The sequence below is a fragment of the Triticum urartu genome, chromosome 2A, assembly GCF_056163025.1.
Source record: "Triticum urartu cultivar PI428250 chromosome 2A, HENAU_Tu73, whole genome shotgun sequence".
NCBI lineage: Eukaryota > Viridiplantae > Streptophyta > Magnoliopsida > Poales > Poaceae > Triticum > Triticum urartu.
Genome location: NC_141874.1, coordinates 741181253 through 741253341, shown reverse-complemented (window position 1 = coordinate 741253341; position 72089 = coordinate 741181253). Strand labels below are relative to the sequence as shown.

Below are 72089 nucleotides of genomic sequence, written 5' to 3'. Positions count from 1 at the left end.
GGATCCGGCGAGGCCAGAAGATGGTCCCGTAGACTCCAGAAGTCCCCAGTGTCCAGCTCCCTAGAGAGCATACGAAAGAGTCCGGCACCGTCTAGTGTGCGGTCGGACGTTCTGAGGGAGTTGGTGGGGCGAGCAGCCATCTCGGAAGAGCACCGTACGCTGATGGGTACGGTGATGGAGAGAATCTCGTCCGCTGAAAGCGGATTACATGAAGCCTTTATGAGTCTATTGACAGGCTTTGAGGTATGTGAGATAATATGTGATAGTACTACACATGTTATAGTAGCCCCTGAGACTCTGGTTGTCGTCGAGAACGGCGGCGAACAGAGGATCAAATTCTCAGGCAATAACCAATCTGCTTTTATGTGCAGGTGGTAGAAGCTCCGGTGGCTAGCCGGACTAGGGAGTTTGCCCAATTAAAACGACAACTGGATGCGGCAGACGCTGACATCGAGCTTGTTAACAAGAGGCTTGACGAGGCACAGGGTAAGTGTTATTATCCGGAGAACGCCACATAGTAAGAGCAGCATAGTGCCAGTATCTTCAATATGTTGTGACTGCAGATGGGGCTGCCTCCGTGGAAGACTTGCGGGCGGAACTTGCCCGAGCCAAGGAACAAGCGAGGAGTAGTAATGCGGCTGCTTTGAAGGCGGCCGAAGAGTTGAAAGCCGAGAAGGCCGCACATTGCGAGAGCCAAGAGAAGATGGCCAAGATGGCCGTAGAATTGAAAGACACTGCCGACCGTTGCCAGGTCCTTGAGAAAGAGAACCAAGTGAAGGCAACGAACCTTGAGAAGGCCGCAGCGGCAAACAAAGACACCCGTTCTGCTATGAGAGCGAAGAAGGAGGAGCTGCGGGAAGCCGGGGATATTGCGGCTGGAAAACCATTCATGTTGCGGAGGAAGTTCGGAGATCCATGGTATGCCCCTCTGGATCGGCTATGGAGCTCGGCAGATGCGTATATGGATTTGGCGGCAAGCGCTGCCGATGCGGCCAAGTACTTCCAAGGTCAGACAGATCATGAAGTGGACAAGCTGTTCTGGATGCAATTCCATGTTCCAGAGAGTCCGCTTTCATTGACTGACCAGCTAGCCGAATGGGCCGAACTGAATAGGTTGTCCGGACTCGCCATGAGGTCTGTTGTGGATCAATTATGGCTGGAAGGGCCTAAGCCGAACAGCTATTTTAGCTTAGTGCAGCAGATCCTTGATGCGGTGTCACGCATTAATGCGATGAAGAGGTCGGCGTGCATAGAAGCCTCGCGAATGTCCCTTGCCCGCGTTAAAGCATACTGGACGGAGATGGACGCTACCACTGTTGCGGCGCAGGGTTCGGCGATAGGCCGTGTGGCTGCCGAACACTATTTCGAGGAAGTCCTCGAGGGTGCTCGTTTGATAGAGGCCCAGTGTTCGAAAAATATTATGTTTGAGTGATATGTATTCTCATTGTAAACATAATGCTTTTATGAAGTTTTTATAGGGCCGTGTTTATACTTTTGCCTGAAAGTAGTATGATGCCTCCTGTGCGGCCATTTATGTATACATGTGTATAACCTGAAAGCTTGCAGTCGTCGGCTTCAACCCCCACGCATATAATGCGGAGGTGCTCGAAAAAAAACGCGTGTTCACACTTAACCCAACGTCTTGGTCCTGATAAGGAGGTGATAGCGCAGCGAGCGAGGCAACCGGACTATAATGCTTGAACACTTTCACTTAGCCATAGGAGTTTGACAGTGGGGCTACTAGATAGCCCCTGGTGGCTCCGCACTCTCCTGATCGCGGGGTGCACATATGCCTGGCCAGAAAACGGCCCTTCGTTAAGGCGGAGGAATTCTAACATTCTGATAGGTCATCGAGTGGTTGACCAATCTCACGCTATATCATGATATTCAGTTTTCGGCTTTCTCTACTGAGGCGCTTGTCCGGATGAACCAGGGCACAATCGCAGTAGTTCTCCTGGTGCTACCTTAGCCGGCAAAGCGGAACGTAAGAGCCGGGCAAACCCAACATTTGACCAAAGACAATGATTCGGAGCTGATGCATATGAGGCCGAACTCGCGACGCCGAACACTCCCTAAGGTATTCCGTCTTTATGATATAAACTAGGCCAAAATAGTGACGCTTGTAAGAAGCCCCTTGTGTCCAGGTACATGCGTTCTTCTGACGTGGCCACATGCCAAGACGTCAGCATCCTTCTCAATTGTGTTGAGAATTCGGTGGATATGTATCAACAAGAGACAGTAAAAAAGGTTTACGCAGGGTCTTAATCTAAAAAGAATCCTTGGGCGGGTCCCTGTTGCACGTCTGCGCGTGTGTCTCCGTTGTGCCGTATCCTGGACGGGTGTAGCACGATGATTATCTGTAAAAGAGAGGAGCTTAGGTAAACAAGTTGTCGTGCAAAAAGATAGTTTTTTAAATAAACCATGTATAATTCAAGGTGAGTAAGAATTGCCACTTGTCTGGGCCCGTTGAGCCCATTGTATTGTAATAGGGGACCTGCCAATTAGTTGGTGAGGCCGTTTTTAGTGTGCGGCTGTTAAGGCAGACGCATGCTCTTCGGCGCATGGAAATCGCTTAATATTTCTGTTTACTCTAATGATGCCACGTGGACCGGGCATCTTGAGTGTGAGGGAAGCGTAGTGTGGTATTGCATTAAAGAGAGCGAAAGCTTCACGTCCGAGTAGTGCTTGATAGCCACTTTGGAGTGGAGCGATGTGGAAGGTTAGATGTTCGCTACGGAAGTTATCGGGGGAGCCGAGTATAACGTTTAGTAGCAGGGAGCCCGTGCAACGAGCCCCTGGGTCTGGCGTTACTCCTTTAAAGGTAATATTGCTATGGCGAATTTTTGTTGGGTCTATCCCCATTTCGCGGATTGTATCCTGGTATATCAGGTTTAGACTACTGCCACCGTCCATCAGGACTCGTGCGAGGCGGTATCCGTCAATTATTGGGTCTAATACCAGGGCAGCCCATCCTGCACGCCGGATACTTGCTGAGTAATCACGATGGTCGAAAGTGATCGGTTGAGACGACCAGTGGCAGGACTCCACGGTGATAGGCCTTCAGGCGTATTTTTCTGGGAGTGTTGTTTTGTTTTTTCCGTTGATCACGTGTAGCACGTTTACTGTTTTGACTTCTGGTGGAAATTTCTTTTGTTCCCCAGCATCTCCCTTGAGAGGCTCATTCTCCTCTTTGCTTGATGTATCCTCCCCCTTGTGTACAGCGTTGAGCTTGCCGGACTGCTTGAAGACCCAACATTCTCTGTGGGTATGATTGGCTGGTTTGCCAGGGGTGCTATGGACCTGACATATTTGGTCCAGAATTTTATTTAGGCTGGACAGTTCGTCTCTGGCGCCTTTAGAGGGCGGCTTCTGACCTGGCCGAGAGCTTTTGAATCTGGCATTTACTGTCGTGCTCTTCATGCTGTCTCCTTTGTGCCGGCGTTTGTTATTGTTGTTGCGCCGTGATTTCTCGTTTCCATCTCTAACTTCGGATGTACTGGGGTCACTGGTGCTGCATCTGGCTAGCCTGCTGTCCTCACCCGCGCAAAAGCGGGTCATGAGGCTTGTTAATGCTGCCATCGTTCTCAGCTTTTCTTGGCTGAGGTGTCTGGCGAGCCATTCGTCATGGACGCTATGTTTAAAAGCTGCCAATGCTTCGGCGTCCGGACAGTCGACAATTTGGTTCTTTTAGTAAGAAACATGTTCCAAAGTTTTCAGGCTGACTCTCCGGGCTATTGAGTTATATGGCTCAAATCATCCGCGTCCGGAGGCCGGACATAAGTTCCTTGGAAATTTGCCCGAAAAGCGTCTTCAAGCTCTTCCCAACTTCCAATGGGGTTTTCGGGGAGGCCTTTAAGCCAGTGGCGCGCTGGCCCTTTGAGCTTGAGGGGTAAGTACTTGATGGCATGGAGATCATCTCCTCGAGCCATATGGATATGGAGGATATAGTCCTCAATCCAGACCCTAGGGTCTATTGTTCCGTCGTATGCCTCTATGTTCACGGGTTTGAATCCCTTTGGAAATTCGTGGTCCATCACCTCATTGGTGAAACATAGGGGGTGTGCTGCACCCCTGTATCTGGGTGTACTGCGTTGTTCGCATGTTTGTTGTGTTACATTAATTGTAGGCTGGGGCGTGCTTGCGTGGTCCATAGATGGATCTGGTTGCGCCGTCCTTTTGGTGCGAGCCCTCGCGTGGGTCGCGTATTGACTTGTGAGTGGCGTTGTTTGCCGCTTGATGTTGGTCGTGAGGTCGTCTATCCGGCCAGGTGGCCGTTTTGATTTTTGGTTGTGAGGGGTCTGAGGCCTCCTCATCGAATTCAGGTAGCAATTTCCGCTTTGGGTAGCTCTTTGTGGGGCGATTGTCACCGTACTTCGCTGTTGTGTTGGGTATTTTACTCCATCTAATTTGGAGTGTGTCCTGCGTAGCCTTGAGGCTTTGCTTTTGCTTTTTTAGGCTTCTCGCAGTGGCAACAAGCCTTTGACGGGCATTCTGCTGCTCCGGGTGCCTGTCCGGCGTTGTGTCGTCCGGACTATTATCTTTGACAGAATTTGTTTGTTCGGTTTGATTCTCCGTGTTGCCATGGTCCGGCAGTGATTCGCCCTACTCCAACGCTGGGTCTGTGTGGTCGTTATTTCTGGCGAGGTGGGATTTGGGGCGGCGCTTGCGCCGTCGCTTTGACTGCTTCTCGAGGGAATAAGCCTTCGGTGCGTCCCACCGTTCCTCGTCGTCGTTTTCTTTTGGTGTGTCCACCATGTATACGTCATATGATGAAGTGGACGTCCGGCGCCCTGTGGGCGGTGGTTCAACTTTGCCTCCTGTATCGTTGTCCATACCATCGATGTCTGCGGAGTCGAAGTCGAGCATGTCAGTTAAATCTTCGAAAGTGGCTACAAAGTGGGTGGTGGGTGGGCGATGAATTTCTTCGTCGTCCGCATCCCAATCATGTTGGCCATAATCCGGACAGGGCTCTCCTGACAAAGAGAAAGACCTTAGTGAATTCAGAATGTCGCTGAAAGGCGAGTGCTGAAAGATATCCGCGGTGGTGAATTCCATGATCGGCGCCCACTCGGATTCGATTGGCAGGGGCGCGGATGGTTCGGGGTCCGGAAGAGAGTCCGGCACCTTGGAGTCACGGGCTGTGCGGAGATTTATGCTGGTATTCGGCTCGATCGCCGTTGAAACTACAACCCCTGAGGCGGTGTCTAACCACCCGTCCTCGATTGGCGCAGCCGGCTCCGAGCTAAGGGTCGGAGCTGATGCGGGCGCGGCCTCTGGGGTACCGTCCGGTGGCAGAGCTAGGTCATACCCATCGCGACAGTGCGGCGTGCCCGGCTGTGGCTTGAATCCGTCGAAGATCAAGTCCCCACGGATGTTGGCCGTGTAATTCAAACTTCCAAATCTGACCTGATGGCCAGGGGCGTAGCTTTCAATCTGCTCCAGATGGCCAAGCGAATTAGCCCGCAGTGCAAAGCCGCCGAATACGAAGATCTGTCCGGGGAGAAAAGTCTCACCCTGGACCGCATCGCTATCGATGATAGTAGGAGCCATCAAGCCTAACAGCGACGACACAGAGGAACTCTCAATGAAAGCACCAATGTCGGTGTCAAAACTGGTGGATCTCGGGTAGGGGGTCCCGAACTGTGCGTCTAGGCCGGATGGTAACAGGAGGCAAGGAGCACGAAGTTTTACCCAGGTTCGGGCCCTCTTGATGGAGGTAAAACCCTACGTCCTACTTGATTAATATTGAACATATGGGTGTTACAAGAGTAGATCTACCACGAGATCAGAGAGGCTAAACCCTAGAAGCTAGCCTACGGTATGATTGTATGTTGTGATTGTTGTCCTACGGACTAAAACCCTCCGGTTTATACAGACACCGGAGAGGGTTAGGGTTACACAAGGTCGGTTACAAAGGAGGAGATATCCATATACGTATTGCCTAGCTTGCCTTCCACGCCAAGTAGAGTCCCATCCGGACACGAGACGAAGTCTTCAATCTTGTATCTTCATAGTCTAACAGTCCGGCCAATGGAGATAGTCCGGCTGTCCGGAGAACCCCTAATCCTGGACTCCCTCACCAGTCCTTCCTTTTCTGCATGGGTTATCCGGAAGAAACATGTTGAACTCGTTCGACATGCTAATCTATGCATCCACAACTCAGAAAGATATATATTCCTTTGAGTTGTCCCTCTTTAGTTGTTCTCTGACCTTTGTTTGTCAATTGATAGTCAAGAGTTTGCGTGCATTCGTTCATCGATGCCTATTATTCTTGTGGTCCATCAAGCCATTCTATTTCGGGATGACTAGGAGAAACAAATAACCCCAGTACCTTATCCATATCTAGGATTGGATCAAAGTAGTTGTATTCCGCAGATCAAATTCCAGACCAGCCTTTGTTCTGTTCTACCTTGGAGTATTGCCCTATTTATGTCAAGAATATCATAGGAATTGCACCATCTCTTATGAATTCTTGACGAAGTGATACTTCTCACCATCATCATTCATTCCTCGGTCCTCGTGTTGTTGTAACCGAAATGCCGACAAGTGAATTGTGATGTGTGAAATCAATACTCCGAGCAACTCGTTGCTTGGTAGTAAATGGATGACATTCTCATTCTTAGCGTGTTGGTTATTGAATCATCATTCTAAGATAGATTGTGCTACCTAATCCTTATTTCAGGTGCACTCTTTGATCAATGAGTTAGGATTAATCAATCCCTTGCTTATTTGATCATATCGACTTCATCTGAAAAGCAAGATTGTTCTCGAGCTTAGTAACATATCGGTGTTTCGTGATGTTCTGAATATCTTCTCGGAAGTATTACCAGGTTGTCACCTGACCGCTATGTTGAGTTTGTGATCATGTTGGTTTTCCTCCAAACCACCCATTCTCCAAGATTCTGTGTTGGATACCCTGAACTAGTCGGCTGAGCTAAACAACAACTTGGAGAGTTGGAAGGTAAAGGCTTTGCTTAACTTAGTTCACTCCAAAGGAATATCTTTGTGTTTGTGTGTGTTGAGGAAAAATGATACCTTCATCGATTGATCCTCGTGTTCAGTTGTTGAACCTATTGTCTCATCCAATCTTTGATTTGAGTGTGGGATATCGTCAAATCAAATCAGAACCAACGATGTTCGTAATGTTGTCTTACCCGTGGTTGTTTCCTCGGGCATACACCATTATATCTTTTGGTCTGACCAATACTATCACATTGTTCACATAATGGTGGAATTCCAGTGATATGGAAATTCCAATGAGTTGTTGTTGAGCCCATCAACAGCATTTTGTCTCCTCCATGATTCATGATGAACAACAAGCTAGTGTTGGAAACTTTTGTAAGCATTATCTTCGTGTCCCGTTCATGAGGCATATGTCCGGATGAAAGAAGTGACTTCCTCTAATTCATGTCCATTTGATGCAACTTGCCGCCGTGAATTCGAGAAAGTTTGTTTTGCTTCCTTTGGAATCATCCCAAGTCAGTAATGCATATGTGCGAAGTATACTGTGGTTAGGAGACTTGCAACCTTCATTCTATATGTATCCCTGGCACACCAAGCCACTAACTGATTTGTTCAAGGAGAAGAAGTTCCTTCATAAGAGCTAATCATATGACTTATGCAAGGACATTGTTATCCGCGATGATGGTTCCCAACCAGAACTCGGTAGTGTTTTATTATAAGACTACCATGTGGTCATGCTTGTCTAGGACAATGTGTTCACAGGTGTGTGGCAGAACTAGCTCATATTTTGGAGCTTGCTATTGTAGTTCATCTCCCGAGAATCTCGCAACATCATTTCATCGATTTGTGTTGCAAACTTTCATTTCTCTCTCCAGACTGGATGAGTCTGGATTATCCTGACACCAACCAGATCTGAATCTCAGGCACGTGTGATGGTTGGAACATTTCCCAAGAACTATAATATTGGTCTCACCGTAACCAGTAAAGTGGATGTCATGGCCAACACACCCAACCGGAAGACTTATTATTATAGTATCTTGTTTGAGGAAGTTGGCCACCTCCCCATAAGGACCTCGCAAGCTTTACTTCCGTAGCTATTCCTTATGGATTCTTGAGCTCCCGAAGTCCGACCTGTTACTTGATGTTCTAGATACCAAACCATGTAAATGGGTTACACTAGCACATCAAGGAGAACATTAGAAGCGGAGTGCTAAATGTCTCGTGGTCGATCGTCTAGATTTAGTTCCCTTGGCCTCGCTAAGGTGAAATCTGAGATGTTATCTTCCTTTGCATCTGCATCATCCATCACTATTCATCATGGTAGTATGTTGTGTTGCCAGGATCCTTGACACAGATGTTGGTAAACCTTGATGAATATGGAAGTGCTCAAGTTCTTGAGAGCACGCGCAAGCTCTAGCTTTTATCATTGGCATTAACTGGGATTTGTTCCCAGTTTTCTTCAGTTATGATATAACCGCTTCACACTGTGGAATCACTCTCAATTATTGGGTTTCTCCCCAGTTACTAGAATCATTCCCAGCATTTGCATCTTGTTCCCAGCTTGCACCACCAACGTGCCATCCTACTATGGACTACCCTTCTCAGTAATTACTGACTAGGATCATCCTCAAGTGGTTCTACGAGGGGTTCCATTCATTTTTGATGATAAGCAAAATCATCATTGCATTGTCTTCAACAAGGCAGTCCACATCATCCATTCTAGTCTGGGTATGCCATTCCTTCGCACCCCGCCAAACGATTGTTGGTGGATTGCCTTAGGCTGGTATAAAGAGTCTCAATGATATATTATCAAAAGTAACTCTTTTGCCACTTAAGGTAATAATTTTGCGAGTCACCTCCTCTAAGATGTCTCGTTATGGTATCATGGAAACTCAACTCCTCGCTATGTTGACAACTATTCACCACCTTCTCAAGTGTGGAATTGTTGCCTACCTAGTGAACCTTCGTCATCTGTTTCATCCACCCCTCTCGGTGTGTGTTTTGTGTCTCAACTCAAGAGATGTTCCTACTTCTCACTCCATGAGTTGATCCTGAGTTGTTCGTTCTTCCAGAAGATCGATCTTCTAGAATTTTCCCTTTCCTCTCGATGTCATGTTAGTTGGAGTTCTCACAGCAAGACATCGAGACAAAGATGGTGATCGTATCAACGTTCTTATGAAGTACAACCTCGTGAAGGTTGTGCTAGTTATGCGTTCCCCTTCCATCTTACCCTACGCTTGAATCTCGGGACGAGATTCTTGTTTAGTGGGGGTGAGTTGTCACATCCCTAGTTCTGGTAATGCCTAGTGCTAGCATCTGGTGTTGCATCATGTCTTGTTTACTCAGAAACTTGGTAATGGGGATGACAGAAACCCCCAGCACCCCCTTAATACAACTAGGGTTTACTAAAATCTTTTTCAATGAACCTGAAATGCCCTTCTAAAATGTTTATCATCTTTGCCTTGGTCTAGAACCTCTGAAAAAAATGGTGCACACTTTTCTAGGACATCATAAGGTCACTTGATTAAATCATATGTTATTTGCATTTGGACATTTAAATGCTATAAAATATTTTAAATGTCCAAATAGTCATAAACTAAAATGTTTACTGTTGGATGTACTCTAAACAGTAGCCATGAGTAGTTTCATGATTTTTGAGAATATTTAGATATTTTAATAAAGCCCTGAAGCTATAGAAGAATTAGAAAACATAAACAAAAATTGAAAAGGGCTAGAACCCACCTAGCTTACCTGGCAGCCTAGCTGGCCCAGCCCACATCCTCCTCCTCGTCGTCTACCTCTGCCTACTGGCAGAGGCGTCTCGCCCGCGCACGCAGCGGACGCCACCTCCTGCTTCCACCTCCTGCTTCCTCCCCCGTCCTCGACTGAGCGCCTGGAGACGCCCGAGCCCCCCTAGTCCTTTCCCCTCACTCGCAGCCTCTCTTCTCTCTGCTCTCTCTCTCTCGCTGGGGCAGCCCGAGCACTGCCGGAGTGCGCCGCGGCAAAGCACAGCACCCACTGCCGTCCCCTTGCCCCGTGGCTGTGACCTCTAGCTCCGCCTTGATGCCGTGAAGCTCCAAGTCGAAGAACGCGCCCGCGGATGCCCTGCAGCGTCGTCACCGTCGCCATCTTCCTCGTCTGCTCCGACAAACGCCATCGCTCAATTCACCGACCTCCGAGCGTCCCAGAGCACGCTGAGCTACTCATCGACCTCCCCGTGAGCTATCCTCCGTTTCCCCTCCTTCCTTGTGCTCGTTTCCATATCGTAGCCATCGGCCGCAAGTGCCTGTGAGCTCATTGCCGCTGACCATGGCACCGCCGTCGTTTTAGCTCACGTTAGTGGCGCCCGCGTACTCGGTCATGCTCGTGGTGACGCCAGGAGGCCCTAGAGCCCCTGAACTCGCTCGCCCGCGCTCTGTAGCGCCCGACGCCATCGCCACCGTAGTAACTGCGTCACCGCGAGCTCATTTTCCGTGAGCTCAGGCCACCACGGCCCCTCTCGTTTGCTCCTAACGACGCGGACGAGCCCCAACTCCTCGCCCGTGGCCTTCTCCGTCCAAATGGTCGCCGGAGGAGGAATTCCGACGACCTCCGCCGCGACTGGCGTCGCCGGCGGCCTTCACTCCAGCTAAACACCAGTTAGGCACAAACCAAATGACCCCCTGGGTCGGTGACAAGTGGGCCCTGGCCTTTCTAATTTTGGTTAAGTCTACAATTTAACTTAATTAACCTACCGTTCCACTGACGTGTGGGCCCAGCCCTGCTGACACTTTAGTTAGGGTTAGCTTAATGCTAATTAACACAGTTAACTAACTGTTCCACTGACGTGTGGACCCCACACGTCAGGTTTGACTCTAGGCGACCCTGTTGACCCTGTTGACGTCACAGTGACGTAGTGCTGACGCAGTTAATCATTTTCTGGTTTTTAATAATTCAGGAAATTCCAGAAAATGTCCAAAACTTCTAAAATTCATAGAAATTCAACCATAACCCAGAATGAAATAAGTTATATATGAAAAATGATCAGAAAAATCCAATCTATCCATCTATACTAGCTTCATGCATGTTAAAGAAACTTAAACCTGCTATTTATATCAAAACATGATAATGCACTTTATAAAGTCATAGTTTGAGTTTGGACTTGAACCTTGGGTTCAAAATAACTCAAACCCATATGGTTGTAGTTGCATTAGGCCAACACACTCATATTTCCATGTCATCATCATGCATCATATTGTGCATTGCATTGATTGTGTTTCCTTCTGTGTTGCCGGTATTTGTCCCCTCTCAGTAGACGTGGTTCCCACGATGAGTTCGATGACACCGATGAAGAGATATACTATCTTCAAAAGTGCCAGGCAAGAAAAAACCCCTTGTTCATTCCAATACAATCCCACTCTCTCACTCCTGCTCTCTTTTACTGCATTTGGACAACAATGATTCAATGGTTACATGCTGCGGTAGTTGAACCCCTTTTCCTCTGCATGACCTGTCATTGCCACAGTAAATAGATGAAACCCATTAGCATGAGTAGGAGTTGTTTGAGCCCTGATGTGCCTACTCATTCATGCTTGTTTATCATGCCTTCTACTGCTTAGAGTTGAGTCAGGTCTGATTCATCGGGGATGAATTGGAGGTGTGTGAACATGTCCTAATGTTGAGAGCTAAGTGTGTGAACACGATTTGGTAAAGGTATCGATGAGAGGCCATGTAGGAGTACATGGTGGGTTGTTTCAATGAAGCCGTCCTTAGGAACTGAGTTCTGTGTTTGTGATCCATGAACAGCTCCTACCATGCATTGGGCCCGAAACCAATGGACCCTCTCAACTTATTAACTGCCCTTGCCCTCTATCGAGGAGTTGCAACTAGTTTCTGGTGTTTGTACGATATGTGTTGGAGGCCGTGCGTAGCGCTGACCCTAGGGATGGGCTATGATGCGGTAGATCCACCATGGCCGGGTATTCTGGGCGCCCGTTTGGTGTCGTGGAAGCCTGTACACATCGTTTGGGGTTGTGAGTGTCGGAGCAATGGGCCACGGGTAGGCTAACGCGAGCCCCAGAACCTTTCAAGACATCGGGGCAGGCTGCGCCCCTCAAGACCCCAGGACGAAGAGCCGACTTCTGAGAAGTCGGCGGCAAGACGGCCGACTGCCCACTCGCGGCCGAGTCCTAGGGACGACTTCAGGATAAGCCGACTCCTGACTGGTGACTTCCAGAGAAGCCGGCTTCGGGGAGTCGGCCCGCGACTCCAACGAACCCCATGTCCTCATCGGGAGGGACAGGACTGGGGAGTGGCTACAGTAAAGCCCGCTCCCGCCCCTTACCAAGGGCAGGCATGGCCACAGCACGCCGTACCCGGGGAGATCTCCGTGCGGCGTGGCACTATTGCCGTGCCGGCCCTGACATCAGTGCCGAAGGACCGAATCCTGCGCCCACGACGGCTTGTCTGTACGGCCCTAGGGCGGTGGGTCCCACCAGTCAGTGGGACCCTAGGAGACGGCAAGTGCGCCACCAATCGGCCCCCGGAGTCGGCCAGACCCTTCCCCGGGGCCCACACGCCATTAATCAGATGTGACGGAGAGTGGCAATAGTGATCGCCCGCCAGGCGGCGGGGCTGTTGCCATGACTCCATGATCAAGCCCGCGTCATCAGAAGCATGGCTACAGTAATCAGCAGCCGGCAAGACCTGCCCGCGGCGGACGCAGCCTGTCGGCTCCATACCTGGCCAGTCAGCGGGCCCCAGCAGTCGGCGAAGAAGACGGAAGCTAGAGGCACTGACGGCTGGGCCCGCGTCCAGCCAGATTACCATTGTACCCCTGGGGGGTAGGCCTATATAAACCCCCCCAGGGCACCCATGCAAAGGGTTGGAATCCATTAACTCTAGACCAGATCATATAGGAGGGAGAGAGCTAGCCTTGCCCTCTCCTACCTCTAGGAGACAGCTCAAGGAGCAATCGTGTAAACACTTTGCCATAGTGATCATGCGGAGACCCCGCAGAGCAGCAGTAGGGGTGTTATCTCCCCGGAGAGCCCTGAAGCTGGGTAAGATTCATTGGCGTGCATGCCTACGCCTCATCCCGTTTCCAGGCACCGACGACGTTCTACTCGCCCCCACCATGATAAGCCATCCTTTGGCATATGTCGAACCCAACCCCCGACATTTGGCGCCCACCTTGGGGCATGGTGCACCGCCGTCCGGAGACCTGTTCTGGACAGGAACCCTTTTCCTCCTTGGCGAGCGCAGCCTGCCAGGCACGCCAGACGGAGTTTGCGCCGATGCGCTGCGTGGCATGGAAATCGCCTGCGCATCCAGCTGCCTCGCCGAACTTGTTGGCGAGGTTCGCCTCTCCGACGAACCTGCATCCAACGCAGGCACGGGCGGCTCCGAGAGCCTCCTCGCGGGCCTCCTCGATCAACTCCACGTCTCCGGCGAGCCTGCCGTGGACTTGGAGTCTGTAGGCTCCACCGACCCGATGCTGGTCGACTCTGACACCGCGTCGCTCGACGCGTTCCCCACAAATGTGGTGGTCTACGACGAACCTCTCTCTCGCGCGGAGAGCGACGGAAGCACCATCACCGAGGTGCTCGTCATTAGCCATGGCGAGCCTCCCGGCGGAGGAGCGCATGACCCACTTGGCACGGCGCTACAAGACCTAACTGTGCCCATTCCGGAAGACGATGACGCGGAAATGTTGGAGGCGTGTTGCCTTCAGCTCGTCGAAGGCGCGAAGAAGCTGGCAAGCATGAGACGCTTGTCGGAAGCCTACCAGCGAGAGATGGATCGCGCTGTTGGCGGCTCGCCGGCCCCAGCGGGGCCCAGCCGCCTTGGCGCGGTCCAGCAGCGCGGCGTAGCCATCGCCGGCCTGTTCGGGGCAAGCCGCCCTGTGTACGCTACACCAGCGGAGAACATCCGAGCCGCCCAGGCGGTGGACGAGCTGGACAATTTCGAGGGCGAAGAGCGCCACCTGATGATGGAACGAGTCTAGCGGCTCCTCGACGCGGCTGCCGCGCAGAACGAGGCCGGCTGCCGCACGGAGGCGCCGCAGCGGCAAAACGACGACCTGCGCCGAGATCAAGGCGCGACATCTCGGACACCGACTGGCGGTGCCCGAGGAAGAAGAGACAAGGATCCGGCTGTCAGCCACAGTCGGACTCACATTACCATAGAACGCGAAAGAGACGGCCGCCCGAGAGCAGTGGAACGACGGGACGACTGTCCGCCTCCTCCTCCTCGCAACGAGAGGCGAGTCTCCCCGCCGCCTCTTGACCATCCAACTCTCGGCGACCGCCTTGGCCGCCAAGAGGGAGTCGGAGAAAATGACGCCCGCCACCGGATCGACTGAGTTCATCGATCCCTGGGGCTGGAAGAAGAAGATGAGTTGGGTCCGCCTTGTTTCGGGCCCCGCATTCGAGACGAGCCCTTTCCCAAGGGGTTCACGCTCCCAAGAGAAACGCCCAAATACACCGGCTCTGTGAAGCCGGAAGACTGGCTAGTCGACTACTCTACGGCTGTCAGCATAGCGAACGGCAACAAGCGTGTCGCCGTAAAGTACGTTCCGCTCATGCTCCAGGGCACTGCCCGGACAGGGCTGAACAGCCTGAAGCCCCGCAGCATCAACAGCTGGGTCGACTTCACCGAAGCATTCGTCCGCAACTTCACCAGCATGTACAAGCATCCTCCCAAGCCTCGTTAGCTCTCCTTGCGCATGCAAGGTCCTGACGAGTCGACTCGCGACTACCTCACGCGTTGGGCCGAGCTTCGGAACTCCTGCGAGGGCATGCACGAGGTGCAGGCTATCGAGTACTTCACTGCCGGGTGCAGAGAAGGCACCCTCCTCAAGCACAAGCTCCTCTGCGACGAGCCAGAAACCCTCGACGAGCTGCTGATCATAGAAGACAAGTACGCCACGGCCGACTCCTCCATGAAGGCGGAGATTCAAGTCAGCGCAACTGGCAAAGTGGCCCCTCAAGCTCCAAGAACTCCGGCGGGAGATGCTAGTCGGCGACAACAGTAGGGCGACCACAAGGGCAAGGCCCCGCAGCTGGCTTCCAGCAGCCGGCAGGTCGCAACAGTTGAAGCCCAGCAACCGGATGGGCAGCCCCCGCCCAAGCGACAGAAAGGCGGCAAGCCCAACTGGTTGCCAGCCTTCTCCTACGAGAAGACTTTGGAAGGACCTTGCAAGTTCCATAGCAGCGTGAAGCCGTCGAATCACACCACCCGGAAGTGCCACTGGCTCACCAGGATCGCCAAGGGAGACGGCCTCCTACCTCCCCTGCCTGCTGGGCAGCTGCCTCCGCCTCCGCCCCAGCACCCGGCTGTCAGGCCAGTCGGCGCAGTACAAGACGAATACCCTGAAGAACACGGAACCTACGTGGTGTTTACCAGTATGGCTGACGATCGACGCAGCAGGCGGTTGCAGCGACAAGAGGTGAATGATGTACCATCAGAGACGCCAGAGTTCATGCACTGGTCCGGGAAGCCAATCAGCTGGAGCAGGGCTGACCACCCAGCGGTGGTGCCGAGTCCGGGCTCTTATGCCTTGGTCTTGGATGCCACCTTTGCTACGGATAGATGAGCCGCACATTTCTCGCGAGTTCTGATAGACGGAGGCAGCAGCATCAACATCTTGTACAAAGACACCATGGAGAAGTTAGGAATCAAGCAAAGACAGCTTCAGAACAGCCGGACTGTGTTCCACGGCATTGTTCCTGGGCTTTCCTGCTCACCAATCGGCAAGATCCTAATGGACGTCCTCTTTGGGGACAAAGATCACTTTCGCCGAGAGTCAATCTGGTTTGAGGTGGTGGACCTTGAAAGCCCATACCATGCGCTACTCGGCCGACCCGCCTTGGCCAAGTTCATGGCGGTCCCCCACTACGCCTACCGCAAAATGAAGATGCCCAGTTCCAGGGGAATTCTGACTGTAGCCGGCGACTACCGGAAGTCGTCTGCCTGTGCGGCTGAGAGCAGTCAGCTAGCCGAGTCCCTGGTGATCGCAACCGAGAAGCGGCTCCTGGAGCGGGTTGTGGCGATGGCCGGCAAGCAGCCAGAGGTGTCGCCCAACCCAAAGGAGTCAGAGGCTAAGGGTTCGTTCAAGCCGGCCAAAGAGTCAAAGAAGATACCCTTGGATCCGGAGCACCCGGAGAGGTACGCTGTCGTAGGCGCAAACCTCGACAGCAAATAGGAAGGCGAGCTCGTCGATTTCCTCCGTGAGAATCAGGACATCTTCGCATGGTCCCCCAAATACATGCCAGGTGTACCGACGGAATTCGCCGAGCACAAGTTACATGTCGATCTGATGCAAAGCCGGTCAGGCAGCCCCTGCGCCGCCTATCAGAAGAGAAGAGAAGAGTTGTCGGAGAAGAGATAGCCCGACTCCTAGCAGCCGGCTTCATTATGGAAGTCTTCTTTCCAGAATGGCTAGCAAATCCGGTCCTGGTACTGAAGAAGAACAAGCAGTGGTGAATGTGTATTGACTACACAAGCCTCAATAAGGCCTGCCCCAAGGACCCGTTTGCTCTACCAAGAATTGATCAGGTGATAGCCTCCACAGCCGGATGCGAGCTGTTGAGTTTTTTCGATGCATACTCAGGATATCACCAGATCAAGCTGAACCCGGCTGACAGACTAAAGACCGCCTTCATCAGGCCGTTTGGAGCCTTCTGCTACCTCACCATGACGTTCGGCTTGAGGAATGCCGGCACCACCTTTCAGCGTTGCATGCAGAAGTGCCTCCTCAAGCAGCTCGGCAGGAACGCCCACGTCTACGTGGACGACATGGTGGTGAAGACAGAAAAGCGTGGAACACTGCTGGAAGACCTCAAGGAGACCTTTGAGAACCTGCGCTGATTCCAGATCAAGCTCAACCCCGAGAAGTGTGTCTTCGGAGTACCAGCCGGCCAGCTCCTTGGCTTCCTGGCCTCTGAACGCGGCATAGAATGCAACCCTATAAAGATCAAGGCCATTGAGAGAATGGAGGTACCCAGCCGACTGCTGGATGTGCAAAAGTTCACCGGCTGCTTGGCGTCCATCAGCCAATTCATAAGACGGCTGGGCGAGAAAGCTCTCCCCTTATACCAACTCATGAAGAAGACCACTTTTTGGAGTGGAACCACAAGGCGGACGAAGCTTTTCTCTAGTTGAAAAAGATGCTGACTACACCCGTTCTGGCGGCTCCGACTCCTAAGGAACCTATGCTCCTGTACATCGCCGCCACCAGCCGGGTAGTCAGCACGGTCATTGAAGTGGAACGCAAGGAGGAAGGCAAGGCGCTACCTGTCCAGAGACCAGTATATTACTTGAGTGAAGTAATGTCGACCTCCAAGGAGAACTACCCTCACTACCAGAAGATGTGCTATGGCATACACTTTACCGCCAAGAAATTGAAGCCTTGCTTTCAAGAGCATCCAATCACTGTGGTCTGCACGGCCCCACTTGCCGGGATCATCGGAAGCCGAGATGCTTTTGGCCGAGTGGCCAAGTGGGCCGTAGAGCTGGCTCCCTACGCCATCCACTACCAGCCCCGCACAGCCATCAAGTCACAAGTACTGGCCGACTTTCTCGTTGACTGGGCCGAGACCCAGTACCTACCTTCAGCGCCCGACTCCACCCATTGGCGGATGCATTTCGATGGCTCCAAGATGCGCACCGGCTTGGGAGCCGGCGTCGTCCTCACCTCTCCTAAAGGCGACAAGCTCAAATACGCACTGCAAATCCATTTTGCCGCCTCCAACAACGTCGCCGAGTACGAGGCGCTCATCCACGGGCTCCGACTTGCCAAAGAACTTGGCATTCGCCGGATCCTGTGTTATGGCGACTTGGACTTAGTGGTCCAACAGTCATCTGGCGACTGGGACGCCAAAGATGCAAACCTGGTGAGTTACCGTTTCCTCGTGCAGCAACTCAGCGGGTATTTCGAGGCGTGTGAGTTCCTCCAAGAAACGACAATGACCAAGCAGACGCCTTGGCACGAATCGGCTCTACCCGCCAAGCAATACCATCCGGCGTCGCCCTTCAACGCCTCCTCAAGCCGTCTATCAAGCCTTCACCAGAATCAGACTCCATCTTTGTGTCGGCTCCTCCCGAAGAAGTCGGATCCGACTCCAGAGCCCCGGCAAGCGGTACGGAGATTTCGGCAGATGGCCCCAAAGCCGGCTCAGTCGAGGCCGGCCCAGGGACCGTAGTACCCGGCCCGGGGACTGCAGCAGCAGACTCGAAGACTCCAGAACTCGGCCCAAGAACCGCGCCAGTCAGCCTGGGGACTTCATTAACCCAGCAAGCGGTTGTTGACTCCAACCCACCGCCTCCCAGCCCAACCGCCCTCGTCCAAGTCGCAGTTCTGGCAGTCGAAGAAATAGCAGCACCCTCATGGGCGCAGCCCATCCTCAAATTCCTAGTGAGGAAAGAGCTGCCGATTGATGAGACCTCAGCTCGGCAAGCACAACGCCGAGCGGCAGCCTACACCATAGTCAACAGAGAGCTGGTCAGGCGCAGCGTCACTGGTGTCTACCAGCGCTGCGTAGAGCCAGAGTAAGGCCAAGCAATTCTCAAAGACATCCATCAAGGCGAGTGCGGCCACCATGCGGCTTCAAGAGCACTCGTCGCCAAAGCCTTTCGACACGGTTTCTTCTGGCCGACTGCCTTAGAAGAGGCCAAGGAATTGGTCCAAAAATGCAAAGGGTGCCAGAAGTTCAGCTCCAAGCCGCACCAGCCGGCTTCTGCACTCATGGCCATCCCCATTGCCTGGCCTTTTGCAGTTTAGGGTCTAGACATGGTGGGACCATTCAAGACAGCACGAGATGGCTATACTCAATTACTTGTCGAAGTGGAAAAGTTCACCAAGTGGATAGAAGCGAAGCCAATCAAGAAACTGAACGGTCCGACTGCCGTGACTTTCATCTCCAATATCACAATTCGGTATGGCATACCACATAGCATCATCACCGACAATGGCACAAATTTTGCCAAAGGCGCCTTGGCCTGTTTTTGCGCAACACAGGGCATCCGACTGGATCTAGCGTCTGTCGCCCATCCACAGTCAAACGGCCAGGTGGAGCGAGCAAACGGCCTCATCCTGTCCGGCATCAAGCCCTGGCTGATCGAGCCTCTGGAGCGCTCAGCTGGGTGCTGGCTCGACGAGCTGCCAGCCATCCTCTGGAGTCTGTGCACGACTCTAAACAAGTCAACCGGCTTCACGCCTTTCTTCCTCGTCTACGGCGCCGAAGCCATCATCCCAACGGACATAGAGTTCGACTCCCTGCGAGTCACCATGTACACCGAGGAGGAGGCAGAAGAAGCACGTCAAGACGGCGTTGATCTGCTGGAAGAGGGCCGGCTATTGGCACTCAGCCGGTCCAGCATCTACCAGCAGAGCCTGCGCCGATACCACAACAGGAAGGTCAAGCCAAGATCTTTCCAAGAAGGCGACCTTGTGCTCCGGCTGATCCAGCGAACAGCCAGCCAGCACAAGCTATCGGCACCTTGGGAAGGCCCTTTCATCATCAGCAAAGTGCTGGGCAACGACTCCTACTACCTGATTGACGCTCAGAAGCCCCGAGCACGCAAGAGGGATGACTCCAGCAAAGATACAGAGCGGCCATGGAATGCAAATCTCCTCCGAAGATTTTACAGTTGATGCAGTATGTACCACGCTACCTTTTGTATTAAAGTACCAAGACTTCGGCCCCCCAAGGCGAGCTCGGGGACTGCCCTCTTTTGTCTATATGATAAAAATTATGCCTACAAGTATGTTACTCTTTGTTATGCCGCTTGGCACCGGGCTCGACAAGTCGGCCCGGGGACTTGCCGCCTTGCACTGTGAGATGCTTCCTGCAGCCGGACAAGTAGTGTGTAACGCCTAAACCGTCTCCTGTCAGAAGTCGCAGCTTGCAGAGCGACTATACGGTGGGCAGGACTAAGGTAGAATGGGCGTTCGCATGAAAAATGGCTAAGGACTCAAAGCATAACATAGCTCAAGACGGCTTCTAGCCTTTTTTCGCAAACCGACTCTTGAATAGTCGGATTGCCGCCTTCTATTCAACTTGCTCAAAAACTCTTAAAAACGGCTAAGTACCTGCCTTCCCAAAGTAGCCAAGCATTTGATCCAACGGCAGTCCGCAGAGTGGCTGTCCAATTGGTAAGGCAGGAAACTAAGGGAAAGCGGCAAAGGAAAAAAAGCCAAAAGAGCAATGAGCAAGAAAAGATAGAATTTGGATAAATATTTACATAACATAGGCCCTTCGCCGAATCTTCGAGAAGAAGTTCAAAATACACCCCGCGGGTGGAATTGTGCAAATTAACAAGTTCTTCAAAGACTACTAAAGAAGATAAAATAAAGATAAGGCGGCAGCTTAGGAAGCAGCAGACGGATTCGGTGGGTCAGAGGAGGCAGCAGCATCAGGCGTTGGGGCGGCCGGCTGGGTAGTCTCGGCTTGATCGCCTCCGGCGGCAGTCGGCTCGGTCGCACGCGGCTCGTTGCTGGAGGCGCGGTCGAGCTGAGGCTGGCCGTCTGCTCCGTCTTCTGGTGCTTCCGTCTCGCCTCCGTCCTCTGCCTCGCCTTCCTCCTCGACGCTGGAGCCGATCACCTCCGCCGAGTCCTCGCCGTAGTCTGGGTTCATCCCAAACCACTCCGGTGGTACCTCCTCGCCGTCTTCAGACCGCTCGAGGACGAAGATGCTGGTGTCGGTGTACTCAGCTATCGCCGCGACACGCTTGACGAGGGCGTCTTCCGCGGCTGCCAGCTCCGGTTGGGCCTCTGACTGGAGGGTGGCCAGCCGGTCTAGATCTAGCCCCGGATACCACGCCTTGACGAACTCCAAGGCCCGGCACGCTCCAGCTCGGGCCGAGGAACCCTTCCAGGCCTCAAGACGACTAGCCGCGACCTCTAGCCAGTCGGCAGTCAGGTTGGGGGTGCGCGGAGCCTGCATGTCCGGCCACAGGGCGGCAATCGCCTGGGCGCCGACACGTTGAAGCCGGCGCAGCATCCAGTGAGTCGGCCGAAGGCGAGCCTCGATGCTCAGGATATGCTCATCAAGGGTTCGGGGGGCGTCGGCGGCGATCTCTGCACCTTCCGCCCTCCGACCTTCACGATCAGCCTCGATGGCTTGGATGGCGGCCTGCAAGTGCCCAGAGAAGAAGTCTGCCAAGACGGAAGAAACGAAGAAGCAAGTCAAAAACCAGGAGCCGGCACGACTTATAATCGGCAGCTCGAAGAAAGAAAGTAAAGAAACTCACCATCAACGATGTCTTCAATCTCCATGGAAGCCAGAGGCCAGCATCGCCTCCTTGTCAGTCCAGGAGGAGCGCTCGCTCACGAACTCGGCCAGGAGGGCGGTTTCTGCCTCCTCCGCCACCTTCTGCGTCTTCGCAAGCAGCCCCCTCTGCTCTTCCAATTGAGTGGCCAGCAGATCGCGCTCTGTGGCGAGCTTGCTGCACTCCTCCCCCTTGGCGTGCAATGCGGAGTTGGTGTTGCTCAGCTGCTGTTGAAGAACAGCGTTGGCTTCTGAAGAGAAGGAAGAAAGAAGGCGTTAAGTCATCAATAAAGAAGGTCGCCGGGGAGATCCGACCCGACTGCTCAGCAGTCGGCCCGAATCTCGGGGACTACAGCCCGCAGGTGCGCCAGCGCGCCCCCGCAAAGAAGAAAAAAGGACTTACTCCGGCTCTCCGACAAGTCGGCGGTCCGCTTGCCCAGCTCTTCAACGTTACGGTTGTAGGCAGTAACGCGGAGGTTGTGGTAGTCCTGCGACAACTGTTTCAGACAAAAGTTAGTACCCAGAGCTCACCAATTGGAGTTCCGGGCCGCCTGCTCAGCAGCCGGCCCGAAACTCGGGGACTACACCAAGTGGGTGCGCTGGCGCGCCCCCACAGAGAGGAACAAGAAAACAAGGACCAAAGAAAAAACATACCCGGATGGCTGCCCGCGATGCCAGGTACGCCTTGGTGCAGTTCTGGAGGGCGTCGCCCTCAGCTCAAAGCTTTGCCTGGACGTCCAGAAGTGCCTGGTTTAGCGGCCCTGTGCCGCCTCCTCGCACCCACCCAATGGGTGCGGCGCTCGTCGCTTCGGCGTTTGGGATCGCCGAGCTGGCGGTGCCGGCATCCAAGGGCGGGGCGCCGAAGTCGCCTTCTTCAGACGGCGGCGCGTTGGCGAGCCGACTTGGAGGAGTAGCCTCGCCACGGCCTCGTCTTCGGTCGGCGGCACTAGAGGGTCCGCTAGCTGTTCGCCGGCGGTGGAACGATCACGTCCAGCGTGGAGGAGTCGCCGCCTTCCCTCTCCATGACGGGGTTCTCGCCGCCGGCTTCCCAGTCTGCCCCGTGAACTCCGGAGGCGGCGGCGCAGAGTTCAGCGGGGTGACGAATACCGCCGATTAGTGGTGCGCGGCCTCCTCAGCCTGCCGTTTCGTTGCGACGACGGCTTCGGCCTCGGCCAGTTTCTTCTTGGCGGAGGCCTCCGCCCTATCGGCCTCCACCTTCTCCAGGCGAGCGGCCTCTTCCTCGTTGCGCTTCTCCAGCGCATTTCGCTCCGTCGCCTCCCGGAGGTCGGCGGCGGGGTCAATCCGCCGAGTGGAGGCGGACGTCTCCGCTGACCCCATGACGGAGGCGGCGGCGACCCTCTCAAGAGTGAGGGGAGCCCTGAAGCAAAGGAAGCAAGAAAAAGACTCAGACAAAGCCACAAAGAAAGAATAAAGCGTTGAGAAGGAATACTCACGCGGAGACCAATGGTGGCTTCTTCACTTCCTTATGGAAGCGGATGGCCTTCGCAGCCGCCTCGTCCCGCCGGGTCGCCGCAGCCGAACCCTTGGGCTTCTTCGGCCGCCTGGCGAACAAGGTCGGCACGGCCCTACGCTTCTTCCCACCGCCTGGAGCACCCGGCGCAGCAGAAGAGCCCGCGCCAAGCTGGCTGGCTCCTGGCCGATGGCGGGGGTGACTTCTCCCTCGGCCTCGTCGTCAGGCCAGTTGGTGAAAGTGGCCGAAGACCTGGAGCCGCTGGCTGCTCCTCCTCCTCCTCCCTCCGCGTCGTCTTCCAAAGCCGCCGCTCCCAGATCGGGGTCGTCGACGTCGCTCTCCGCCCGGTCGGCAAGGAACTCGCGGGCCGGCCCCGAGGTGCCGGCTGGTGGATGGAGGAGAGGATTCTGACCAAAGCCGACTGGTCAGGCCGCACAAAACAAACTCGGCAAGAAAGAAGACAATCCAAAGAAAGAAAGAAATGGCAACTCACTACGGGCGGGGGGTTGGCACGGGAGTATGGCTCCTTGCCGAACCGCCAATCCTCCAGGAGCTTGTTGTCCGAGAGGTAGTTCACCATGTAGGCCACCTCCTCGTGAGGCATGTCCTTGGTGCACATCCGACTCGGGTCATGGTGCCGGCTCATTTGGCATATCATGTGGGGGCGACCTTGGAGTGGGAGAACTCGGCGCGCCACGAAGGCGGCCAGCAGGTCTGGACCAGTCAATCCCTCCGACTGTGTCAGCACTCGGAGTCGCGTGACAGCGCCGGCTCCCGCAGGCGTCAGCGACTTGGCCCGGTACGACCAGTTGGGCAGTCTCCCAGCCGGCGGGCCGGCTTCGAAAGCCGGCAGGTTGACGCAGTCGCCCCTCGCGGAGACGCTCCTGACATAGAAGTACGACCGTTGCCACATCTTCACCGACTTTATCAGCGAGATGGTGGGGAAGGGGTTGTCGACCCCCAACCTTCGCACGGCGATGAAAGCGCCGCATTGAGCCGGCACGCCTGCAGCCTGGGTGCCGAGCTTGGAGAAGAAGAACTCCCCCCAAAGCTCGAGGGTGGGGAGGACTCCGAGGAAGCCTTCGCACAAGGCCACGAAGGCGGACAGCAGCACCACCGTGTTGGGCGTGAGGTGGTGCGGCTGGAGGCCGTAGAACTCCGGAAAAGAGCGGAAGAAGCTGCTCGCGGGCAGCCCCAACCCGCGCAGGCAGTGCGAGCGGAAGATGACCCGCTCGCCCTCCTACGGCTCGGGGGAAATCTCCCCCCTCGGCGCAAGACGCACCCGCACGTGATCTTCGCCGGGGAGCCGACGAGTCTTGTGGAGGAACTCGATGTGGTCATCATGAACTTTTGAGCCGTCCCAGGTGCCGGAGCGCACCGGAGGAGGCGCGGCAGCAGAAGAAGAGCTCATTGTGAGCTGATCGCTGCGGCGTTTGTCGGAGCTTGGGCGCACGGCGGGGCGAGGAAGAAGAAGAAGAAGAAGAAGAAGAAGAAGAAGAAGAAGAAGGAGGAGAAGAGCTAGGCGTAGTGGGAAGGAGGGGCGCGCGTGCTCTGCCGCGCCCCCCTCCTCCCCCTACTTATAGCCTCATGGGCAGCGAAGCCGAGGGGGCGGTCGTGGGATTTACTGCGCCCACGACCCCACGACCCCCACGTTTCCATGACAAAGTTACTTCGCGCAGTAACTCCACGGGAATCCCAACCGTCCGCCTGGGCCACAGCCGATCCGCTCGGGCGCCGAGGCGCGGTAGTGACGGGCCCCGCCTACGGGCCTATCCCGTCGCGCGCGTAGGCTGGCAGAATGGCCCAGCCACGTGTTATCACGTGACAGGCCTGGAGGGGGCGGCAGCCTGGAGGCTTAGCCAGCACGCTACTTGGATCCCGCCGTGATGTTCGAAATATTGTGCGAGTCAGAGTTGGGTGAGTCCAACTCCTTCTAGCTGGCCCAGCAGAAGTCAACCAAGAGCCATGTGTTGAGTACCCGGAAAGGGAAACTGTTGAGGCTTCTTGGCCGATCGTCCGTGGCGCCTCACCAGCTTCGGGGACTACTGTCGCAGTAATGGGCCACGGGTAGGCTAACCCGAGCCCCAGAACCTTTCAAGACATCGGGGGAGGCTGCGCCCCTCAAGACCCCAGGACGAAGAGCCGCCTTCTGAGAAGTCGGCGGCAAGACGGCCGACTGCCCACTCGCGGCCGAGTCCCAGGGACGACTTCAGGATAAGCCGACTCCTGACTGGCGACTTCGAGAGAAGCCGGCTTTGGGGAGTCAGCCCGCGACTCCAACGAGCCCCATGTCCTCATCGGGAGGGACAGGATCGGGGAGTGGCTACAGTAAAGCCCGCTCCCGCCCCTTACCAAGGGCAGGCATGGCCACAGCACGCCGTACCTGGGGAGATCTCCGTGCGGCGTGGCACTATTGTCGTGCCGGCCCTGACATCAGCGCCGAAGGACCGAATCCTGCGCCCACGATGGCTTGTCTGTATGGCCTTGGGGCGGTGGGTCCCACCAGTCAGTGGGACCCCAGGAGACGGCAAGTGCGCCACCAGTCGGCCCCCGGAGTCGGCCAAACCCTTCCTCGGGGCCCACGCGCCATTAATCAGATGTGACGGAGAGTGGCAATAGTGATCGCCCGCCAGGCGGCGGGGCTGTTGCCACGACTCCATGATCAAGCCCGCGTCATCAGAAGCACGGCTACGGTAATCAGCAGCCGGCAAGACCCGCCCACGGTGGACGCGTCCTGTCGGCTCCATACCTGGCCAGTCGGCGGGCCCCAGCAGTCGGCGGAGAAGACGGAAGCCAGGGGCACTGACAGCTGGGCCCGTGTCCAGCCAAATTACCATTGTACCCCTTGGGGTAGGCCTATATAAACCCCCAGGGCACCCATGCAAAGGGTTGGAATCCATTAACTCTAGACCAAATCATATAGGAGGGAGAGAGCTAGCCTTGCCCTCTCCTACCTCTAGGAGACAGCTCAAGGAGCAATCGTGTAAACACTTTGCCATAGTGATCATGCGGAGACCCCGCAGAGCAGCAGTAGGGGTGTTATCTCCTCGGAGAGCCCGGAAGCTGGGTAAGATTCGCCAGCGTGCATGTCTACGCCCCATCCCGTTTCCAGGCACCGGCGACGTTCTACTCGCCCCCACCATGATAAGGCATCCTTTGGCATATGTCGCACCCAACCCCCGACAGTGAGCGAAACCCCGGCCGGATCTCCTCGTGGATGGAACCCGAATAGGCGATAAACCTGGACTAGAGACTTGTGTGGTTAGTCAGGTCATGGCCGACTCCCTCGCCGGGCTTCCGCTTGAAGGTTGCGGAGATACACGACGTGTACATGGTGGTAAGTGGCGAGAGCGTGTGTGAAGAAGTACTCCCCTGCAGGGTTATAAATGATCTATTCGAATAGCCACATCTGCGGTAATGGACCTCTGGGTTGCCTGTACAGTTCATAGACAAGTGAAAGTGGATACTCTAAAATGCGCAAGATAAGCGTGAGTGCTATGGATGGCGTTCTCGTAGGGAGACAGGAGCTGATCCATAGTGGTGTATTGTTATGGTGAATATGTGGACTAGTGTTCGCCACCTCAAAAGAGTTACTTGTAGTAGTAGTTCAGGTTAGCCACTAAGTCAAAGTAGGATTGCTGCAATTAAACCCCACCATCCCTTTGTTGATAATGATGCATGCGTAGATAGTTCTGACGTAAGTCTTGCTGGGTACATTTGTACTCATGTTTGCTTAATTTATGTTTTTGTAGAGAGACTTCAGTCTCGGTAGTAGTTTCGTGTGGACTTCGACGTTTAGCTTGTTACCTCAGCTACGATCTTGTGCCCTCGGCAGGATCTGGAAGATAGTCAGGTTTCTCAGCCTTTTTCATTTGTAGTTGTCTGTACTCAGACATGTTAAGCTTCCGCACGTGATTTGACTTGTATGCTCTGAATGTTGGGTCATGAGACCCATGTTTGTAATATCTCGCTCCTTGAATCCTATTGAATAAATACTTTGAGTCATAGAGTTATGTTGTGATGCCATGTTGTATTTGCACATATCGAGCATATTGTGTCTATGATTTGAAATGCTTGGTATGTGTGGGATCCGACAACCTAGTTGTTTATCCTTGGTAGCCTCTCTTACCGGGAAATGTCTCCTAGTGCTTCCAGTGAGCCATGGTAGCTTGCTACTGCTCCAGAACACTTAGGCTGGCCGGCATGTGTCCTTCTTCGTTCATGTGTCTGTCCCTTCGGGGAAATGTCACACGGTGTCTCCGGAGTCCTGTTAGCCCAGCTGCTACAGCCTGAATTCACTCGCTGATGACCGACACGTTCGCTGCTGGGTCATGTATGCCTGTCCCTGTAAGTTAGTGCCGCTTTGGGTTTACGACTAGTCATGTCGGCCCGGGTTCTTTGTCATATGGATGCTAGCGACACTATCATATACGTGAACCAAAAGTTGCAAACGGTCCCGGGACAGGTAAGGTAGCACCCGTGGGAATACCGTGCATGAGGCTGCAAAGTGATATGATGTGTTACATGCTAGATCAGTGTGACTTAGGATCGGGGTCCTGACAACTCTCCCCTCCCGTTGCTACGCATATCCTAGATAGAACTTGCGTGATCGTAGGATTTTTTTTGAAATACTGCGTTCCCCAACAGGACCTTGAGCCGCTACAAGCTCGGCCTACGTCACACCGAGCACATTAACCAGCTAAGTCGCTTTCATGCTTAAAACTTTTAGTTTTAAATTTTGTTTGATTCGACCAAGCATTATCCTTTTTTGACAAAAAAGTTTGTGAACAACTTTTCTTTGACAAAACTTTGTTTGTTGCAAAAAAATTCAAATACCCCGTTTACTTGGGGGGGCTTCCTTTATGAAACTTTTTCTCTTTGCATGTGATTATTATTGTACAGCTTCTTTCCTAACTTGTGTATTATGCCAAAATATGCATCATGTTGACTTAAGTGTTCCGCAAAGCTGGGTTTCCTGGCTCCTGTGCTTACCCCTACGTTCCCGATTGTTCATCTAGGGAGTAAAGGGATCACCTCTGCAATTGTTACAATCGGGTCATCCGAACTCGTACCTTACACGGGTGAAGCCGAAAGCTAGCGCTCTTATTGTTTTCAACTATGGTAGGCACACCACAGAACTCACGCGTTCACAAATCTATTGCACAAGTCTCATAGTAATCCTGACCGACCAAAGGAAGGTATCGTGGGGGCACTATTTTCTTTAAAGATGCTTCTTACGTTATATAAGTAATATAGCATAAGTTCCCTAGGCGCGCTTTGTCTGCTACAGCCTCATGGCCTGATTGCCTGGTTATCCGAAACACCGCTGATATTCTCCATAGGCGAAGTAGATAACACTTTTCGGCTCTTGGCCGAAGAGGGAGGAGCCGACGGTCGGATAAGACGCGTTCAAAGTTCCGGCGAACACAGATATTATATAAGTACTTCGGTACATACAATCATTATACATAAAAATCTTTTACCCAAGTCACTTGGGGGCTCTTAAATTAATTTGAGCCATTTTATAATAGATGTTTTATTCTTAGTCGTTGCAAAAATCTTTTTCTACCACTCCTTTCTCGGCTCAAGTGTATGATCAATAGCCGGGTAGCCTAGTTTCTCTCTAAGTCCGCTCACGTTTAGTTCGCTAAACTAGCCTGAGAAACACTTTGCCTTCGGGATAGGGTGGTTGAAGCCAAAGGCTGACCCACTTGAAGTCTAGAGATCGTATGTGTCATGTCAAAGCACGATGGAAGCAACATTTTAAGACCAATTACGTATTTGCACCAAAAAAAGCTTGATTCAATCTAGACGTAAAGTTTTTTACGCATGTTTTTTGGTCTTTTGACCTTATAACATATTTCACCTATTTTATGTTTTCCTTTTAGCAGGACATTCTCTTGGTGGAAGTTTCCAGCGTGAAACTCTTTTCTAAAGCTACAATTCGGCATCTTTCCTGCTGAACTCCACCTCGGTATTGTCTAAACATACATGACAGTTCAACTAGTTCTCGAGGAGGTACGATCCTAGGGTTGTCCATGTTGCCCAACCCAAGTCTTGGGGGCTACTGCATTGACAATTCAATGTAGAAAATTTAAGTGCAATACAGTTTTCGAGGAGATTATGGTCCTCAGGTTGGTCGGCCGCACCCAACCTGAGTCTCGAGGTCTATGCACACCGCTTTTGTGTTCTGAAGTATGCTGCCGATCTAGGAGTTGATCCTCAGGCCAATTTTGCGAATCAGCCTGAGTCTCAGGGGCTACCGGGATCAGCGGTTTTATGTCATCCTTCATGTGCATCTTGGGTTTTGGACTGACACACACCTTGAGGGCTACTAGCTATATATGTCGGCAGAGAATAAATTGCACCAATCGAAAATATCCATGAAAAATCAGCTCATGTTGGGGTGGTGCACCACCTCGGAAGCAATCCGGCATAAAGCTCAGGCGCAAGTGGCTTGCTCCGTAGAGGGCATTTCCGGCATTAAGATTAGATGAATTTCTTCAATTTTTAAAGACCGAGGTAATCTATGATAGCTCGGACGTCGATCATCATTGGAGCTCGGATGCAATTCGGCGTTGGAGCTCGGAAGCAGTCCGGCATAAAGCTCAAGATCGGAGACACCTCAAAAGATTTCTGGCATAAAGCTTGGATTCGGATGGCTCGTTCCATAGAAGACTAATCTGCCATTTAAAGTCGGATGGACTAATTCAAATTTTCAGAGGCCAAGGTAATCTAGGATACCTTTGAATGCAAAATAGTGTTGGAGCTCGGCTGTGAAAAGACTCCTCGGATTTAATTCGGCATTAGAGCTCAGACATAAGAGTACGCTGTCGCACGGGAAACACTTCAAACCCCAGGTGTGGCATAAAAAAATTACAAGGCATTAATAAAGGCCGATAACTTAAAGGGGATCCACGGATTCCTGACACGTAACTCTTCGAATTCAGCTCGGCGATCCTCAAGATCAGACATAGGAAGATTGTTGAACCAGTTTTCAAGACCGATGAGCGAAGACGGAGAATAGTTCGGAAGAACCGAGGAGCGCCCCCAACTTGAAGACCGGTTCAGGGGACTACTGACGATGTCCTGGACTAGGGGGTACTCACCACGTCATCTCCCGGCCAGTCGGTTGGACCGATGACCCCCATGATTATTCACTAACGGGCCACTTCGGGCAGCCCATGCCAAATACAAGGAGGATTCCACAAGACTTGACGCACAAGACAAGGACTCCTCTAAACCCTAGGCCTATGGTGCATATATAAACCGAGGCCAAGCTAGTCAATAGATCATATTCATTACTACAATCTCATGGTAGATACCTGTAATATGTACTATCCTCATATCAATAAAATCAAAAGCAGGACATAGGGTATTATCTCTTCAAGAGAGCCCAAACCTGGGTAAAATCGTGTGTCGATGTTACCATCGCTCCAAGACGCCTAGCTTAGGACCCGTACCATGAGATATGCCAGATTTGAAACCAACAGTTGCATCTCTCCTAGCAGTGACAATCTCAGGCGATTTACATTCTACTAGCCTGCTAATGAAGTTGGTGGTACAGGACGTGGCACAGATGTCGACGAGCGGGGTTCTGCACGAATGGTCCAGATAGCAGGGTGTACTAATACTCAGGTGTTGAAAGGCCACTCTCCGAAAAGGCGTGACAACACCCGGGAGTCCTAACTCCCTTTTATCCTTTCCATCGAGGTCCGTTCAGATTCGTGCGGTGGTCTTTTTTGCGGGTGAAAGAAAATTTCATTTCTCACACAGAAAGTGCCTCAGCCTTACACAAATCCGGGACCTCCTCCGGTCCCGATCCCAGCCATACAACTTTATGTTTATGAACTCTACCGTAGTTTGCAAGATAGTGGATCACACCATTCTGCTCTCTACGTACATGAACTAGCTTTACTTCTCTACCTCCTGACATCAATCGTCTAACCTGGTCGAGGATCATAGCAAAATGAGATCTCTCTGGCACCGGTGCTAATATTGCATGTAGTGCTACCGAACAGTCTGTTTCCATCACAATAGGCAACGGAGTCCACTGCAGCGCCAGGTTGAGCCCCTCCATGCATGCATCTAGCTCGGCCTCAAGGGGATCAGAGCATGTCCATAGTTCACTGCAGGAAGAGAAAATGATATCACCGGTGTCGCTGCGGAGGATCATGCTCGTTCCGACCTCTCCACCCATGGCACTAAAGGAGCCATCAACGTTGAGCTTTGCCCACCCCGTGGCTGGCCTGGACCAGTGCAGCGGCACAGACGGCGCTCGGGCTTCCTGCTGCATGAGCCATTTCGGGCAAGCGTATCCACCACCTGCTTCCCCTTACTGAGGTCCGCCTCCGGAGTGTTCTGAAGCCCCACCAATGAGTCGACGTAGCTGGTGAGGAAGTGTTTGGACACTTCGATCGTCGGCGGCTTCTTTTGGTGCACCAGCTCGTTGCGAACATACCAACATCGCCACAATGTCATCATGAGCTCCATCCTCTCCATATCCGGCAGGTCGCAAAGGGCTTGGGAAAGCCACTCTGTTCCCGTCCCGCGGAAGGAGGCGACATCCGGTATTCGCCACTGGTTCACCATTGTTTGCCAGAGCGCAACCGCCAACGGGCACCTGCAAAAGGCATGGAACGTGTCCTCCGGCTCCAAGGCACAGAGAGGGCATTTGTCAGATACCTCGAGACCTCGACGACGCTTATGAACCCAAGTGGGCGGACAGTCCGTGAGCAGCTGCCAAGTGAAGATTTGAACCTTACGAGGAGCAGGGCACCTCCAAATAAGCCGATTCGCCCGTCCGGTGCCCTGCTCGCCGCGACTGAAGAGAATCGAAGATGATCCTCAATTGCAAGCCGATACGCGCTCCTTACAGTGAAGTTCCCACTGTGCTCCAGTGCCCATGCCAGCAAATCCTCCCCCAACCTAGGAGAGGTTTTGATTGTTGCAATCACCTCCGCATCAACCGGGAAAAAAATGCTCCGAACTAGATCCATATTCCATTCTCCATGGTTGTCCAGCAAGTCGCTAACACGACGTATCCGGCATCGTCCTTGAGCGGTGACTGGCTTTCCGCTTCCATTCCTTGGTATCCAACTATCACGCCAAATCTTGATGGCCCTCCCATTCCCTACCCGCCAGATCAGTCCTTTTTTCAATAGCTCAAGTCCATGTTGTATCGCCTGCCAAGTAACCGATGTCGCGCTTGAGAAAACCGTGTCTTCCAGATTGCCCTGTGGGTAGTAACATGCTTTCAGCAGTCGGGCACACAGGATGTCCGGGCTCGTTAGAAGTCACCAAGCTTGGCGTGCCAGAAGAGCCTGGTTAAATAGTCGAAGATCACGGAATACCAGCCCTCCCTGCGCCTTAGGTTTTATCAGATGAACCCATGCCCGCCAATGCATCTTCCTCTTCCCCTTCTCCACTCCCCAAAAAAAATTACGGATCATCCGCATCAGATCTTCACATGTGGCCGTCGGCAGCTTAAAGACACTCATGATGTAAGTTGGAATGGCTTGAGCAATGGACTTGATAAGAACCTCTCTTCCACTTTGCGCGAGTTGCGATGCATCCCAATCCACCATACGCTTCATATATTTCTGCTGGATGTTCTGAAACTTCCCCTTAGACATGCGGCCATTTGGCGTGGGCAGGCCTAGGTAACATTCCTCGAAGCCTTGCTGTTGTACCTCCAAAGCGTGTACCACTGCATCACGGTCAGCCCCCCGACATTGCTCACAGAAGAGGATTGAGCACTTCTGTGGGTTGATTAGCTGACCCGTGGCCTGTGCAAAGGTGTCCAAAGCATCCTTGATGTGTAGAGCTTCCTGTTCGCTTGCACGAAAGAATAAAAGTGTATCATCTGCAAACATAAGATGTGAAATACCAGGAGCTTGTGGACAGACCCTTAGTGGTGTAATTCGCCGAGAGACAACACCCTGCTTCAAGAGCGCTGCCAAGCCATCCGCCACAAAAAGAAATAAGAATGGTGATAGAGGATCTCCTTGCCGAAGCCCACGCGATGGTGAAAATCAATCTGACAGGGCTCCATTAACGTTGCAACAGTAACGGACCAAGGTGACACAAGTCATAATCCATCTCACCCACTGATCCGCAAAACCCAGCCTCCTCATCATTTGCTCCAAGAAAGTTCAATCTACCCGATCATACGCCTTAGAGAGATCCACCTTATAAGCACAAAAGGCTTTATTAGGGTCATTTTCCTGCTTAATATAGTGAGTACATTCAAAGGCAATGAAAGCATTATCTGTTATGAGTCTGCCAGGCACAAACGCGCTCTGCTCCTCAGAGATGATGTCCCCAAGTATAGGTCTCAACCGGTTCACCAAGCATTTTGATATGATCTTGTATATCACGTTACAGAGACTGATGGGTCGGAACTCTGATAAGCGTTGGGGGTTATCCACCTTTGGAATGAGCACAATGGTGGTATTGTTGACGCCCTCTGGCATCACCCCGAAGCTGAAAAACTGTCTGACTGCCTCAATAATGCCATTTTTCATCATACCCCAATGCCATTGGAAAAACCTCGCCGGGAACCCGTCTGGGCCTGGGGCCTTTAGAGGGCCCATCTGGAAAAGAGCATCACTGATTTCCTTGTCTGAAAAATCTTCACATAACTTGGCGTTCATCTCCTCCGTAATGACAGGCTCAAAGAGATTTACCACTGTATGAGGAGCTAAACCAGGGTCAGCTTGAAACAAGTTTTGAAAATAGCTCATGGCCATACCTGACATGACGTCCTGCTCAGAATGAAGGATCCCCAGGTCATCCTGGAGGCCTTTAATCCTATTTTATGGGCTCTCCATTTTGCTTTCCTATGAAAGAATTTTGTATTTCGGTCACCATGTTTTAGCCACTCCATTCTAGAGCGTTGCAGCCACATCATCTCCTCCTTGTACAGAAGTTCATCCATGTGATTAGATTCCTTGCGCAATTCACTGCGGTCGGCATTCATATTATGAAGTTCTTCTAGCCTCGTCCTCGACTTCTCAATCTCTCTTGTGACATTGCCAACTGTTTTGTTGCTCCATTCATGCAACTTTGCCATGGTTGCTTTCAGAGTCGCGGTTACACTGCCCAGGTCACCCTTCACATCCGAAGCGGCCCAGGCCGCCTCGACCACCTCCGCCAGAGAGGCCTCCCTCTCCCACATGACCTCATAGCACCTCGCTTTAGCAATCCTCACACTTGTATCCTGTACACACCGCAGAAGTAACGAACGATGATCCGACCGAGGTGACGTAAGGTGGATAACCGCCGCTTCCGGAAAAAGATCCCTCCAAGCATTGTCCGCCGCCGCCCTGTTCAAACGCACCTGCACATTTACCTGGCCACTCCGTTTATTATCGTATGTGAAGGGATATCCCGAGAAGCCCAAATCCACCAACTGACACACTTCAAAACAGTCACGAAAGGCCATCATTTGGGGTTGCGGCCTCGCCGTCATGGACATGTGCTCATAGTCCCACAGTGCCTCGTTGAAATCACCCACAAACGAGCCATGGCAGCTCGGACGTGTTCCTTAGCCTACACAAACTCTCCCACATGAGGTGTCGATTTTCCACCCTCGGTTCACCATACACAAAAGTGACTCGCCAAAGTGGTTCGGAAGGAGAAACTCGAATAAACACATCAATACATCTGTCGTTTATATCTTGAACACTGGCATACATAGAATCATCCCAAAAAAGCGCTAAACCACCACTCTTTCCATTCCTACTTATGCCATCAAAACCACGGAGCCCTAACCGATTACGCAATCTCTTCATCTTATGTAGTTGTTGTCTAGTCTCACACAAAAACACCATCCTCGGGGAATTGGCTCTACACAGAGCCTGTAAGTCACGAACTGTGCGATGGTTCCCTGCCCCTCGACAGTTCCACACTAGGGAATTCATTGCTCCTGACGGGGCACCACACTTGGCCCCGTCAGTTTACTAGCGGCCCCATGGCTAGTTGCCTCCTTCATTCCTTCCACACCCGCACTACTCGCGTCATCATCTGTGTCACACCGATCATTCTTTCCTTTCTTTTGCTTGCCACCTTCTGTCCCCTCCTCATAGGGCACAACCCCTTTACCCTCCATCGCAGTGAGCTCAACTGGGAGGCTCCCGGATATATGCCGCTTCCCCAGGATGGAATCATTATAGTCCATTGAGTCCACAACACTGCCAAAGGAAACTTGGAGCGAGTCCAGCCCCCACATCGCTGGAATCATGTCATCCACCATGCATAGGCTTGTCACGGATCACTAGCACCCCAGCCTTCTTTGTTGCAGCAACTTTTTTAGGTTGTGTTGTAACCTTCTTCTTCCGGGGTTTCACTGGCCCCTTCCCCGACTCATGCTCTTGTGCCTCAAACCATTGTTTCATACGTTGTACCTTGCTACACTCCAGTCGTTCCGTAGCCAATCTCAAGCGCAGCTTCTCCACGTGATTTGCCAGCTGATCATCCTCCTACTGTGGTGCATGTGCCTCCTCCTCAAAACCGTCCTCAGCATCAACTCTGGTTGGTATTTCATGTGACCCTCGATCATCCTCCCTTGCATTCTCCTGTGTCGGTGCACGGGTAGCCGATGATGCACTACCCAAGGAAAAGTCCATACTCCGTCTCGCTCTCGGCTGCCCTGGCGATGGCGTAAAGACGGCCCGGTGGTCATACTTTTTGAATGGGGAGCACCTTAGCGTGGAGTCATAAGCCGTGGTGGGAAGCCCAATCCTCTTTTTCTCACAAGCTTCTTTGTCATGTCCCATGAAACCACAATGAAAACAAAAGTGCGGCACCCTCTCGTACTTAAGCTTAAGATTCAGACGTTTGATGGCACCCTTTGCATTATACTCCAGCGTCACCTCCTTCTACAACCTCCTGTTATAAGGCAACTTCATCCTCACTCGGAGGAACTCCCGTGTACCATGGCCTACCTGAGGAACATCCACTTCCATAACCTCTAGAGTACCTCCCAGAGCTTCTCCATAAACCCTAGTCTGTTTCTTCCAAGGCACATCAAAAACTCGAACCCACACCAGTAGAAAAAGGGTCAAATGTGAGACACATTAGTCCCCGTTTGCATTTGAGCCGGCACTAATGTATCCATTAGTGTCGGTTCAAACGGCTAGGCGGGAGGAGATCTTTAGTACCGGTTCATTGCGAACCTTTAGTACCGGTTCATGCCACGAACCGGTACTAAAGAGGCCAGGGCCCGATCAACACCTTTAGTACCGGTTCGTGGCATGAACCGGTAGTAAAGAGGTTGTGGCAGGCTGTTTTTAGTCCCACCTCGCTCCCCTAGAAAGATTTTTACCACCTTAAATATGTTACTTCTCAAACTATCACAAGCACTTGGTCTTCATTGAACTCTATGTGTAGAATTTGTGGTCGCAATATGCGTCTTCACCGGTTTCTAAACCGTTGAGGACTCATATTGACAATTCAGATTGTACGCAAAAAGATCATTGATAATCAATGTATTTTTTATGTATATTTTTACATGTTTACGCCCTCACTCTCTCCACTCACTCGGTCTCCCCCTCAATCCCCCGCGCCGGTCCTCCCCCGCCGGCCGCCCCTCACTCTCTCCACTCACTTCAAAACTGGACGCACTTCGTGTACAAACTGGACATCTCTTTCGGAGTATCAGGGTTTCAGACGAGAACTCATCTGTTACACGGGCACTTCATTTTTTTAAAACTTATTTGAACTCCAGACTTTTTGCATTTAGTATGCAGCATTCAAAGCGACTCATCAATTTCCAACACGTTCTGACATCATTTGTTATTTTTCAGTCATTTACCGATTTGTTTAGAGAGCTAAATGACCGTGAAATTGAAAATCACTACAAAATGAACTCTGAAAATGTTGAAACTTGGCATGGTATCATCATTTCACCCGCATAGCATGTGTGAAAAAGTAGAGAGGGTCACGGCAAAAACTGGATGCACTTCGTGTACAAACTGGACAATCTCTTTCGGAGTATCAGGGTTTCGGACGAGAACTCATATGTTACACGGGCACTTCAATGTTTTTTAAACTTATTTGAACTCCGGACTTCTTTTGCGTTTAGTATGCAGCATTCAAGTCGACGTCATCAATTTCCAACACGTTCTGACATCATTTGTTGTTTTGCAGTCATTTACCGAATTGTTTAGAGAGCTAAATGACCGTGAAACTGAAAATCACTACAAAATGAACTCTGAAAATGTTGAAACTTGGCATGGTATCATCATTTCACCCGCATAGCATGTGCGAAAGAGTAGAGAGGGTCACGGTAAAAACTGGATGCACTTCATGTACAAACTGGACAACGTCTTTCGGAGTATCAGGGTTTCGGACGAGAACTCATCTGTTACAAGGTTACTTCAATGTTGTTTATACTTATTTTAAATCCCAACTTCTTTTGCGTTCAGTAAGCAGCATTCAAAGCGGCGTCATCAATTTCCAACACGTTCTGACATCATTTGTTGTTTTTCAGTCATTTACCGATTTGTTTAGAGAGCTAAATGACCGTGAAATTGAAAATCACTACAAAATGAACTATGAAAATGTTGAAACTTGCCATGGTATCATCATTTCACTTTCACCCGCATAGCATGTGCAAAAGAGTAGAGAGGGTCACGAAGAAACTAAATACAGAAAAAATTACTCAAAAATAAATAGAAGAAAATAAATAAAGCAGAAAAGGAAAAAACTATATAAAAAAATTACTCAAAAATAAATAGAAGAAAATAAATAATGCAGAAAAGAAAAAAACTATATAAAAAATTACTCAAAAATAAATAGAATAAAATAAATAATGCAGAAAAGAAAAAATATAAAAACAATTGTTGGCGCGCTACCTAGTGGGCCTGCCAGACCTAGGGTGTGCAAATTCAGGCCCAGAAGGTCCGGCAGGCTCACAGGGCAGCGCGTCATAGTTAGGCCCAGAAGCCTGATATATAGAGGAGTTCGAAGGAGCAGGCGCGGCTCGGTTTACAACCCAGTGCGGCTGCCCTTCGCTTAGCGAGGTGGGACTAAATATTGTGCACCGCGGGTGGCAGCGCAACACCTTTAGTACCGATTGGTGGCTCCAACCGGTACTAATGAGTGGGCCTTTAGTTCCGGTTCGTGGCACGAACCGGTACTAAAGGGGTCCGCTTCCCGCCCCTTGGCCTGGCGAAAATTGGCCTTTAGTACCGGTTGGTGACTCCAACCAGTACTAAAGGTCGCTCCTATATATATGGCACTTATGAAAAATCCAGTTTTCATCCGCGCGCCGTCCGTCTTCTATCCAACTGCTTCATCGCCCGATATCGCCGCCGCTGCCGCGCCGTCACCCATCGCGCGCCGTCCTCGCCGCCCGTCGTCGCCGTCCCCGCCGCACGCTGTACGTCGTCGTCGCCGCCCCCGCCGCTCGCCATCGCCCTCGCCGCCCCGCCGCTCCCCGTCGTTGCCGTATCGCCCCTGCCGCCCTCGATCATACACACACGCACACACACACACACAACTACATACACGCACGCACGCGCACACACACACACACACATTTTTTTTTACTTATTTTATGTTTCTGTTTTTTAGATTAATGCATGTCAAATTGTTAATTAGATGGTCGAATTAGATGAATTACCTAGATAAGAATGTTAGAATGTTAATGTTATATGAATTAGATAGAGAAGTTAAATATTAATGTCATTTGTTAGATGAATTAGCTAGATATTAACTAATTAGGTATATGAGATTATTTGAACTAGTTGAATTAATATAACTAGTTTATTTTTAGTAAATGCTTAGTTGAACTAGCTAGTTGAATTAGTACTAGTTTATTTTTAGTAAGAAAATTTAGGTATATATGAGATTTGATGACCTAATTAAAATATTACTATATATAGCTACTTTATATTTTTTAGTAAGAAAATTAATAGAACTAGTTTATTTAGTTGAATTAATAGAACTAGTAAGTGTTTAATGTTTCACATATATATGAACATTTTACTATATAGAACTAGCTACCTTATTTTTAGTTATATGAGATTTGATTATCTAATTAACATTTTACTATATAAAACTAGTTATCTTATTTTTAGTAAGAAAATTAATAGAACTAGTTTAGTTGAATTAGTTGAATTAATTAGTTGAACTAGTTAGTTGAATTAGTTGAGCTACTTTATTTAGGTATATTTTTCGTAAGTGCTTAGTTGAATTAATTAGTTGAACTAGTTGAATTAATAGAACTAATAAGTGTTTAATGTTTCACCTATGAACATAGGAATGTCGTCTGACGACGAACACGATTTCATTATGTGCGAATACTGCGAAGACCAGCGCGGCCTGTGCGGCAGAAATTTTCTAGTTGATGATAGGCGCTTCAGCATCAAGCTGGATGAGAACTTCGAAGTGGATACAGTAAGTCAGAACGACAAGTCTTTTTTCATAATTAAGCATGACTTATGCTTCATTTGCTTCAACTTTTAATTTTAATTTTTTTCACTATTCTACAGCGTATCCCCTGCCATGCAAGAATTTTTGTTTTGGATAAGATAGGTTTCAGTCCTAACAAAACTATGGAGATAAAAAAAAGTTTACTTGAAGACCGAGCATGGTTATACCTTCAACGTCAAATTATACAATGCAGACACATACACCTATTTTGAATGCAAAACTTGGCAAGCACTATGCAAGGCTTATGCATTTGAGCCGGATATGGTTATCAGCTTTGATATTCGTCTGGATGATGATATTGAAGGTAATAGAGACATCTGGATCGATGTGCAGACGCCTCCAGTTCTACCATTATGTGAGTTTCTCAACCATATTTATGCCTTCGATATTGTTTATTCAAAAAGAGTTGACAAGTAATTTATATTGACACCTTATTTCCAATCAAGCAAACATGTCCGGCGCTTGGTAGACAGGACCGTCCACTGTCCCGGGGCTGAACTAAACTGCTAGGAGACAAGTCATTATGTTTCATGACTTGAGGATCTTGATGCTGTCAAGACAAATTTTTTTCCTGCACTTAGAAATGTTAGTACTCAAAACGTGTGACCAATAGTGTTCGTACTGAACTACGGTCACATATATTTAGGAAAGATGGTAAGATTTCTACTATTTCTCCTCAGTGCATCTTTTGCATACATTATTTTTTTAAGCTAAACTTCATTGCTAAGTATGTTACTATACGATATTCTTCAACAGGGACTCCCGATGAATGTTGTGCCTGATTGGATCGAGACTAAAGGTACCATGAATGTTGTTAGCTTACGGCCAAGATATCCTACAATGCACTTTAGTGCATTCAGGATTTCTAATAGCGAGGAATGCTTAATAGTAAGAGACTGGAGCAAAATTGTGAACGATCGCAGAGAAGTACTAGGGGGCAGCAATCAGAAGCGCAACCCACGATTAGGAGACAGGTTCATCTGCATGCTCCAATATGATGAATCAGGAAAGCTATACATGTTCTATGCTATTTTACCTGAGAGAGAGCAGCATGAGTGATTAGCTAGTTCATGCTCTTAGTACTTGTCCTCTCATGTCTGTGTTCTTCGTCCTGAACCTAATCTGAAAGAGTGATTTGCTTTTGTGGTGTTATGAACACTTATAATATCATTACCATGTTGAACTCGATGATATCTTGGCTTCTGGTACAAGTGAATGTTTCTTCTTTAAGCTAGTGTTGGTGGTGATTAGATAGCGGTAATGACTATATGATGATTAAGTAGTGGTAATGAGACGACTATTATATGATGATTTTTAGCTAGCTATGAAAATTGTTGTTGGTGATGATATATATGATGCAAGAGTTTTTATATTAATATGATGATGATGATGATGATGAGTTATTATATCATTTATGAAAGAAACCGCAGATTAGTTTCAACTGGATGGATTCTAGCTAAGTGATCAAGTATATGCCATATCCATATTACCTCGATCACTTAATTAGGTGATCAAGTATATATAATATGGATATGGCATATACTTGATGACTTAGCTAGGATCCACATGCATCCATTCAAACTAATCTGCGGTACTTTCACCTATTGATTTAACAACTCATTATAATGTAAAACAATCACTAAATTAAATTGAAAACACAAAATTAAAGTAAAAATAAAAAATAAAACCAAAACACACCCAAACATTTAGTACCGGTTGGTGTTACCAACCGGTACTAATGTCCTACGCACCCCCGGAGCTGGCTCGTGCCACGTGGTTGCCCTTTAGCACCGGTTCGTGCTGAACCGGTACTAAAGGGGGGCCTTTAGTGCCCATACTTTAGTGCCGGTTACCGAACCGGCACTAAAGGGCCTTACGAACCGGTGCTATTGCCCGGTTCTGCACTAGTGCCAGACCGGTACAGCCTCAAGCATGGTCTCAGAAGGTTGCTCACCACCATTGAACGGGGTAACTAACAGTGCATCTCCATCATAAATCCGCGGCCCCCCTCGCCACAAACCGAAAATCCCCCTCCAAGAACAGAGAGACAATGTAGTAGTTGTTCTTTACCGGCTTAAAATCGACTCCCGTGCGCAATTGCCAAATTTTCTCAAAGTGACCCGACAGAGGCCCTGTTTGGTTCGGTTGTGGATTTGTAGAAGCAGTTGTGGAAACTCTGTTGTGGGAAAACAGCTATGGAAAATCTGATGTGAAAAAGATGTAGGTCATTTGGCAAACCAGCTGATACAGCTTTTTAAGATTTTTGGCCCGCGGCGGAATCAGATTTTGGAAAGCACGTCCTGGGCTGCTTCCGCTTTTAGTTCAGATTTTGGCAGCGGATTTCTGAAATCGGATTCTGCTGGGTTCGCCCTTTGGTTCAGATTCTGCTGCGTGGCAGCGGAATCCGTCGATAAAAGCTAAACCAAACAGGGCCAGAGTCTTTGTGCTTGGTCGTTGTTGCGATCTATATAGAGCCATGAGCCTCCATCTGGCCCCAGCATCCACCTCTTCATCCTCGTCATCATCTTCTAGGTCAACCGCAACAAAGGCGATGTCGTCCATGTCCACCTCACCTGCAATCTGATCTTCCGCTCCCTCCGGCATGACACCTTCCGCTGTTGGCCCATCCCAATTACTATTCTCCTGCCTGTCCTCCTTCCGATCCACATGCGCGGCCGCATGTCTCGACATCACGATCACCCCACCACCGACGGGCTTCGGGTGGACAGGATCCTCACCGGATCCGCCATGATCACCCCACCCATCGCCTTAGGATCGATCGGAGACATCTCGTGCTTGCGGCTGCTTTTGCTCGTGTATTGATCTGGAGGTTTTGCACTCCTTCCCAGATTTCGTGAGGAGCGGCGATCAGGGTCTAGGGTTTTTGTATCCCCGGGCCAAGTCGGGTGTCCCTCACGCGTGGCGTGTACTGACTCCTGATGGATACGGCTTAGACTCGTAGACACCGTGTACATCAGATTCGTGGCCCGAGAGGAATCCTCCCGGCGATCCGATTTGCTTCCGTCGGATAGTTTAGGCGGCAGCGGTGGGGAAGCGCCCATCGCCCAAACCCTAGACGAAGCGGACCCTCCTTGCATGTTAGGAGTTGTTCCTCATAGATTCGTGCGGTGGTCTGACGAACTACAAAGCATTTGCAGCAGGAGCTTGCTTTAGCCGGCCACTTGCCAAGCTAATTAGTAATGTACTCTTCCTGCTAGGGAGATGTAGGGCACAGGGTAGGCAGCAGGTATAGGCCTCTGGCGCCTCCGTGAGATAGGAGGCACTAGGCACAGGCACACAACTCAGAGCAAGTGTGCCGCTCCTTTCCCATTGCCAACTCAGAAAAACATGGGCAGACAAGTGATGGTACTACCAAGACCAGTTTTTTTATAGATCGAACAACTACCTTTTTAGTATTGTACGATACGACGAACAGCTCCTTTCTTACGGGTGTGGAATATGATGCACATCAATTCACATGCTACCATCGCGCGACCCAAAAACATGCACTAAGTTCATATGCTACCTGATGGAAGATTCTCGTTCCTAGCATACAGCTCACGCCTCTTCCTCTTTAGAAAACGACATAATAGCTGGAGGCGGACGTTTGGTCCCTGGCACTATATGTCCCCGGTATCTAGATCATCAACAAGTGCATCACGATGCGTTGCTAAAGTAGCGATTTATGATATACGGAAGGCAGTGCAGGTGTGGAAGTGGATATACTTGAGAAGAACACTGTTGTAGTACGTCGCTTGGCACATGAGAGGACATCATCCCGCACAGTAGCAAGACGCGTTTTGCAGCCACTGCAGTTAAATGTTCTGTTACTGAGACAGAACGGTGCATGTGTCAGGGAATGTATTTACTAAGTTGTTATCTATTGAATTGGAAGTTTCTTTTTTGCGAGGTCCGTTGAATTGGAAGTTGGTTCAAATTAAATTGGATGCGGCCGATTAGTTGGAACAGGAATAAATATGTCGGTAATATGGTCTTCTAGATGAAATATAAGTCTACATGTTCTGAAACAGAAGTCAAATTTGGAAGACAAAACTTTTTTCGAAAATATATCTACAATAACTTTTCAAAAAATAACTTTGTTCGGCGATAAACTCATGTATGTATTAATTGAATACTTTCTTAGTCTTTATATCAGAATCTATTCTTTTCTCACAACACAAACCAATTTCACAATTACGAATATATATTCTTGATCATGTACATGAAATGGAGCAGTCAACGGATAATGATAATTTATTTCTAGATGAACATTTTCCATTAACATGTAGGAGTAATGAGAATTTTTTTCATTAACATGTAAATGGACATTTTTTTTCAAACTGTCATGATATTTTCCAGAACATAGGAAAAATTCTGTAACAAAGGGGTAATTTTTCTCTAAAATATTTTTTTAATATGGGGTCAAAGTATTTCCTGGTATGTATGAACTTTTTCTTAACATGCGGCATCAATTTTATTACTACATATCTTTTCCCTAACATTTTTCAAATCAGTTTTTATAAATAAAATGTGTGTGCAGTAGGCAAATGGTGAAAAGGTGTTAGCGAATAAGACGAAATGAATAGTAGGCTGATTAATATATCTGGTCGCATTTAAAGTACAGAGTTGTGCTCAAGGACTTCGTTACGCTACTCAAAATTTGTCGACGCTGTTGAGACAAGAACACTACAACACAGACGTCATTAGAAGGCACTTTATTAAGGGCGTTTTATCTAAACGCCCCAAAACTATGTATTAGAAGGCATTTTCCAAAATCGCCTCTATCTTGACGTAGCTTCCAAGGCACTTTTTTCAGAGCGCCTCGCATCGAACGAGATTTGGAGGCCTTTCTCCCGAACGTCTCGCATCGAATGAGCTTCGGAGGCATTTTTCAAGAATGCCTCACATCGAAGAGCTTTGGAGGCGTTTCTCATAACGCCTCGCAAGGAACGAGCTTTGATCAGCTTGGATGAAAAAATTAGGCTGCAATCGGACGAGAGCGGCTGCAATCTTTTACTGTACGTATTTGTGTCTGGAGCGTAACAGCTGGTGGTCGAGGTCGAAAGCTCCATCCTGGGCGGAGGAATTTGGTGGCGGCCTTTGACCCGTCAGTTCTTTGACTGCGTCTCTCTCCGCCTGAGCAGTTTTAGTCCCATACCGCTTAGGGAACAAGTGTTTGACCTTCTTATAAACAGAGAGCAATCAACTAGCTTCAGAAATCAGCTACTACAAGAGAGGCTGCCTCCCCTAATGGGCCTGACCAGCGCGGTGCTATTATTTGATTTGACAGCCCACCATGAGTCGAGCTTGGGAGATAAGAGTAAGATAGAGCCTTCCGTTGGGCTTTCCATTAAATAAAAGATGCAGAGAGAGAGAAGGTAGCCATGATAAACCTTCCGGCTAGCTATAATTACGTTTTTCCGTTAATCAAGTTTAGCAGAAATGCCCCGGCGCACATATATTAGTGGAAGTACCAGGCAAATGGACTGAAAAGCTAAGTTGGTTAATGCGTGTCAGTGTGAGTTGGCCGGCCCATGAGTAGCACCTACCGTTGGTTAAATGCGAGGATGGGCCCTTGCTGTCCGAAGGCATCTAATACAAAACAAAGAAAGAGATAATATAAAAGAAAGTCAAAGTATACTAATAGACGGGTTGAAGATCACGTCTGAATGAATGGCGAGATTCCGGGGACAGATGTCCCCAGGAATCATTCGGTATTTCCCCATAATAGCTAGACTAGCACCGTTAATTGTCAACGTGTTTCCCATGATGCATCGGTTGTGTGAAATACCCCGTTAATCAAGTTTAGCGGCGTTTTTTAGATGTATGTAGACGTTTTTTAGAGCCAGATACATCTATTTTTATTAATTTCTGCAGCAAGTAATTTCGGATGAAGAGAGTATTCTCTCCGTTCCTAAATATAAGTCTTTTTAGAGATCTCAATGAAAACTACACATAGAGATATATAGACATAGTTTAGAACGTGGGTTTACTCATTTGCTATGTATGAAGTTTGCATGAAAATCTCTAAAAAGACTTATATTTAAAAATGTCCTAGTGAGTGAAAGGCTTTCCATTAAATAAAAGATGCAGAGAGAGAGAAGGTAGCCATGATAAACCTTCCGCCTAGCTATAATTACGTTTTTCCGTTAATCAAGTTTAGCGGCGTTTTCAGAAATGCCCCGGCGCACATATATAACGGCGTTCTTGTGACTTTTGGAGGCATTTTCGATCGCATTGTAATGTCAGTCGTGTTGTAGTGGAAGTACCAGGCAAACGGACTGAAAAGCTAAGTTGGTTAATGCGTGTCAGTGTGAGTTGGCCGGCCCGTGAGTAGCACCTACCGTTGGTTAAATGCGAGGATAGGCCCTTGTCAACGTGTTTCCCATGATGCACCGGTTGTGTGAAATACCCCGTTAATCAAGTTTAGCGGCGTTTTTTAGATGTATGTAGACGTTTTTTAGAGCCAGATACATCTATTTTTATTAATTTCTGCAGCAAGTAATTTCGGATGAAGAGAGTATTCTCTCCGTTTCTAAATATAAGTCTTTTTAGAGATCTCAATGAAAACTACACATAGAGATATATAGACATAGTTTAGAACGTGGGTTTACTCATTTGCTATGTATGAAGTTTGCATGAAAATCTCTAAAAAGACTTATATTTTAAAAATGTCCTAGTGAGTGAAAGACCGTACAGTTCCCTCTCCAACATAAAGATTCTCAAGGACCAATTTCAGATCAAAAAACATTATTTGCTTCTCTCAAATGAGTAGAAGCTCCCCGATTAAGAACAATGCATGTTAGAGGTCAGAACTGGAAACGATACTGCCAACATTCAGTTTTTATTATTCAGATAAAGAAATGTCCACAGATGGTCTCGATGTTAATGGGACATGACGACCTTGATCTCGAACTGCTGTCCGATGACCAGCGACAGCCCACTGACACTGAACACTCCATTCGTCCGGGACTTGGTGCCGGCTGCCTTGAGCTCAACGCCGTTTACATAGACGGTGAACCCCTTTGGTGGCGACGGGAGCCCCATGAAGATCACCTTGCCGATGACCAGAGTCTGGCTCGGTGCGTACGAGTTCTGCACCACATGGGAACTCACCGTGGTCGTGATGATGCCCTTGCTATCCTCCGTGTTGCAGCTAAATCTCACCAGGGTCCAGTTGCCTCCCATCCCGCCCATCTCTGGCGACTCCCCGTCATCCAAGAACAGCTCACCCCTGGCGGTGCCGTTCTCCGCGAGCGCCACAAGGAGGTGGAACTCGCTTTGGCGTGTGGCGGACGTGGTGAGGCCCGGCTGCTGCAGTGGTAGTATGTTGCCGCCGGCAAGGTGCACGTTTGCCGAGTCCGCTGGCGCCGGGAGCGTCACGCGCTTGCCGGTCTGCAAGGTGATGGCGGGGGAGTGGTCGTGAAGACTAAACCACCGGCCGGCCGGGAAATAGGCGTCCACGGTGGTGGCGCCCGCCTCCAACACCGGTGAGACAAGCACGCCACGGCCTAGCAGGAACTGCCTGTCCACGCCGTAGGTGTCGGCATCCTGAGGGTAGGAGAAGAAGAGCGGGCGCGCTATGGGTGCCCCCGTTGTGTGCGCCTCAAACATGAGCGTGTAGATGTAGGGGAGCATCCGGTATCGCATCCCCAACGCCTTCCTCGCTGATTGTGCCGTTGGCTCCCACACATAGAGCTCTCGCCGGACGGTTGTCTTCTCTGCGTGAGCCCTCGCGAACGGGTAGAATGCACCAAGCTGAATCCAGCGGCTGCAGAGCTCCTGAGTCGTGTTGCCGTTGAACCCACAGATATCGGCGCCCATCATGGGGATGCCGAAAAGGCCAGAGTTGAGGATGGTGTTGATGGAGTGCGCGAGTTCGTCCCACCGTGCGGCATTGTCGCCGGTCCAGTGCGCGGTGTAGCGCCCCGAGCCGACGAACGTGGCGCGACTGAGCACGAAGGGGCGGCGTGCCGTGTCCTTGAGAAGAGCATCATGCGTGGCCCGCGACTCGAGGAGGCCGTAGAGGTTGTGCGCATCGTACTCCGACACACCATTGAAGTGCACCGCGGAGACCGGCACGGTCTTGTTATTAAGGTTGCGGTGAATGCCGGTGTTGTTGATGCGGTAGGGCGAGTCGTCGTACTCGTTGAGCGGCTCCCAGGCCTTGAAGTTGGAGGGCTCGTTCATGTCGCACCACAGCCCGTCAGCGGGGATGGTTCGACGGAACTCAGAGATCTTCCGCGCCCAGTACTCAGCAGTGCGTGGGTTCATGAAGTCCGGGTAGTAGACCTCGCCTGGCCACACCCGGCCGACATAGTTGGTGCCGTTTCGCTGGAGGAACAAACCCACGGCCTCATTTTGAGGAGGTGCTGCTTCCTTTTTGATCGCCGGATCAATGATGACCACGTATTTCTGGCTGCTATTGTGGAGCCGGTCGACAAACGGCCGGAGCAGTTTCGCCGGGTAGTTCACCGGATCCAGTGTGAAGTCCTGGTAGCCGTCCATGTAGTCGATGTCCGACCAAATCGACTCTAATGGAATCTTGGCCTTGGCATAGCCCGCGACCACGCCCTCCAGGTCAGCCACATTCTTGTAGCCATACCTGCATTGGTGGAACCCTGCATTACAAGAGAAAAGTGGATCCGGTGAGCAGAGCAGATTGATATATGCCTGCCAAGAACTAGCTAGACGATTGACCGCACGTACCGAATGACCAGTACGGCATGGGGGCAGGGCGGCCGATGAGCTGGGTGTACTGGTCGACGACGGCGAGCGGGGAGGGCCCGGCGAAGAAGTAGAAGTCAAGCACGCCGCCGATCACCTTGATGTAGGACCCGCCATACTTTATGTCCATCCAGTTGGTGTTGAGGAGCAGCACGCCGTGGGCAGCGCCGCGGGGGCGCACGTCCATGTAGAATGGGTGCGAGCTGTAGAGGTTGATGTCCAGTAGGTCCGACCTCTCCAGGTCCTCGTTCCAGATCGTGAACGTGTCGTTCTGTTGGAGCCGGAATGTCCGTTTTGTCTGCTCGCCCAGCCCATACAAAGATGCCCCCTTGGCTGGCAGCGCCGACGTCACCTCCAAGTACCTGCATTATAGTTCCATGCCCATCACCCCTTTGGCTACTTACGTATCAACTAGCTACGCCGAGTGTCGTAGGTGTCGAAGACAGTGTAGTATCATACCGGTTCTTGAAGACGAGTGTGGCGGAGGTGTCAAAGAGGACGTCGCCGGTGGAGCGGCGGGAGACGGTGAAGCGGAACGGGGCGGTGTGAATGGTGAAGGTCAGGTCTGAAGACTCGCTGGACATGGTGCTGCTGCCGGGCAAGGAAGCATTGCTCATGCCCGAGGAATGTAGCAAGACGTCCTCCAACGCCGGCTCTGGGCGTGGGATGACGTCCTGGGGGACCTCCCACCGCTGATGGTCGGCGTCGGTGATGCGCACGTGGAGCTGGTTGTCCGTCTCTAGGCTGCCGCCGGTCATATCAAAATTAAAACAGTGGGCATACGAGTTGTGTGCATTAGGTGATGTACAAGTCAGTGATTGTACCTCTTTTAAACGATAGGACAATGCTCGTGCGTTTCAATAGGGTATTAATATTTCACTAGTACGTAAGCTTGTGATTAATTTATTTGCCCATATTAATACCATTGTGCAAATAAATGTTTATCAAATCATGTCACTTATCTTATATTTTGGTGAGAATGTTGGTAAATACTTTAAAGTGAAATTGATTCAGAAGATAAGTAAATGAAAGCGATTGATTTCATACCAGGAAGATTGGATGAAGGGATGGTGGGGAAAAAATGAAACACGGAATGCTATATTCTTTTTAAGTAGTAGAGAGAAAAAAACATGAATTAAACTCCCGAATCAGGATGAAGATCAAACACACTTACCTTGCAGTCAGGTTGAGCTGCTTGACATCAGGCCCGAACTGTGTCGTCCCGCCTACAAGTGTCAGCTTAGCCGACAGCAAATTCCCTGACCCGTCGACCGACTCGACTTCATGGTTGGCGCCACAACGGTGGAGGAGGCATATGAGGATGGTGAGGAGTGCGAGAAGATCAGCAAATGATGAGACGATCGTCATCAGACGATATGATGGGTGCAACACAAGTGTGTGCCATCAGCTATTGGACACAGAACTTTATATAGGCTTGTAATCATCTTCATTGTTCAGAGAGTTTTAAATGTGCGCCTAAGATTATATGACTATAAAAGGAGGTACTTCAAAGTTAAGACTTATCCCTTCATCCAAATGAGGAAGTCAATTAAAGAGCACTAAAGAACAATGGTAAAGAAGGGATGTAATTAATGCCAACATACTCCCTTTGTTTTTAAATATAAAACCTTTTAGATATTTTAATACGAACTACATGCGGATGTATATAGACGCATTTTAGAGTATAGATTCATTCATTTTGCTCTGTATGTAGTCTATATTGGAATCTATAAAAGACTTATATTCAGAAACAAAGGTAGTATGTAAATTACAATCTCATTGCACTCCCTCTATTTTGAATTAATTGTGATTCTAGCTTTGTACTAGGTAAGACTTCTTCTTAGAAAAAATAATAAGTTTGACCAAGTTCATAAAAATATACACCAAAATTGCAAAAAAAACACATAAGATCCTTTATGAACCAAGCCAATTTTATAAGCTTGGTCACTTAGAGAAGTTTGATTTGGGACAAAAGTAGAATTGCAATTATTTTGGGAAGGCAAAGTATCGTATTCTCCCAATTGCTATTTATTTTCTACGGTTACAGATGCAAAAAAATCAGTTAAGCATTTGCATCTATGAGTTTAGCTATATAATATACTACAAGAATTGGGCGTGCTATGCTGCGCGGTTGGTGTTGTTGGGATCTCATAAAAAAGGTTTAGCGTGACTGTGAGGGGAGATGATGAAGTGTGTTTCCTTTTTTTTATAATGCGGTATTTTGATGGTTCTTTCTGGGGTATAATAATATGTTATTTGCAAACTAACCAGCACATATGTAGGTAAGTTTCTTGCAGCCGTGACCACATGTATTGTATTGGTGTTACAGTGTCGCATGTTTGCAGTTATGTTTTGTCAAGTGGTGAGAGGGTGCGAGACTCGTGTATTTTTATAAGCTGGTTGTTGCGGGGATTTGAGAAATCATTGACCAGTCAAAATCATGAATCAAATTCAAAATTAAACAGCTCACTTGAATGCGAGAGTTACATGAGATTGACAAACTCAAAAATTATAAACTCAATCCAAAATCATATTGGTTCTATAGTACTACATGTTGGTGTTCTTTTTGTCAGGTTATGAGAGCATGCGCGAGACTGATATATTTTATAAGTTGGCTGCTGCCGATTGATTTGAGAAATCATTGACCAGTCAAAATCGTGAACAAAATTTAAAATTGAACACCTCACTTGAATGAGAGAGTTCCTTGAAAAATTGTTGACCAAGTCAAAATTAAGAGTCCAATCCAAAACCAATGTCCTTAGTTGAGAGATGCCTTCTCTCCCTATGGAGCTTAGTGATATAGTAGATATTTTTTTATTAATACTAATTGTTTACTCATTATTATAATTGCAAAAGTTATAGTAATTTGGGGAGTTTCACTTAGGTTGGAGGATTAATAATTGGAGACATGTGGATGTGCAATGCTAGACCTACAGGAGATTAGTTACATGTTTAACAGACAGATCAACATGGGGGGTTATGATTGGACATAGGGAGATAGAGGGGCCCACCCTGGTGAAATTAGGGGGGGGGGGGGGGCTTATTAGTTGGAAGATTACGTAAAACTTGCGTAAACCATTCGTATGTGTAGGATTATTGCACGTGGATTCCTTGGGAATGTGGGCTCAAAATTTTGTGGCAAAGCACTTCAGGACTCGCCTAAAGTAGGGTTTTGGCCTTTTGGTCCATAATCCGCTCAGAGTGAATGAAGATCTTATTCGACACACATTCTGTCCTCATGATGTGGATGCGTCTTCCTATAATTTATAGTGAAGATTTTGTGGTTTGGTACGGTGAAAAGTCTAGCTTTGTTTTTTGCTCAGAGCGCATACTTCATGGCTATGCATGTATCGGGTTATGGAGTGACCGTCTATTGGGTCACTCAACATATGGTTGTAGGAAAATTTGGACATCTTGCTATCATACATTCCACACAAAAAAGATGTTTTTTCTACTAGTCCAACATAGCATGGTATCAGCATCCCATGTCCACCTCATAGGGTTACCGCTCGCATTTGTGCCACTCCCCGCGGGGCGGCTCGAGCGAACCCTAGCCGCCGCCCCCACTCCTCCCTTTCAATCACCCGTTGCCGTCGGAGGAGGCTAGCAGGCAAAAGCCCTGCCCGGTAGAGGGCGATCAATTGGCCCTCGTCTCCTTGTCCTTGTGGGAGATCTCCGGCCTATAGCGTGGTTGCGACCCTGGACGTTGGCCTTGAGTGAGGCGGAGCTTGATCCTAGGGCAGCGGCCTCGGAGCGGTGGTGGTCGGGGTGCTGGTGGCTGCGAGGGCAGCCGACGATGGTGCTATGGTCACGGTGCCCTCGTTCTTTGGGTCGACATGCTGACTGAGTGGGATCTGTTGTGGCTTGAGGCTGGGAGGTGATGTGTAGTGTCTACCAGCGGCTGCTGCTACATGGCAGCACGATAACCAGTAGTTAGTTAGGGGGAGAACTAGCACGCCGGGTACTGCCGACGATGAGGAAGGGTAGGCGTGATTATCAATGAAAACTGAGCCAACTTCGGTCATGGCGGGTGACGGCGGCGTCTACACGCTATTACCTTGATGAAGGTATCATCATTGCAGGTTTCGTCTCCTCGCTCGGGCTACTCTAGAGGAAACCGTAGACCCTGGTCTCCTGAATCGAACGACGGCGACGCTTAGTGTAGTTTTCCCTCATGGGAGCATCGTTTTGGAACAGCCGCTGGAGGGGTCAGGAAGTGGAGCGTTGTCCTATACACTGCTTCAACGACGGGTCTCGACGACATGGCACAGTGGAGTCTCGGCTACGGATGCATCTTGATCGATGAACACAGTGGAGGCGTCATTTGGCGCCATGGCGGTGTCGACGGCTGGCTTGGCAAGGATAATGTGAATCTCTACCTTGAAGATGATCGACTGTTTGATGGTGGTGGCGGCTTCTGAAGTGTGTGCATGTTGTGCGCGCTTAAGTCTACTGGACCGGAAGTGTGCTCCGGTACGCCATGCGGGCGGCTCGGTGATGATCACATTCTAGATGATGGGGCGTTGCGATGACATCCTCAGTGTCGAGTTTATAGGTGTGAAGTGGTAGCTTCGAGATGTTTGATGTATATTTTTTGCAGATCTTTATTGAATAATTTAAGATGACCGAGTGCATCTTTTGATGCATTCCGAGGCTTCAACCTTTTTTAAAAAAGAAAAAAGAAAAACATAGCAGGATGAGACTGGCGCAAATAATATGGATATTTCTTTCCCCGCAAAAAAAAGATGTTTCTTCCTAACGTGTCATGTTTGTTGCCGTAAGGATGAGGATGATCTTCATACTCTAGTTGTGTGACCATGATCTACAAGCATCATTTGCAGGCGGTTCAGCATAGTAGCATGGCATCACCTAGAATACACTACTAGAAAAAGGCCTATTAGTGGCGCATCTGTTTTGTCTACTAATGGCGCACTACAGGTGCGCCACTAGTATCACGCCATTAGTATTTTTACTAATGGCGCACCTGTGGTGCGTCATTAGTATAGCCCACAATGTGCCATTAGTATGCCTCCCAGGGGGCCATATTTACCCATGTGCTTTGGCATACTAATGGCGCACTGGTGGATGATGTGCCATTAGTGTGCTCTGGCTTACTAATGACGCACTATGTGGTGGTGCGCCACTAGTATGAATATTAGGCATTATTATTTTTTCTTTTTTGATATTTTCACATATTACAAAATATATTATTGGACAGAATATAGCTAGCACCACACAGCAACAGCAGATTCATCGAATACAATAGAAGATTAGTCTCCGAATACAATTCATCATATTAGTCTCCGAATTTAAAAACTGAACAAAGTTAGAATATTACAAGTCTCGAAACCGCGAGTAGCGAGTTTGTCTTCACATTACAAGTCAATATCGATCATCTAAACTACCATCACATAGAAAAGAGTTGCGGTCATCACGATGAGCATAATCGTGATAAAACTGGTCTTCATCCGGTTCCTCCAACGCTCCCTCCTCTCTCCCGCTAGATAGCGCGTGTATCTAACTTCCGCCTCCGCCCTAGTGGTGTACCCTTTGTAACTGTTACCGTTGAAACAGTGAACCTGTCTCCGACACTCCTCTCAGTCGTCGTAGACTCCGGAACCTTACCCTTGTACACGACATACGACGGCATCTCTATGCACTAGCCAAAACGTTAGTAACAATTCACAGACAATACATAAGCAATATATAAGTATGCAACAAAAGGATTGAAAGAGAAAAGCAACACATTAATAGCACGATTCATGGTCCTACTAATAGCATCGATTACATATAAGTTGAACGACTGTCCAAACCAAAGAGACATACAAGTTCATTAAAGTTTAATTACAACATGAGCCAATCGATGTTTCAGAACTACACATAGCATCACTACTTTCGACTCGACTCAGGGACTAGAGCTTGGATGAAGCCGCCGTCTCTCGTGATGGTCATGAAATCGCGGGCGTTGTCAGCCTGCATTTGTAGCGTTGTGTCTATCTCACTGTTGGACGGTTGATATCTGAGGTAGAACTGCCCCGAGGTACGAAGGACATCTTGATGGATGATTTCCGCAAACTCCGACTGGATGCGAAAGAATTCTTGTCTGATGTCCGCGTCCTGGATTGCCGACAATCTTGTGGCCCAATCTTTGAGATTATTTGGTAGCAGAAGGTGATTATGGTCCCGTAAGATCGCCCGCATGTGATGGAGGACGTAGTAGGCATCCTTATGACCGCCAGGTGGCTGCTTGACGCAGGGGAACATCGTAGTGTGGGCGAACACGTGCTTGCCGTACCTACAAACTGGCCTGGTGAAGGTGCCTCCAGATCTGGCGTAGCCGGGGAGAACATCATCAAGAACTTTCTTGATATTTGTGTAGTCTTTCTTCGACTGACGGTCCGAGTCGAAATACGTGGCCATGGAATATTTCAGGCTTAAGAGGATGAGTGTGCAATGTGTGTCACTGCATAAAACACGGAATGTTAGAAAAAAAAGAACGATCGAAATCTAAGAAATCATATGTTATGGGGCGGTGAGGGGATGACTTACTTGGGAAAGTAAGGCACGAGGAAGTTATCCTTATCTGGGTTTGCCAGAATTATGCCTTCGAGGTAAGAACTCGCGACCTACCGGTCCCCAGCGCTGCCCAAGATCTTGGCACGCATGTAGAAGGGGTCGACTATCACGATGTCCGGGGACTTGTCTCTAATGATCCGCATCTCCATACTCAGCGAAAATAGCCGAACGAAGGTGTAGTGCAGTGGATGAAGGTTAAACATAGTGAAGATGTCATCAAACCGCAGGACGATCGTACCCTCGATGACGTTATCCACAAAGCCCTTGCCCTCTGACACCTTGGCCACGAAAACCGGGTATGCCACATCATTCTCGGAGAGACTCCGCTTCTCCAAAGAAAGAACACTCTCATGCAGACTCCGCATAGCACCGGTTGCAGCATTGAGCAGATTAGTCGGTAGCATCGACCTACCCGCCACATGCACCCTCCTCGAGATTGTTGGAAATATGCCCTAGAGGCAATAATAAAGTGGTTATTATTATTTTTCCTTGTTCATGATAATTGTCTATTGTTCATGCTATAATTGTGTTATCCGAAAATCGTAATACATGTGTGAATACATAGACCACAAAACGTCCCTAGTGAGCCTCTAGTTGACTAGCTCATTGATCAAAAGATAGTCATGGTTTCCTGACTATGGATATTAGATGTCATTGAAAACGGGATCACATCATTAGGAGAATGATGTGATGGACAAGACCTAATCCTAAGCATAGCACAAGATCGTGTAGTTCGTTTGCTAGAGCTTTTCCGAATGTCAAGTATCATTTCCTTAGACCATGAGATTGTGCAACTCCCGGATACTGTAGGAGTGCTTTGGGTGTGCCAAACGTCACAACGTAACTGGGTGACTATAAAGGTGCACTACGGGTATCTCCGAAAGTGTCTGTTGGGTTGGCACGAAACGAGACTGGGATTTGTCACTCCGTATGACGGAGAGGTATCTCTAGGCCCACTCGGTAATGCATCATCATAATGAGCTCAATGTGACCAAGTGGTTGATCACGGGATCATGCATTACGGTACGAGTAAAGTGACTTGCCGGTAACGAGATTGAACGAGGTATTGCGATACCGACGATCGAGTCTCGGGCGAGTAATGTACCGATTGACAAAGGGAATTGTATACGGGATTGATTGAATCCTCGACATCGTGGTTCATCCGATGATATCATCGAGGAGAATGTGGGAGCCAACATGGGTATCCAGATCCCGCTGTTGGTTATTGACCGGATAGTCGTCTCGGTCATGTCTGCGTGTCTCCCGAACCCGTAGGGTCTACACACTTAAGGTTCGGTGACGCTAGGGTTGTTGAGATATTAGTATGCGGTAACCCGAAAGTTGTTCGGAGTCCTGGATGAGATCCCGGACATCACGAGGAGTTCCGAAATGGTCCGGAGGTGAAGAATTGTATATAGGAAGTCCAGTTTCGGCCACCGGGAAAGTTTCGGGGGTCACCGGTATTGTACCGGGACCACCGGAAGGGTCCTGGGTGTCCACCGGGTGGGGCCACCTATCCCGGAGGGCCCCATGGACTGAAGTGGGAGGGGAACCAGCCCCTGATGGGCTGGTGCGCCCCCCTTGGGCCTCCCCCTGCGCCTAGGGTTGGAAACCCTAGGGGTGGGGGCGCCCCACTTGGCTTGGGGGGCAAGCCACCCCCCTTGCCCCCCCATCTAGATGGGATCTAGAGGGGCCGGCGCCCCACTGGACCCCTATATAAAGGGGGGAGGGAGGGCTGCGCACCCTAGCCCCTGGCGCCTCCCTCTCCCTCCCGTGACACCTCTCCCTCTCTCTGAGCTTGGCAAAGCCCTGCCGAGATCACCGCTGCTTCTACCACCACGCTGTCGTGCTGCTGGATCTCCATCAACCTCTCCTTCCCCCTTGCTGGATCAAGAAGTAGGAGAAGTCTTCCCCAACCGTACGTGTGTTGAACGCGGAGGTGCCATCCGTTCGGCGCTCGGTCATCGATGATTTGGATCACGACGAGTACGACTCCATCAACCCCGTTCTCTTGAACGCTTCCGCTCGCGATCTACAAGGGTATGTAGATGCACTCCCCTTTCCCTCGTTGCTAGATAACTCCATGGATTGATCTTGGTAATGCGTAGAAAATTTTAAAATTCTGCTGCGTTCCCCAACAGAGATACCCTTAGGTGAAGGTGGACCGTCCTGAGCACGGATCGTACTCGGTGCCGGCTGGCTGGCACCCTTGTTACTGTTTCTTTTCCGTCCCTTCTTCTTCTGCTGTAATGGGATCAAGTTCTGCTCACAGACCGCCTTCTTGAGTGTGTTGGGGCTGATAATAGTTGGCAGCTCGGCTATCTGAGGCTCGGTGAAGGCGACAGCTGGAGGCGTCTCCTGAGAACTGAACGCTAGACGACGCCTGTTGCAATTTGGTTTCTCCGCGGTACCAGCATGATCACGGTCATCTTTTTCAGGGTTGGGTTCTTGAGAAGGAGGCCTGAAGAATTCGTCACCGTACCCATGTTTGGCAACGTACTTATCGACGTTGGTAAATGTACCGTCGTCGTTGTCGTCGTCCGGATCATGTGCCATATTGTAGGATCGAAAGTATGTCTAGAGGGGGGTGATTAGACTACTTGACCAAATAAAACTTAACCTTTTCCCAATTTTAGTTCTTGGTAGATTTTAGCTAATTTAGGACAAGTCAAGCAATCATCACATAATTCAAGCAAGCATGCAAAGAGTATATAGGCAGCGGAAAGTAAAGCATGCAACTTGCAAGAATGTAAAGGGACGGGTTTGGAGAATTCAAACGCAATTGGAGACACGGATGTTTTTCCCATGGTTCGGATAGGTGGTGCTATCCTACATCCACGTTGATGGAGACTTCAACCCACGAAGGGTAACGGTTGCGCAAGTCCACACAGGGCTCCACCCAAGGGTAACGGTTGCGCGAGTCCACACAGGGCTCCACCCACGAAGGGTCCACGAAGAAGCAACCACCCACAAAGGGTCCACGAAGAAGCAACCTTGTCTATCCCACCATGGCCATCGCCCACACAGGACTTGCCTCACTAGCGGTAGATCTTCACGAAGTAGGCGATCTCCTTGCCCTTACAAACTCCTTGGTTCAACTCCACAATCTTGTCGGAGGCTCCCAAGTGACACCTAGCCAATCTAGGAGACACCACTCTCCAAGAAGTAACAAATGGTGTGTAGGTAATGAACTCCTTGCTCTTGTGCTTCAAATGATAGTCTCCCCAACACTCAACTCTCTCTCATAGGATTTGGATTTGGTGGAAAGAAGATTTGAGTGGAAAGCAACTTGGGAAGGCTAGAGATCAAGATTCATATGGTAGGAATGGAATGTCTTGGTCTCAACACATGAGTAGGTGGTTCTCTCTCAGAACATATGAGTTGGAATGGTGTATGTGTTCTGATGGCTCTCTCCACAAAATGAAGAGGAGGTGGAGGGGTATATATAGCCTCCACACAAAATCCAACCGTTACACATAGTTTTCCAATCTCGGTGGGACCGAATCAACAAACTCGGTTGGACCGAAAATGTAAACCTAGTGACCGTTAGAGATTTTCGGTGGGACTGACATGCAACTCGGTAGGACCGATATGGTTAGGGTTTGGGCATAACGTAATCTCGGTGAGACCGATTACATAAACTCGGTGAGACCGAATTTGGTAATTAGCTAACCAGAGAGTTGGTCAGGCAAACTCGGTGGGACCGATTTGCTCTTTCGGTGAGACCGAAAAGTTACAAAGGGGAAACACCGAATTTACATTGCAATCTCGGTGGGACCGATTCGCTCTTTCGGTGAGACCGAAAAGTTACGAAAGGGAAACAGAGAGTTTGCAACCCCATCTCGGTGAGACCGAGATCCCTATCGGTAGGACCGAATTGCTAGGGTTTGGCAGTGGCTTATGACAAATGAAAAAACCCGGTGGCGCCGGATAGGAAGAATCGGTAGGACCGAGTTTGGCTTAGGGTTTAGGTCATATGTGGATACGGGAAAGTAGTCGAGGGTTTTTGGAGCATATCACTAAGCACATGAAGCAAGAGGCTCATTAAGCAACACCTCATCCCTCCTTGATAGTATTGGCTTTTTGTCACGACCGGGTTTTCCAGACATAAATTTCCAGAAAAGACCGTCGTGCTCATCAACCCCAGGATTACTGTTAGCTGATGAGGCTCCAAACTTGATACAGAAATCTCAAGCAAAAATACAAAATATGTAGTACAAGACCCTTCTGGCCTGTGAGTACAACAATTGGGTTTCTAGTGGTTGATGGCGGAAGCGGTTTGTGAGACATCAGTGTCTATGGGACTCCAATTCCCACAGGAACAGCTGACCAGGTTAACTCCTATCTTTGCGAGGCTGCTATCACCATTGCTTAGGTCTCGAGGCTGTCAATCGCCACGCTCCTCTCCAAGCAAGCAATCTGGCCAAGACAATAGCCAGGGACAAGCCAGTGAGTACTTTGAATGTACTCACAAACATTAAGAACACAGGTATAATATAATTGATAATCATGCACGGAAAATTTTTATGATCACATCGTCAGTCATAAATAAAATATCTTTTATGCATGCAAGCAGGTTATTATCATGCAACCTGAATAAACAGTAATAGAGTGGGAAATAAAATGCCGCAGTCGGGCGTCTGAGCGACACCACATAAAGGGCTTTAAAAGAAATGCCACAGTCGGGCGTCTGAGCGACACCACATAAAGGGCTTTAAAAGAAATGCCACAGTCAGGCGTCTGAGCGACACCACATAAAGGGCTTTAAAAGAAATGCCACAGTCGGGCGTCTGAGCGACACCACATAAAGGGCTTTAAAAGAAATGCCACAGTCGGGCGTCTGAGCGACACCACATAAAGGGCTTTAAAAGAAATGCCACAGTCGGGCGTCTGAGCGACACCACATAAAGGGCTTTAAAAGAAATGATCACAATGAATATCCAGGAGGTAGAACCATCCCAGGGATACTCGATAATACAATTAATGCAACGGGTTAGTCCATCATAAAATAATAATAATCATGGTTCTCACAAGTCACCAGTCGATATCCAAGTTTGGTTTAACAATATCTCCTCCGAAGACCGACACTAAGACCAACACTTGACCCATCCCAGACTGTAATCCTTACTCATGGACACGGCTATTCGAATAGGTTTAATCTCTGCAGAGGGTGTACTCTTTACCCACGAGTAACGGATTCCTTTAGTCCATCGGGACTAATTCCGTCTACGGTCTTTTAGTTGAAAACACGCCTAACTTGCACACACCAGCTTAACTCATCGGTGTCTGGAATCACCCACGACACTTGTTAAGCAAAACTCTAAGTGGGGAGGCTACAACCTCGCGTGGCATGGGATCAAATTTATATCGCGCGCTCTAAGGGGTGGCCTCCCCTCTCGGTCCCAACCGGAAACACCCATGCCCCCGGACCAGGTGGCATGCCTACCGGCTACAACCGATATCTTCCACCATGGCCTCTCTGTACGGTGTGTGCTTGAAAGGGGTTGACGACTTACTGAACCATACCCTACCTGCGGCAGGGACAAGTGGTAGTACATAGCAAGTATGGGGGTTACAGGAAACAAGACTCGGTCTACGGTCGACTCAGGAGGTTTATAAGTTCCCTACATGACATGTATATCAAATATATTTCAACCGAAGAAATCACCACTCAATGTACCTTACCATGCCATACCGGACATAACCGTCCCGACGGGGACCGGCGACAAGCTCACGCCTACCCAAGGCCAAGGCTTTCCCGGATTCCTTTCCGGCACGCATGCAAGGCACATGAGGATGATTACCATCACAATTATATTCATTTCCAACAGCGAGGAAATCACTAATATGCTTCCATGCAAATGATCATGTCACATGAAATAACAAGTCCTCTATAATAAGGTGGTGTTATAAACGTGTCAAATAACACACCAAAAACATTATGCCAGGGTTCAGAATGCTTGCCTTTAAGTTGTGGAGGGGTGAGGTGCTCTCCAAAACTTTTGAAAGTTTCTTCTCTCTCTCCAAAATCCTATTTTAAAATATATTTGAATTAACACACATTTCAAAAACAGTACAAAAAAGTTGTTTGGAAAATTTTCAAATAAATCTTAAAATAAACTAGACATTATTTGAGAGATGTAGGAAAAAGAATCAATTCATTTGGAGTTATATTTAAAAAGTTATAGCCAGTCAAAGTTCTGGTCAAATCTGTTATTTAAATTAAAACAGAAAAGAAAACGTTTCGAAGTGATTACGCTTTCGTACAGAGAAGACGTTTTACGGGTATTATGCCTCCACTTACTCCAGCGTGGACGGCGCACGTCTCACTGACAGTGAGCCCGCCTGGCCCACTGGTCAGGTTTGACCAGTCCACGCGCGCGTCGTCTCCCCCTGACCGAACAGGGGCGGAGCTCCGGCGAGGCTCGCCGGCGAATGACGGCACCGTTCGGGGAACGGAGGCCATCGGCGTGCTCAGGGGATCAAGGCGGTCATTCCGGTGGTCGATATGGTCTCGGGGATGGACGGAGCTGCCGGCGGCGAGCTTCGCGGCGGATGGAGACCGTCGGGCAAAGTGATATTTCTCCCGTAGTGAGCCCCGATCGAAATCGAGTAGGGGGATGTGTTCACGGAGGGAAGGGGAAGTTCTTGGTGGAGAGAACGGAGAGTGGGAGGTCCTGGTGGTGCCGAATTGACCGGGGCGGTGGCGGCGGCAGCAGTTGCCGGAGACGAGGAAGGAGACCTCCCCGGGTCGAATGCGAGCTAGGGGAGCGCCAATGGGGTGGCCTGAGGTTGCCTGCGTGCTCAGGGAAGCTCGGGGGCCTCCCTTTATAGCTCGTCGAGGTCGGTTCCGCGGCGGCGGATGAGGATGCCGGCGAACCGCCTCTCTGTAGCTTGCAGGGCAACGTGGCGTGGCTGGGGATGACGGCAGGAACTAACGGACGAGTGGGCACTGCTCCAGGGGCCAGGTGGCGAGCGGGGGAAGGTTCGGCGGCGCAGACCAGCGCAGGAGCTGTCGGGCGGCGGCGGCGGCTAGCTCTTGGCCTGTCGGGCGCGGCGGGGGCTGCTTGGCGTGTTGCGGTGAGAAGGGGAGCGTGTGGCGAGGTGCTGCAGAGCGGGCCAAAGCCGTGGGGCCAGCGTGTCGGCTCGGGCGCGGGTCGTGCAATACGCGCGCTCTGCTCGCGCTCCGGGCGTGCACGGGACGTGTTCGACACTATGCCAGAGCACGCTAGAGGTCGCAGTCGAGGCTGGCAATTAACAGACCCAGGTTAGGAGCAACTGGGAGCCTAGTGGACATGCTTGTTTGATCAGAGGTGCAAGCCCACAGTGCAATGCCAAAACTCATGTTAAAACTGGTCATGCTCTCCAGGTGTTCGACAAAATGCCACAGGCACCTAGGCATCTCTTGGGGTGGCCAAAACTTCCAGATGGTGGTCTCTTTAGATGTACAAGAGGGTGGTGAGGTTAGTTTGCCAAAAGTAGAAACTTGTTAGTGCAAGTTTTGCAAAACTTCAATTCTGGACAGGAATTAAATGACATTATTTCATGAACCAAAAATATGCCAATGGGTGCATGCTCCTGGATTTAGGGGTTTGGTAGGGCTGTCTACAAGTAGGAGAAAGAATCAAGAGCTAAAGAGCAAGCAAGAATATGGTTGCTGTACAAACCATCATGTTGGACCAGAATGAAGATGAGGTTGATTCACTCAAAATTTGCAAATAACATTACTGGGTTTTTGCATAAAGTTGAATCATATGCTACTACCAATATCCCATAATTTTGGTGGAGGCTAGAAAGAATTATTTAAAAGGGTTGTAGTGCAAATTGCACTCTGGACCAGAGAAGAAAAATTGAGTGTAGAGCTCAAAATATTACATGAATAGAAGATATTTTTGTATAAAAGTGATTTAAAAACATCACATGACATCTCCAAATTTTTGTGGGAATTTTAAGTGAATTTATCAAATGGTTGTAGTTCAAATAAGGCCATTTAACCTTGAAAATCCATTCTTCAAGAAAATAAAGATCAAGCAATTAAATTAGTTAATTAGTTATACTGATAAAAAAAAGTTTTTCTTGAGAGGTTAAACAAGTCCAATAACATATTTGAAAGGTTTTCACTTTGGGAAAAACTCATCATAACAGGGAAGGAAATGATTTAAAAAAAATCAAAATGGAGCTCAGAAATTCAAAGTTTTAATACCTGGCAGAATTTTTAATTCATTAAAACAAGGCCAAATTTTTGGGGTGTCACACTTTTCCTAAAGACTCAATGTGATCTTGGATCACTAAAATATAAAATGAAGAGTCTTGAGCTTTTGAGCTTGAGCCAATCCTTTGTCCTTAGCATTTTGAGGGTTCCACTTTCACATCCATGCCATGCCAATCATTGAGCTTTCCTGAAATAATCATCTTGGAATAGCATTAGCTCAATGAGCTATATGTTGTTATGAATTACCAAAACCACCTAGGGATAGTTGCACTTTCAATCTCCCCCTTTTTGGTAATTGATGACAACATATAGATCAAAGCTTCGACAAATGATAATAAGCATGAAATATATCGTTGCTTTGAGAAGTATGTGATAAGTAAGAGCTCCCCCTAAACTTGTGCATATTTAAAATTTGCTTTGGACTGCAAATGCACAAGGAGTTAGAGTCATGGGTTACTCTTCCATGTCACATACATCTTGGTGGAGCGCTTAAAATGATAGGAATGAAATACATGCACTCATCACCAAGAATAGTGAATGATCACATAAGATAGATAAGATAATAGCATTAAGCAAACATTAAGTGTAGCTTATGATCAAACACATGATCATCAATGTCTCACAAATAATGACGTAGTATCTCAAGCACTCAAAAGCAAACAAGTTTGAAAAACCACCAAATAAAGCAAGAGAGAAAAGCAACACTCTCTCTCTCGAAGCCTATGATCTATACATCTTCTCCCCCTTTGGCAACAAGTTACCAAAAAGTTCCTAGAAAATGCATAGTTCTAGATTGACGCTCAGGCTTGATCTTCTGGTGGTGGTGGAGTCCGGATCACTCCAAGGACGAAGGCTTCGGTAGACGCTGAAGTAGACGCTGGAGTTGGAGCTGAAGTAGATGCTGGAGCTGGTGGAACTGAGGCTGTAGCTGGTGCTGAAGTGGTGGCTCTGGTGTCAACTGGCATGGCAGATGACCTCGGGCCTCGTGGCACTCTGGCAAAGGCATGAGTGGTAGTCCTGCCTCTCCTCTCCTGCATGTCCTTCTGGAGCTGCTCCACTGCAGACTGAACTTCCGTTACTTTGACATCCAAGTTATAGAACTTCTGTTCCATGATTCTCTCTAGGCTCTGCTGATTCTGAGTGAGGGTGGCCAGACTTTGCTCAATCCTCAGCGTGGATGCAATCAAGTAACCAAGCTGCTCTTTTTTAGTCTTCAAGAAATACTCAGATGCCTCCTCTTGAGTTGGCATCTTGGCAGCTTTCTCCTTTCTTGCCTTCTCCTTCTTTGCTTGTGCTTGAACTGATGATGGCTCATTCTCAGTCATGACAACTTGATTGTCCTCAAAATCTGGACGGATGGGCAGGTGTTCCTTGTCCAATAAATATATGACCGTGCCCATCTTAGAGTTGATGAGCTCCTGGATCTGAGGGGCATATCCGCAACTCCTCTTCTGATCTGCTGCAGTCCTTTTGATAGTTTCCACTATGAGGCTCATCACCTTGAACTTCTGAGGCACATCAAATACATGTAGCAAGTTGATCGCATGGCCTCTGATCATCTTGTGATCACCTGACTTGGGCAACAAGGTGTGCCTCAAGATCCAATTGATGGTTGGCAGTCCTCATAGAAGATAGTGCACTGAGCCAAATTTGAAAGTGTCAAGTGCCTCATTTGGAATTTCCTTATACATATTGGACATGGAATTGTGGTCCATTTTCTTCTTAGCATATATGTCTAAGTCATCATCATGCTCCTCTGGGGCATTAATGAGCTGTGCCCACTCAGCCACTGTACATTGGTACCTTGTACCCTCAGACATCCATGTGATCTTTCCATCTGGGTAAAAGTGTGCCGTGGAGTAGAATTGCATGATCAGTTCCTCGTTCCACTTTGTGAGCTTCTGCCCAACAAAGTCAGCAACTCCACAAGCACTAAAGCTGTCATATACTCCCGGATAGTGTTCCTCCTTCTCCCTCATGTAGGTCCAGTCGACCCATCTCATGTCACAGACAATTGGCTTCTTATCTAGCAGCACTGTCTCATAGAAGTCCTGCTGTTCCTTGGTGTGAAATCTGTAATCCACGGCAGTCCTTCTCCTTGAAGCATACGGATCTGCTTCTCTCCACTTCCTCAGCCCTGAATCTCTCCTGAGCTTCATGTCCTCAGCCACAGGATGAGCATCGTTGTGGTCTGGGATCTTGGGCTTGAGCTTTCTCAGAACATTCTCTTCCTCTTCTTCAGCAAAAGTCTCAGGCACTAGGGCCTTGTTCTTCTCAGCTGCAGGAATGCTCCTTGTATTCCTCTTGGGTGCAGACTTGGGCTTGGAGGCAGCTTTGGGCTTAGATGCAGTAGCCCCTGATCTTATGGCATCACCCATCAGCTTGGGTGCCTTGGGTGCTGGTGCAGCCACCTCTTCTTCCTCTTCCTCTTCCATGATGGAAGCCTTTCCTAGCACTCTGGCTACGGTCTTCTTGACCCTTTCCTTCCTCTTCTTGCCTTCTGCAGCAACTGGCTCTTGGGGAGTGGGCTTCTCAGTTGAGGCTCTTGCCTTTGACATGGGCTGCCTGTCTGCTGGCCTTTTGATCTTTAGGCCTGGCTTTGTGCCTTGAGCTGGCTCAACTCTCTTGGAAGTGGCCTCTTCCTCTGCCACATAGTCTTCATCTTCGGAGTCTGAAGTTCTCTTCTTCCTCTGTCTCGTGGCAGCTTTGGCAAGTTGCTAGGGGTGCTCCTGCTGCCCTCATCTGAAGAACTTGAGGGACTAGTGCCCTCACTCATGTGCACCTGCTGCTCTGACATGTTCTGGCTATCACTTTGATCAGACATGCTGCAAACTCTGACTGCTGACCCTGTGAATAGGTTATAGATGAGATAGAGTGGATGAGCATCACAAAATGCAGAGATTTTTTGCAAAAGAATGATCCAAAAAACTTAGTTTTAGTTTCCCACTGAAATCATCTCGGATCTACCGATTTTTAAACTTGGTGATACCGAAGCAGTTTTGGCACCTGAACTGGTGAACTCGGTTGGACCGAGTCACAGTTCGGTGGCACCGAGACTGCTAGGGTTTCACAGAGTTCCAAAATCGGTCACACCGATAAGTAATTCTCGGTCCGACCGAGTCTCACTTGTGCAATGGCATAAGCCAAATCGGTGGGACCGAGTTTTTCAACTCGGTGGGTCCGAGATGGTTTCGGCGGAAACCTAAACCTAGAATTTTCGAATCAAACCTAATCTATGAGTTCATTGACTGGATAGAAGTTTATCAAACGTGGCTAGAATCAATATGATCACAATGTGCTAGGAATCAGATTGGGGAATAGCACAAAGATCGAGTCCATACCCTAGTTCGGCGGATACTCGCTACGGCGGCAACGGCGGGGCAGATTCCCGTTGACGGCGACGGAGACCAGCGACTGGAGGCGGCTGGCGGCGAGAAGACGATCCGGAGACCACGTTGGCAGAGCAGGCTATCGCGCGGGCGATTTTGCCCGTGATATATAGCCCGACCCTGTCGGTGTGACCGAGTGGAACAACTCGGTGGCACCAAGATTCATAACTACAGGCAGTTACTGAAACTCGGTGTGACCGAAAGGTTCAAATCGGTTGCACCGAGATTGAAAACCTAGATCAACTTAATGATCTCGGTAGGACCGAAAGTGGGGTATCGGTCAGACCGAGAATCATAAAGAGGTTTTGGAAGTTTAAGTCTATGACGAATCGGGGACTCCGAGCGCTCCTCACACAGAGTGGTTCGAATCTGACTTGATCAAATTTTGTGATGCAGCATGAATAGAGTTTGAGACGAGAAAAGCATAGATAGCTAGAGGAGGTTCTTAGGCATTCTTGTCCATCCACTTGGCAGAAGAAGATAAAACCAAACAATCAAAACAACAAGTGGATGTCCTCGAATGAGTAAAAGATGCAACCAGCATGCTCACACAATAAGATGGCAAATGAAATATGTGACAAGGCATGCACAACCAATTCTTGCATCTATCAAGCAATTTGCGATGACTAGGTCATCTATATATGAGTATATTGACTTAGGAGTCAAGTGAGAACACTTGATCATAGGTCATACTCATCGTTTAAGCTCAAGTGGGGTTACCACTTTTACATAAAGCATTGTTGTGTTCACATCTTTAGAGTTGCTTTAGCTCAAGTCTTAGAGTAAATCTCCCCCTAGATGTGATATCCCCCCTAAGAGGGATGAACTAACCTTGGGTTTTGTCGATGATGACTTCATGTAGATGTTGAAGATGTGGATGCTCAATGTTGATGTAGATCACTTGGAGCTATCCATTTGAGTGAATTGCACTTTCAATACCTACATGGGTTAGTCCCGCAAGGAACAAACAAGGATATCCATAGACATAGAGTGATGCACACACAAGATGATGTCCATGAAAACTTTTAGGTTACCTTGTCCCTTGTCTTACCAACAAGAGGGTTTGTGACTCCTTGAACTAGTGCAAGATGTGGAAGTTGATTGCACTTGTTCTTGGCAAAATGATAAGAGTGAAGTATGTTGGCGGAGTCACCCTCAAGAACTCTCTAGTTCTTCTTCTTTTGGATCCACATCATCTTGATGGGAATCCTTGGAGTTGTAGTCGTACTTGATGAAGTGGAACTTGAAGTAGTCTTGGGAATCCACTTGACTAAGGTCTTTGGAGCTTCTTCAAATGCGTCAATTTCCTCTTGAAGCTTGTCCTTGCCTTTTTGCTTGTAGTCTTGTGGTGGAAGATCATCTTGAGCTTGTGTCCCCATGAAAGAAGTATACTTCTCTTGTTGAGGAACAAACTTTGTCTTGGGGTATTGATCTTCTTCCTACTCAACTCCATTGGCATTGAACTTTCGTTCAAAACCAACACCTTGATTCTTCCGGTGCATTCCTTGCTTGCGCACAATTTCCTCGAATTGCTTACTCCCGGCAAGGCTTTTGTACACTCCTTTCTCTATAATTCCCTTCAATAAGCTATTTTCTTGCTCAAGTGTAACTTGGCTAAGAGAATCATTAGTAGAATCAAGAGAACTACTAGAAGCAACAATATTGGATTTAACATGATCATTGTTACTGCTAGAGGAAGAATCTTTCTTGTTCTTGTTACTAGACTTGACTTGAGGCATGTAAGTGGATAAGAGTAAACGCTTGGCAATGTAAGAAGAACTTTTCTTGCGGAGATCATCATTTATTGCTTTTAAGAACTCATGCTCTTGCTCAAGATTGAGCTTTTCAAAGCGTAATTTCTCATGAGCTCTTAAAAGTTCTTGATGATCTTCGAAGATAGTTTCATGAGCTAACTTAAGAGTGTTTAGTTCTTTAGTTAGAGCCTCAATCTTCTCCTTATCATTGTCATTTGTTTTATCTTGATTAGCATGATTAATTGACGTTTCATCATAGTATTCATCACTAGAGTTGTCAACAAGCAAATCATCACCTAACAAGTCATCTTCATCACTATTGAAATCAACATACTCGGGGTGTGTTACCTTAGGACCTTTGGCCATGAAGCATCTTCCAATTCCTTCATTTGGTGAGTCAAATATGTCGTAGGAGTTGGTTGACACAAGTGCTAGACCGGCAACACCTTCATCTTGAGTATCTTTGGAGTCGGAGTGATAACCTCTCTCGGAGTGGCTGTCGGAGTCAGAGCCGGATACCCATTCACCAACATGAGCTTGATGTCTTCGTCTTGTGTAGCTCCTTGATGATTTTTCCTTCCTTTCCGAATCCTTGCTTCTCCGTGAGTATCTTCGTTCATAACAATCATCTCTACTCCTCCTCTCTCTTGGTGGTGATTCTTTGCTTCTTCTTTTTGGAGAATCTTGTCTTCTCTTGTAGGGAGCCGTACACTCATTGGAATAGTGTTTGGGTCTTCCACAACTGTAGCAGTTTTGCTCTCGACTAGAAGATCTTTTGTCATTGTAGGACCTTGACTTGAAGCTTCTATCTTTGCTTCTACTCTTGTAGAACTTGTTGAAGTTCTTCACCATTAAGCTCAATTCTTCATTGAAGTCTTGTTTCTCACTTGATGTGGTAGGGGATTCACATGAGGCTTTATAGGCACCACTTGATTTGTTGTGAAGTTCCTATTTATCCTTAAGTGACATCTCATGAGCAACAATTCTTACAATCACCTCCGTTGGCTTGAGATCTTTGTAATTTGGCATCATTTGGATCAATGTGCACACGGTATCATATTTTCCATCCAAGGCTCTTAGAATCTTCTTGATGATGAATCTATCGGTCATCTCTTCACTTCCTAAGCCGGCAATCTCATTTGTGATGAGAGCAAGCCTAGAGTACATTTCAGCGACACCTTCACCATCCTTCATCTTGAACTTGTCAAGTTGGCTTTGAAGCACATCCAACTTGGATTCCTTGACGGAGTCGGTACCTTCGTGCATATCAATCAAAGTGTCCCAAATTTCCTTTGCATTCTCAAGACGGCTGATTTTGTTGAATTCTTCTGGGCACAATCCGTTGAAGAGAATATCACAGGCTTGAGCATTGTATTGCAACATCTTCAACTCATCCGCGGTAGCTTCACGGTTTGGTTCTCTCCCATCAAAGAAGTCACCTTACAAGCCAACACACACAATATCCCAAACGGCGGGGTTATGTCCAAGAATATGCATTTTCATTTTATCCTTCCAACTAGCAAAATTAGTACCATCAAAGTAAGGACCTCTACGGTGATAATTTCCCTCGCTAGACGCCATACTCTCCTAGGTTGTGAAACCAAGGCTATGACCACCAAAGCTATGGAGATCAAAGCAAATGGAGACCAAAGCTCTGATACCACTTGTAGGATCGAAAGTATGTCTAGAGGGGGGTGATTAGACTACTTGACCAAATAAAAACTTAACCTTTTCCCAATTTTAGTTCTTGGCAGATTTTAGCTAATTTAGGACAAGTCAAGCAATCATCACATAATTCAAGCAAGCATGCAAAGAGTATATAGGCAGCGGAAAGTAAAGCATGCAACTTGCAAGAATGTAAAGGGAAGGGTTTGGAGAATTCAAACGCAATTGGAGACACGGATGTTTTTCCCGTGGTTCGGATAGGTGGTGCTATCCTACATCCACGTTGATGGAGACTTCAACCCACGAAGGGTAACGGTTGCGCGAGTCCACACAGGGCTCCACCCAAGGGTAACGGTTGCGCGAGTCCACACAGGGCTCCACCCACGAAGGGTCCACGAAGAAGCAACCACCCACAAAGGGTCCACGAAGAAGCAACCTTGTCTATCCCACCATGGCCATCGCCCACACAGGACTTGCCTCACTAGCGGTAGATCTTCACGAAGTAGGCGATCTCCTTGCCCTTACAAACTCCTTGGTTCAACTCCACAATCTTGTCGGAGGCTCCCATGTGACACCTAGCTAATCTAGGAGACACCACTCTCCAAGAAGTAACAAATGGTGTGTAAGTAATGAACTCCTTGCTCTTGTGCTTCAAATTATAGTCTCCCCAACACTCAACTCTCTCTCATAGGATTTGGATTTGGTGGAAAGAAGATTTGAGTGGAAAGCAACTTGGGAAGGCTAGAGATCAAGATTCATATGGTAGGAATGGAATGTCTTGGTCTCAACACATGAGTAGGTGGTTCTCTCTCAGAACATATGAGTTGGAATGGTGTATGTGTTCTGATGGCTCTCTCCACAAAATGAAGAGGAGGTGGAGGGGTATATATAGCCTCCACACAAAATCCAACCGTTACACACAGTTTTCCAATCTCAGTGGGACCGAATCAGCAAACTCGGTCGGACTGAAAATGTAAACCTAGTGACCATTAGAGATTTTCGGTGGGACTGACATGCAACTCGGTAGGACCGATATGGTTAGGGTTTGGGCATAACGTAATCTCGGTGAGACCGATTACACAAACTCGGTGAGACCGAATTTGGTAATTAGCTAACCAGAGAGTTGGTCAGGCAAACTCGGTGGGACCGATTTGCTCTTTCGGTGAGACTGAGATCCCTATCGATAGGACCGAATTGCTAGGGTTTGGCAGTGGCTTATGACAAATGAAAAAACCCGGTGGCGCCGGATAGGAAGAATCGGTAGGACCGAGTTTGGCTTAGGGTTTAGGTCATATGTGGATATGGGAAAGTAGTCGACGGTTTTTGGAGCATATCACTAAGCACATGAAGCAAGAGGCTCATTAAGCAACACCTCATCCCTCCTTGATAGTATTGGCTTTTCCTAAAGACTCAATGTGATCTTGGATCACTAAAATATAAAATGAAGAGTCTTGAGCTTTTGAGCTTGAGCCAATCCTTTGTCCTTAGCATTTTGAGGGTTCCACTTTCACATCCATGCCATGCCAATCATTGAGCTTTCCTGAAATAATCATCTTGGAATACCATTAGCTCAATGAGCTATATGTTGTTATGAATTACCAAAACCACCTAGGGATAGTTGCACTTTCACATATGCATGTTCGGATCCTGTGCCATAGGGATGTCCAGCATGTCCGGTAGCATTGTGGCGGTCTTGCCATGGCTTGGCGCCGGCACGGCTGGCGGTGTTGTCTTTGGGGTGGTGTCCCCCGCCCCCAAACGAATCTGGCTCTTCGGCCAAAGCAGGGGCCAGCTTAGGCAGGCGCTGAGGGTCATCAGATCATCTTCGTCGGCCCCGGTGGGTCGAATCGGAGGTAACAACTCGTCGCAGCCAGGCAGCACCCAAACCAGTTGAACCCTATACACGGTGGGTGGCATCGCATTACCGTGGAACACGGGGTTGCCTGGTTGAACGATTTTGCCCTTGGCGACATCGACCAACTTGTCGTTCACGAAGTGCAGGAGAATGCACGGAACGTCGGCGGCACCCTGCGAAAACATGTAGGGCATCAGGATGCACAGTCAAAGGCAAGGAGATGAAGTCCTCGTCCGAGAGGCTTAATTAGTTACCGTGATGATGGCGTCGAGCTCGGCTAATGTCGAAGCACCGCCAACAGCAGGTGTGCAACTGACGGAAGGGCCGCTTGCTGCCGAGGTGTCGGCCAGCGTACACCCGGGTGCATTAAGCTCCAATGCCCGTGCCGGTGTCGGAGACACCAATACCGCCTCCGCCGGAGAGACCAATGGCGCCGCATGCGCGTTATGTGAATTGTGATGGGTAACGTAGTAATTTCAAAAAAAATTCCTACGCACACGCAAGATCATGGTGATGCATAGCAACGAGAGGGGAGAGTGTGATCTACGTACCCTTGTAGATCGACAGTGGAAGCGTTATGACAACGCGGTTGATGTAGTCGTACGTCTTCACGGCCCGACCGATCAAGCACCGAAACTATGGCACCTCCGAGTTTTAGCACACGTTCAGCTCGATGACGATCCCCGAACTCCGATCCAGCAAAGTGTCGGGGAAGAGTTCCGTCAGCACGACGGCGTGGTGACGATCTTGATGTACTACTGTCGCAGGGCTTCGCCTAAGCACCGCTA

At 49.2% G+C, this 72089-nt stretch overlaps 1 protein-coding gene across 1 annotated transcript; it reads right to left on the bottom strand.

Moving 5' to 3' along the window:
• Nucleotides 1–45967: 45967 nt before the first annotated feature.
• LOC147987517 (putative alpha-glucosidase Os06g0675700) lies at nucleotides 45968–49236 on the bottom strand. Its single transcript, XM_087540362.1, has 4 exons — nucleotides 49025–49236; nucleotides 48310–48594; nucleotides 47833–48212; nucleotides 45968–47744 (listed from the first exon to the last, which is right to left on the bottom strand). The coding sequence occupies exons 1-4, from the start codon at nucleotides 49216–49218 to the stop codon at nucleotides 46009–46011; spliced, it is 2595 nt and encodes an 864-aa protein (XP_087396488.1). The 5' UTR covers nucleotides 49219–49236; the 3' UTR covers nucleotides 45968–46008.
• Between the last annotated feature and the right edge of the window lie 22853 nt (nucleotides 49237–72089).

Coding starts and splice junctions, on each gene's coding strand:
- LOC147987517 (XM_087540362.1), bottom strand. CDS start 49,218: ATGACGATCGTCTCATCATTTGCTGATCTTCTCGCACTCCTCACCATC. Junction 48,595..49,024: donor CAGCTCAACCTGACTGCAAG/GTAAGTGTGTTT, acceptor GACCGGCGGCAG/CCTAGAGACGGACAACCAGC. Junction 48,213..48,309: donor ACACTCGTCTTCAAGAACCG/GTATGATACTAC, acceptor ACTATAATGCAG/GTACTTGGAGGTGACGTCGG.